The sequence below is a fragment of the Amblyomma americanum genome, chromosome 11 (genome assembly GCF_052857255.1).
Source record: "Amblyomma americanum isolate KBUSLIRL-KWMA chromosome 11, ASM5285725v1, whole genome shotgun sequence".
In the NCBI taxonomy this organism is placed as follows: Eukaryota; Metazoa; Arthropoda; class Arachnida; order Ixodida; family Ixodidae; genus Amblyomma; species Amblyomma americanum.
The window spans coordinates 46,550,843-46,622,931 of record NC_135507.1 but is presented as its reverse complement, the minus strand read 5'-3'; the positions used below and the strand labels follow the sequence as shown (position 1 = coordinate 46,622,931).

The 72,089-nt window shown below is 46.8% G+C and overlaps 2 protein-coding genes across 2 annotated transcripts; both read left to right on the top strand.

Moving 5' to 3' along the window:
- Positions 1-39,489: 39,489 nt before the first annotated feature.
- On the top strand, positions 39,490-40,467 carry LOC144109588 (E3 ubiquitin-protein ligase sina-like). The gene is made up of 2 exons (XM_077642408.1): positions 39,490-39,493; positions 40,079-40,467. Exons 1-2 carry the CDS (start codon positions 39,490-39,492, stop codon positions 40,465-40,467), a joined length of 393 nt encoding a protein of 130 aa, XP_077498534.1.
- A 3,630-nt stretch (positions 40,468-44,097) lies between these two features.
- Positions 44,098-51,782, top strand: LOC144109463 (uncharacterized). The gene is made up of 3 exons (XM_077642273.1): positions 44,098-44,347; positions 49,226-49,491; positions 50,682-51,782. Exons 1-3 carry the CDS (start codon positions 44,207-44,209, stop codon positions 51,721-51,723), a joined length of 1,449 nt encoding a protein of 482 aa, XP_077498399.1. The 5' UTR covers positions 44,098-44,206; the 3' UTR covers positions 51,724-51,782.
- The last annotated feature ends 20,307 nt before the right edge of the window (positions 51,783-72,089 follow it).

Genomic DNA, 72,089 nt, shown 5'->3' with positions numbered 1-72,089 from the left:
ATGACGGTGGAGTCATTTCAGTTAGTCCTCGCGTTTTCTATTTAACTGCATATGATAGTGAACACAAGGGCACTAAGTGGTTACAGTGCAGCTAGTTATTTCTGGATTATAGTTCGCGAGATTTTATCCAGCCCTCACCTTAATTCCTTATGCGCATCAAATCAAAAGTACAAATACACGCCATGCTTTCTCAAGCATATAGCATCTATATTTACGCCAGCAAGCAAATGGAAGGGCGAGTTGCGACGCCATGGCTTAATATACTCCGTTTCAGACATCATTTGCAACGCTGCCAAAGCTAGCGCTCTTGTTTGCGCTGCCTGCATCCGCGACCAAAAAGTAGTGCGTTACTTCTAGTTAGCGAAGCATACTAAATGCTTTCCCTGCAGGCCTGCAGGCAGTTTTGTCATGAACTTGATTACATGCACTCTTATTGCTGCCAACACGCTGTCTCATCATCGTGCCATAGACCACTCGGTCACAGCACAAGCGCGGAGTAACACCCTTCCTTTATTTTCCCGTCCGGGCAGAGTATACAGGTCGCCTCGGCTCACCCACGTCCAGCCGCGGGTGGCGAGAGATGCCTATCCTTGGAGTTAATACAATGCCGAGTGGTTGGATATATAGGGCTCTTCGGCTCAGCGAACATCATTTTCGGTGCTTCACTCAGAGCTCTCCACGTAGGCCGCAGGCCCGCAGTGACCGCAAGCGAAGGGAATAAAAAAAATGTTCGGGTTGATGAAGCGCGGCCTTACACGCACTATGTCTTTAATTCACGCAAATGTTTCCAACGTGAAAATAATGTGCACCAGAAAACCATCTACCAGCCATGGATTCCCTTCAATCACAACATATTGAGAGGAGAAAGCCAAGGCGCATGCCAGTGCTGCTAAGCGGGGGGGTTGGATGTCTTTATGCGAAGGAATGCGCTAATAGCGGCACAAGAAGACAACACACACGCACATGCCGCTCTTAGCGCATTCTTTCGCATAATGACCAACCAACTGGCCCCGGTAATACCTTGGATGTCGTGTTTTAACCCCCGAGACTTAAGGAACGGTCTGTTCGAATGTTTTTTCTGGCTGCCATTTTCAATATGTCGTTCTCGGCTAGCTGCATTTTGTTTTGCGAGCGCTACAATGGAGGCAACCAAAGTTATAAGGTGTTACTTTACTTGCCTCTGCTCTCTGGATGGCGCTGCAATCCACGTGACCGGCTCACAGTTAAAGCGGTACATCCTTTGTTGTGCATCCACAGAAACCAGTACCCTTCGCAATTCAAGTACACAATTCGAGGCGCACTACGTGGACGTTAAAAAAAACGATAGCGCCCCCAGTGTGCGAGCACAGGCTCGAGGAGAGGAATTGACTGCACGAACACGCATACGTGACTGCGGCAGAAGCTTGTTCTGCAAAGCAATTTTGAAAGTAATACATCCCTGCCTTTCCCTCCTCCCCTTTATCTAGCTGTCTATCTATATAATACGACACTAAATCATTACAAAGATCACCATTGGGGACTTCTCGCTCCATTGTTTCGTACTGCAGTCTGTGGATTAGCCAACGTTGTCGGCAAGCGGGCATCTTTATCTGGCTAAAAGTAAATCTGAAGCCGTAAAGCCGTTAGTTAGGGCACGGATAATTGTTGGTGCCAGTCTGCATCGCGCCTTTACAGGCATAAGCGTGGTCTCAGTGGCGCACTTGGTTCCGTGTGTTGATGAGTTGTTCATGTCACAACACAAACGGATGAGAACTGTCATTCTGTTCAAGTGGCTGATCATTGATAATGTCTCTGCATTAAGAGATCCCTATAGTGCTCTGCTTGCCCCTGCTTAAATCCAACGTGAACAAGTCAGTTTGAGGTTCGTTGTGCTTCTAGGGCTAATATAACACTAGGAGTACCAGGCTTACGCACACAAACCAGAAAAATGTGCTGATGCTTCTCACGCAAGCCCATCCCTGAAAACCGGGAGTCTTGGAAGGTCACGCTGATGAAATAGTAAACCACAAAACTGCGAAGCAATACAAGCCTCTTTTGGTAGCTTCCGCAAGGCCCTTGTCCTTATAGGTGTTGTGACAACCCCCATAATGCGCAGGTCCACACGGGACGGAGAGGCAAAGAGACACCGTATGGCTCAGTTTAAACAAACAGATATATTCAATAATTATACATAATTATGATTATACATTAGAGGCTGGGGTGTCCGACTTACGTGCCGACGACTTCATGGGGACGATGGAGGGGCTCCGGAGTTGAGCTCCAACGGTTGCTGGCAGAAGCTGCACGCCGTCGGGCTTCGGCGCTAACGGCCCCCTTGGCGAACGATGTCGTCTTGAGCGTAGTTTTTCCGTACTCCTTGACGTTTTTATATCCTTCTTATTCCCCACATTCCCTAGGTTGAGGACGCCCACGCCGGAGTGGGAGGGGCCTGGGGCTTTCACTCGGGCGCACAAACACACCACCGCACTTATGGTCTCGCCCCCGTCACGTGTTGAGTCCGAGGGAAAGAAGGTTGTCGTCGAGGTAGCGTCGGCTGCGGTAGACGGTCTCTGGCCCGCTGACGGTTCCCGCGGGTCACCGACCTCCGTGCTCCATCAAACGACACTCGCCACTCAAGGCCGGAACGCGAGGTCACTAAAAGGCGGGGAAAGTGGTCCCTTGTCCTAGGATGTGCTCGGGAGTGTTGGTGGTGATGCCCGCCGTCTTGTCACGGGGCCAGGCCCGCCGAAACGAGGCCCTTTGTCCCCGGCACGGTCACGGCAATTGGGGAAGATAACCCCTGTCTCCCCGCGGCGGCGGCGGCGGCGTTTGACACGTGCCGACACTATGGAAAGGGGGTCCGGTTGTGCTTAAGCCCCTTCGTTTTGGTCGTTCACTCTCAACGAGTATGGCTTGGTAATTGGACGCAGCTTTCACCTGGGTCTTCTCCGTGCGGTCCATGGCGGCAGGCCCGAAAGCAATCCCACTCAAGTTGCTTGCAGCCATATACAGTAGAAACATGTGTGCTGGCTGCTTCCAAAACGAGACCGGCTGTCGCCGATCTCCTCTCTTCCAGCTGAATTGCTTTCCCTTGAGTGCTTTTGCCGCCACTGGGGGCTCCGTCTACGCCGCGCCGTCGAACGCGGACCCTCGTAGCACACAAGAGGAACGTCAGTGTTCTGAAAAGAGGAACACGGAACACTCGATTAAGCACAGTCTGCTTCGCCAACTGATCAACCTAGAAGTCCGAAGTTCCAAATTGCTCTGCTTGGTGACACACCTCCACAGTTGCTTAGCGTCACCTAAGAACAAGACAATGGAGTGCTGCAATGTGACAGTCATTCTTTCGCTAGGCTAAGATTCCGTATTTTTGCCATGCTGCCAGAAGGAACACGGGCTTGAAATGCACGTGCGCCCCATAGTTAACGAGCACATCAATGAATTTCATCCCCACGATATCTCCCAATCCTGTGTGGCGCGTAAGGCATAAGACTTGATTGCGCGTTTAAAGAACGAGGCTACAATCGCAACTGCCACTCTTAACCGCAGCCCCTCCTAATGGTATACAAAGAACAATGAAGCTAAACTGGGCGAGTCGGAGTTGGAATGCATAATGGAAAAACAGCGCAAAAAGACAACGTCGTTATGAATCGGTCCCACACAAGCAGCACAAGTAATTTCCCAACATTGGAAATGTATTGACAATGCTAGCCCTACGAATGACCAGGATGGGACCATCCTGTTGCAATATTGGGCCGATGGCCTGTGCTGCTTGGGCACACATCTAAGTTAGCAAATAGAAAAGATAATTCATCACGTTACGGAGTGCTTCATTGTGTAAGTTAGATTTCAAATCGTGGCGTCATTCTCGCTGTGTTTTAGCAGCTTTGTATTGTGATTTCAGACTGCAAACCTCGGTTGTCCATGCTTTCCTGCGAAGCTTCTCTCTGTACAAATGATGTGGATTTAGGTAGGCGCAAACGTGCACCATAACTAACGTGCAACGCCATAAATGCAATACAGATATAAACAAATGGACAAGAGAATGCATATCTTTCCGTTGTTCTTCATTGAGTGCGTAAGAACTCGAACCGTAGCGTCAATCTCGCTGTACGTTTTTAGCAGCTTTGTATTGTGACATCAAAGACGGCGGACATCAGTTGTCCATGCTTTTCTGCGAAGTTAATTTATGATAAAGTGTTATTGCCAATTTTAGGCCACTACAAAATTGCCAAGGTCCTGCACGTTTGTGGAAGTTATTCGCGTCAAATCAGGATTTTTCGTAAAATAGTTGTTAGAGCTTGGCGTTTTATGTGAAATATGAGCTTTGTACAATTGTTGTCGTGAGTTCTTCAGGCAAATACGCTGTCATTAAAATTTATTGCCATGAAGTAACGTCACAGTTACGAGCACTCGTTAACGGTAATGGTAACGCGTTACCTTTTTGTAGGTAACGTAGGGCGGTAACGCGTTCCTTTTTGTTTTAGCCTTACGAGTAGCGTATTTTGTTCCTTTTTTTCCGGTAACGCCTACAACACTGCTTATATCTCATTAACACAATTGTTTTTATGACGTAACACGACTATTCTTACGTCGCCGCGCACGTGGAAGTGCGTGGCGCGAAACGACTGCACCCAGTGTCTGCGCATAGGCGACTGGGTGTAGAGAGAGGAACTCGACTAAGACACAGTGGGATGCATCGTGCCTGCTCCGCCGAAGCGCGATTGGCGGCCCCGATAGGGACCGTTGAAAAAAAAGCTGCCAAAGCAGCTTTGTCTTGCAGAGGGTCGAATGGCAGGAAAATGGCCCACTTCACATTGGGTAGGGCTGTGCTATGGCCTTCACGAGTTGCAAGAAGGGGTCGCTGCTGCGCTGCGTTCCATTCAGTAATTGCCATTACACCCACCGGAGGTAAGACTCGGACCGGAGTTGTGCGGTGAGATTGCGCCCACTCCTTATGAGCTGGGCCTTAACCTTTTGCCAGCAACCCTCAATGTGCTGCATGTGGGTGCCGGTTGCGGGGTCCACAAAGTTCGTGGCGTAGTTAAAGGTATTGTGACACATGCCCATGGAGACGCCGTTCCAGTCAAGCAGTCCTGGCACGCACCGGTCAGCGGCCCACTCGTCGCTGCTGGCGGTGGTCCCTGAGAGAACGTTGGCAGCGATGGTGCCCAGGGTTGCCGCGTCTCTTCGTTCTACTTTCACCAGGCGCAGCTCCTTTGTGGCCACAGAAACGATACCAAAAATCCATGGCTCTCTGTCGACGACACCGCCGTAGTTGTTTTGGCGATGAGGCGGCACGTTGTCGCCGGCCATTAGCCGGTCGTGGTTGCATTTTCACCTGCCTCTCATAAGGCATTCTTCCACCTAAATTTCTACCCCAGGAGCACTCATCGAAGGCGCTCGCTGGACATCCTTGCAGCACATCTCCCGGACGTTATTGGTCCAGTCTAAGCAAGCTTGCTTGCATATATTGCCATCTTGCAATTCCCTGGCGACACAAATTGGCATCCCTTTCGCCATGCACTACATAAGGTACAATACGTGTGCTCTTGACAACATGATGTTCGGGCGGCCCAGACGATCCTTGTTGGCAAAAACGCTTGCCGAGTCCCCTCCACTTGCTTGCTGAGCAGCACTCCCGTGCAAGTCAGCGGTACTGTGGAGTTCAGAGAGCTGCTTGCGGCATCTATTGCAGCAAAACCGGACCTGCTTCCCTTTAGTTGAAGGGCGATAGTACGTGACAAACTGGTCGTCACAGTTCTGCCGTTGGTCGTTAAACCCCAGCTGGCCGCAAACTCCCCAGTATTCAGGTGTGGATGGCCGGCCGGCCCATGGAGGCTGCGGAGGGCTGGGGCGCACTGCCGACGATTGCGGTGCCAGGTTGAACCTCTTCACGAACGATTCTTGGACATCGTCGTCCACTGTGATGCGGCCCATCTCGGTGAACATTGGGTACTTGCGGATGGCAGACATTCTTCGTAAGGACACGCGCTCACAAGAGGCCGACAAACACGAAACAGCCTGAAATGACACCGGTGAGCAAAGTTCCCGTGTTTCAATAGGCTTTCGGTAAGGGAGTGTCCCAAACCCGACAGAAAAGAATACCCGGGAATGACACGTCACCGATTCTGTTACGAGATTTCCCCTTTCTTTAAGGGAGGGGGGTGTTATGCCTGGCGTGCCTTGCAGTCCATATGAATAAAGAAGCAAGCTCGCTGACCAGGATTTCCATGAAACCTGTGGGAAGGCTACTGAGACTTCTGAAGAAACGTCTGTGTGCAGGCACTGGCGCTCGCGGATTGTGTGGAGGAAGCAGCGACAATGGAGTCCCCAGGTTGTCGAGCATGCCACCGGGTCGACGATCGGAGCGTTGTTCTCATTAGTCACGCTGAGGTTGAAAATTGGAGAGCTGTGCCTTCGACACGTTCTGCGTTTCAGACCACAGGCGAGCAAGAGCCAGGTCTTTCAACCCCTGCTGGGAAACGACTCGACACTCCGGCGCAACATGGGCCTACATTCTTGCGCCTCGTGACCGCATGCTTGCGTCTCGTGACCGCATGCTTGCGTCACGTGGGCGCCTTGCGGACCCAAGTGCGCGCCCACTTGGAAGCTGTGTTGACAACAACGTGACCGGGATAGATTGAATGAAAAAAAAGCACAGCGTAGAACTATATCGATACTTGAAAACGAGATAAGGAAGGAAGCATTTTATGATAACTCAAGAGGCAGTGCCCTACTCTTTGAAGCTACGTCAGGGTGTCTAGAACGCGCAGCTACAAAAAGAAGTATAACGAAGATGACACATGCTCTGCGTGGGGCAAATCTGTGGAAACAATAGAACACCTAATGCTAAAATGTGATGATACCCATCCCGATGTCTATGCAGGCACAGCAACCCTTCCTAAGGCCCAAGGGTTGAGATAACAGCAGCCATGTAAATAGATCTGCGGTGGAAATTAGCAAAAAGTGATTGGAAGATTGGTGCCTCAGAAGCAGAGAGATGACATAAGGTTAAAAGTGTAGGGAGACGTATTCGAAGAAAATGGCGAATTTAAACAACTTACCACAGAGTTGAACAAAGATGAAGAAAAGAAGCTGAGCATGGTGGGAACTGCCATCACCCCGTTTCAAAGGGGACGCTCCTAATTTAGGGAGGAGGTACGATATAAAACTCGACAGAGTGCAGTGAAAATCATCCTCCTTTCGGAGAGAACCTCAAATTTTGATGTCTGACGCATGCAGAAATGTATATAAACCCACTCGTAATCTTCCTCCCATCACCCAAGTCATTTAACTCGTCGACAGTCCTATCCTGGTAGCGGTGGCAGTGGGTGTCGTTTTGATCTTGGATCCTTCAGAGCTTCCCCAAGCCACACACATCCAACAGTAGCTACCTTAAATGTTTCGGTAACCTCCGGTTTACTGGGGCTATGACTCAGGGTCAGGGTAGGAATTGCACGTGGTTGAACGCGTCTGTAATCAAAAGGTTGCCAGTGAAATTTAATTAGAAGAAAACAAATTTTCATCCCTGAACATAAATATTCTTATTGTTACGTGACGGCAAGCAGGTGAACGCGGACTACATGACAGATGGCGATGGAATGATTTAATGGCCGTTGGCCTAGCGCGAGCGCTCCGTGCCGCGCCACTGCCCACTTTGTCGTCTTCTAGTCTGTGACCATATAATATTCTTCATGCCACACATCGATCAGAAAATTCGAATTTAACGGCAAGGCTTGAAACTAAATTGTGGAAAACAAAAATATTCGTCTCTTTCGAACAGCGCAGTAATCTGGACACCTCTGCCATAGGTAAAGAATCCTATACGCATACTTTCAGTGTCATAGCTGCGTCAAACCACTGAGGATTATGTGGTTCGTCCGTATAATCTCGGTGCACTGTTCTGAAGTAATACAGCCGAAATTGAAACGGGCTGCATGGACCCACTTATATCATCGACAGACACGCAGTGAGCGTTTCCAATAAGGGCGAAGGTATGGCATCTTGTTAAGTTGCTATGAAAAACGCACGTGCTAACATCAGTTGTCCATGCTTACTGCAAAGCTCCACTCAGTAAAAATAACGCTTCAGGAGGGCAATTACATGCACTATAATTAACGTGCACAGCGATAAATTCATTACAGATAAAAACAAATGGACAGGAGAGTGTATACCTTTCCGTTGTGATTTATTCAGTAAGAACTCGAACCGAGGCGTCAATCTCGCTGTACGTTTTAGCAGCTTTGTATTGTGACATCAAAGACGGCAAATAAGTTTCTCATGCTTTTCTGCGAAGCTTCACTCAGTACAATGTTTCAAGAGGGCTCTTACATGCACCATAATTGACGTGAAAAGCCATAAATGCAATACACAATAAAAACAAATGAACAAGAGAATGCTTACCTTTCCGATGTTCTACATTGAGCAGGTGAGATGTCGAACCGTGGCGTCAATCCCATTGTACGTTTTAGCAGCTTTGTATTGTGGTATCACATAATGCATCCATCAGGTGCCTATGCTTTTCTGCAAAGCTTCACTCAGTGCAAAGGATCCTTCTTCAGGAAGGCACTTATATGCACCATAATTAACATGCAAAGGCAAAATTGTACTACATGTAAAAACAAATCGAAAAGAGGATGAATACCCTTCCGATGTGCTGCATTGAATAGATAGGGGCTCGAACCGTGGCGTCAATCTCGCTGTACGCTTTTAGCAGCTTTTTATTGTGGTTTCACGTAACGCGTCCATCATAATTACCCTCGAATGTCCTAAATTTTGTACCGTGAAAATTCCCCCCGAAAGCGCTCGAGTTCATTGAGCTTCCAAAGAACGTTCGAAGCTCTATTTTTAACAGCCACATAGTCCGCCTAGGGCCGCTGACCTTGTACGCAAGCGCTTACCGGTATTGCTTACCTTTCTGATGTGCTTCATGGAGTGTACAAGAACTGGAACCGTGGCGACCATATCGCTGACGTCACAATACAAAGATGCTAAAAACGTACAAAGATGGCATCCATTAGTGGCCCATGCTTTTCGGCGAAGCTTCACTCTGTACAAATGATAACGCTTTAGGAGGGCACTCACATGCACCATAATTAACGTGCAAAGCCAAAAATGCAGTACATGTAAAAGTAAATGAACAAACAACGCATACCTTTCCGATGTGCTATTTTGAGTAGGTAAGAGTTCACCCTTGACTTCGCCATCGCTGTATGCGTTTAGCAGCTTTGTGTTTTTGTGATCACAAAGTAACCATCAGTTGCCCACGATAACCTTATACATCTGGTCGATGCCCTGATCTCTTGCTATACGATAAGGTCCGCAGCGATTTACGCTAGCATCGGCTTGCCAGCGGCATCCAGGAAACGATGCTGGAAATAAAGTTACTTTACAAGCACCGCAATTTGGAGAGTTCTGCACGAGAAAACATCTTCGCAAGTTGTTCAACAATTACCTCGGGGTTGCGAATCCGCACTCCCGAAAAGCTCTTCAGCGTGGCTGTCGGGTGGCGACTCGGCTTGCGACGCCTCCGGTCCCCTTTTGTGCCTTATGTAGGCCGTCATAATGTCGTCGCAAAACTTTGAATACCAGAACGACACTAGCCGCGTGCTCCTGCAGCATCAAAACGAGGCCTTGGACTGCGCAAGGCAACTAGGTAAGCGGTACTGCACTTCGTGAAGCCAAATTTGTGATAACATGCGCATCTTTATGTCGCCGGCGATTCTTTGCGGGAAATCTCCTCGGTCGAGGTCGTTGCCGCCAACATACAAAAAGCAATCGTCTTGCCGAAAGAGTCTGTTGAATCATTTCAGCTAGGCTGGTTGGGTCGTCGCTGCCAAGGCCTGAAGTGCATGTTCAGCTTTCTCTCGCCGACAAGCGCACGACGAAAAAAGCCATACCTGGACAGCTCCCGAAACGCGCGCCTAGGTCCACGAATCGAATGCCCACGGACCACGCACACGCGGCGGGCGGCCCAACGGAGCGATTCCCTAGGCCCTCTAGGGACGGGTGAAGAGAGGGGCGGTGACGCCATACCCGGTTGAGAGCGAGGTTGAAGCGAAAAAACGTCGCTGAGACACGCATCCAGCCTACCTGCCCTAACACGATTCGTCCCAAACGCCCTCCAGTGTCTCCAGCATTTAGGGCTCACCAACAATTGTCTACTTGACATCTTCACCACACATGTGACACACGCAGCAACAGCGCGCTAAAGCCTTCCGCCTCACCACACTTTAGGCCAACAAAGTGCACCCCTAAACATTTCTTATTCTTCATGGGTGGTTATGGTTAAGCTTACGTGGAGTGGCTATCCATAGTCCCAAATATTTGGTTATAGCAGTTATGTCCAGCTGGCAAACTAGGACTTGCTTTTGAGGTCTAGTTCTATCCCCCTGTCGAGCTCCATTGTGGGCTTCTGGCACTATAACGAATCGGCGTATACTTCATATAGCTTCCTAATTTCTCACAAAAACAAACGCAATATGTGCAGATATGCCCTGAATTAATGCACCAATAATCCCTCTTGACATGTCTTCTATTTATTCACACTATGAACCGTCTTGGCGCTTGCACAGGAAAGGGCCAGAGAACATGTACAAATAAAACAACCCGAACCAAAGAAAGATGGCGAAAGTAATGAAGCTAACGGTAAAGATCTCCATATATTCTTGTAATATCACTTACGTGGGTAATGAAGCTTTCCACTTTTGCAAAAAGGACCATTATTTGAAGAATCTTTATCCCCTTCGTGAAACAAATGTCCAAAAGTGCCGCATGGCGCAGAGTATGACCTCATGCATCTGCTGCGGGCACACCGGATGGAGTGACAGTAGAATCTTTTACAGTAAACCTGGTTATGTTTCTACACTGTAAGTAAAACAAGGAATGATCTTCAACCGCATTGTACTTGGTAAGTTTTCCATCAAGCTGTGCTTTCTGGCGGATGCTGACGACACGATTCTGGTACTCAAAAAGACTGCTGTAAAAATGGAGGATACCCTGCCACAGGTCTGCTGTCCACTGCTCGTTCTGGCAATAACTGTACCACAGGGCTCACTCATAAACAAGCAAGGTTGAGAGGCTTTGTAAACAGTGGGCAGGAGATCTAGCAGCACGCTATACACCTTGCCTGCTACCAGAAAGCTGCGGTTTCAGAGTTGCCCCCCCCCCCCCCTATTTCCGGGATGGGGAACCCTACTCTACGCCCCCCCCCCCTCTCCTATATACGCCCCCCAATTTATGGGGGCAGGTTCAGGGGAGGGGGGGCAAATCCAGGGATCGCACCCCGGTATCCAAAGTGGACATCATGTGCCTCTGAAGCCAGCGCTTCCACTGCTCCCGTGCCAAGGAAATACGCGCTCAATAGAAGGACAACATGGAAGGATTATTTGTTTTCTGCTAGGTGGATTTTATTTGCGGGCAATTCGAGAAGGGTGCAGTGACTGCCAGGTGGACCAGTTTGTCAAAGAACCAAACATTCCATCCTTTAAACTCCTTGAGGGGCTTCGCTTTTCTCTATGTGAAGTTTTTAATCTGTGTACAGAGTCACTGTAGAAATTAGCTTGAGGCACGTCTCGTCTATTCGTGGAAAGGGCTGCGTCCATTCGAAAGCAAGGGCATGCTGTTATACGGTTGGCATTGACATTAGGACGAAACAAATACTGTCAACAACACGAGGACTATAGCTCGAAGAAACAAATCCATTGCCAGAGGCATACAAGACTCGTGCATAAACATTGTTGCAAGTCTTCCTCTTGCATTTAAGCAAATAATACTAGACGTGTTCTTAACTACAACATTGAGGGCCGGCCTTCGGCTTTGCTTATTTTAGTTCATGCTGCAGTCAGGCGGCCGGCCAACATTTTCGACAAAAGGACCCCTGGAGCAACAAGAGTAGTGACGACTCGCAGTAATGAACATACCAAAACTTGCTGTGAAGCCTTACCCCGCGAAGCGTCCTTAGCTTGCTTCGGCGAAACCTTGCCGCTGTAGACGTTCTGGCGTGGACACCACTGTTATTCATCTGGGGACCACGCTATCTTTGGCATGCCACATTTCCTGCTTTAGGAACACACCTCTGCAATGCGGAGTTGGCAACAGATGGCTAAGTGTAAGAAGGGGTGCGCTCTCATATGATAGCAATTCTAGATAGAAGAATCCAAGCAGTTCATCTACAGACAACATGCATTGCAGCAGCATGCGTATCAAAGCATATTTTGCTAGCCACAAAATTCTTTTTTGTACCATGTTGTCGGAATGATCTTTAGAATTGATCCAAGTTTACATTATCGGTAGTTAATATGCAGCGCCAGGAATACAACAGAATGAGGCTTGGAGTGGGAGCGTTCGTTGTGCTTCTGAAGAACGAGGCTACATTTGTAACAATCGCATTACATTACATCTTTCTGTAAAGTGGTAAGCACTGCTCTCTCTAAATATCTTTTTGATGTGCTTATCAGTGCAACCAAACAGTGGAACCCCGTGGTACATACCGCTGTATACCTTCAGAAGCTTTGTATTCTTATACTGAAGAGTGACAATCAATTGCCCATGCTTCTCATAAACAGCTGGATTTCAGCTTCCTTTTTAATGTCTCTTCAGGTAAAGAGCAGCTGAAATCAATCTCAAACCTCTCCAGTTTGACGTGTTTTTGCGCTTGAAAAATTAGCCGTCGACTCTTCCCACATTTTTCCCACGGCCCCAATTGAAACTGACGGTGTTGGTGGTTACATTGTGTAGGAAACTTGTCTTCATCTTCTTTGTGTGATCAACGCGCACTTTCAGCACCGATAACAGAGGAGCTTAACAATGAAGCACAAAAGTCTTCGTTTCCAGCTTTATGAAGCCAGCACACCTTGTCCAATAGCGCCACATCGCTCCAGTGCGAGCCTGTGGTCGTGGCGAAGCGATTCGCTCCAGCTTGTCAGCTTCAAAGCAACTGGCCAGACTGTGTTTTTGAGCTGGATAATATCCGCTTGATAATGTCCCTCAGGGACATGTTATGCTATAGGTACGGCCATATTCCAAAAGCTGAGGTTGCATCGAAAGCAGCTGAAACGACGGATGAAGCTAAGGTGCTTCTTCTTTCCTCAGGCACATGCATATATTTCAATCAGCCACGAACAGCGGAATTGTAGCATCTCATTCATAATATTAACGCTCTCGCGTGCGTTTGTACTGACAAAGTTGCGGTCAACATTCCCACCACTCCCAAGGACATTACTTTGTTGGTGACTACGTCAATCATTAGTTTTTGGTTTCAGGCAACAAATCACAATCGCCCACTATCGCTACTTCACATTGCTGCGAACGTCTGGTCGTGGCGATACAATACGGAATCTTCTTGAAAAAGCTGGATGTGTCAGAGAAACTAGCCATCCGATGTTCATAAAGTGCTTATCCAGCAGTCTACACCAATTTCAATATGTCTGCGCAATGCGTTTAGCGACAACACCGAGAAGCATCTCGTGCACTAAGCACGGCCGTGTTCCGCAAACTGAGAGGGTTTCAATGCGACCTCAAACAATGGGTGAACATAGTCTCAGCTTTCCCCCTCTATACAGGCTTAAGGCTAGCCACACCATTGTAGCGGCGCGACTTTCCGGTGAGTTTGTGCAAGCGCCTAATGCAATGGGTCCGCTGAGTATTGCCGGCAGGATTTGTTTTTCGTCAGAAGCTTCCTCACACAATAGGTTGCTGCAAAAATCATTCTGGTTTCCCGTGCTCCCCTCTCTCGAATATATTGCCAAAATTGAGATAATCTACCTTATTGTTGCTCGATCCAAACTCGTTGCGAGGTTTTCTGAACATATTCAGCTCCGCTAGAATGATAACTGAAGCTATGCAATCTCCTCGTTCGTTAAAATTGTGGATTAACACTGGTCACATTATTCTACCGACGAAACTTAACGAACATTTTTGAAGGAACGTTGTGCAATGGGGTCCTGTGCATGAGTTACAAACCTTGTTTTGGTCCTTCCCTGACAGCATTCTTGCGCAATCTCTTGCTATGAAAAGGAGATGCATAATGCATCACCTTACGTCTCTTATTGTTGCCAGAATTATACATGCTTAGGTCACTATAACTCGTTCCACACCCGCTGCAAGATGATCCTCACATCACCGAGGTACCCGCATACCACACGGAACCAAACAGATGCTTGTTTCATCTTCTCACCTCTCTCCCACGCATATATCCAATTGTGATATATGTGTCCACATAACTTTTGTTAGTTCTAGAAACTTTGCAAGATTATCCGTATGTATCCAGCCTAGCATCTGGAGACCACTTGAGTGAAACGTATCCTCGTTTCTTTTGGTCACCGCTCCCATAGCTTTTGCCAGTGTTGATACATGTTTACATCGCAACTGCTGGTTCCACGCACGTCGGGAGATGATCTCTGCGTCTGCTTACCACACAGCGTTATTTGATGCAAACCACACCACAAATTCTCAGTATATATAACAATCCCACCTCATTCCTTCACTCTTGGAAAGCCGGCTGTGTGGTGAGTACTTACAGTGAAAGTCTGCGGAATAGCTAGCACAGCGTCAGTTTAGACTTCATTATTACGGCTTCTTTATTTTCACCTACTTTCGACATGCGCCATTACTTTTGCCTCTTGGACAGACCTAAAGTAAAATGTGCGAATTTTAACCCGTATCACAATTTTACGAATCGACTGAATTATTACGATAATACGTCTTATTTGCGATAAACGTTTAAAATTCTGTAAAGTTTCCAGTGGTAGCCTTCCGCCGCTACGAGACAGGAGTATGTATACCTTCTGTCAATGTAACCCTCATTGTATACTTCAGGGCTGAGGAGTAGGAATAAATTGTTTTTTAATTCGAATTGACGGTCAATTCAGATAATTCGCGCTGTCGTCACAGTCCTGCCGAACGTGCCTCTAAGACTGTGGCGGCGGGGTCTCGTTTATTCGGACGCCCAGGGGCTGGCATCAGTAAATTCTGACGGGCTCCCAAAAAATGGCGCCGTGTCGCGCTATGATGACGTGAACGAGTTACCGATCGCCCAAACATTCGTCCCCAGGCCTGAACTGCATGTTACATTTGTCATCGGCGCCCCTATGACATGCGCGCAACTGCAGGTGATTTCAGGATCGGCAGGCCCCCGCCGGGAGGCCGTTAGTCTGGCCCCGTAGTTTCGTTCTTGGAACTTCGCCCCAAGCCCGAAGCGTCGGCGGCTATCGGCTCCGCTTATCAGTCAGCCCAGCTATGCACCGTTTAGAACGACGATTACATTGTGGCGGACATTTTTGTATGCTTGTTTGTTTGTCGAAAGTATCCTAATGGCCGCTGCGGCAAGACTGTGAAACAACTGCGAGCGGCCCTCAATTCAGTCCGCGTGATACTTGCGTTCTTCCAGCGTGCTGAAATTCCGCGCTCGTCACGTGCTGTTCGCGGTTTGTGCGTTTCCTCACGTGCGAAGCCACGTCTGAAGAAGCTTCAGCGCTATCGCGTCATGGACTGGCGATGACACGTGACGTTTAAGAAAAAAATTGTGCTGTCTTGAAAGCCCTCAGGTTGGCAGGTTTGCTGTTGGAGTGTTTGAGCGTAGGTTTGCACAGAGCTGCCGGTGCGTAGACAAGAGCCCCCATAAATAGTCTCTTATCTAGGCAGACGTCTAAAGTCTTGAGGGCACAACTACGCTTGCATGCTGGTGTCATGAAAATGCCATCCCTACTAAAACATCTGTTGTCCATTAGGCACAAAAAGCACACTCGGAACACGGTACAAGCATAAACAAGTCCATCAGACCTTTCTTATGATTTGAGGACGCAATGTTAGGAACTAGGCATACCACATGCCCTACGTGGAATATCAAAAGAAACCATTCGCTGCCGCCATTCCACAGCCTTCCCATTTTGTGCAGTTTCACATTGACAAACTTTACTAAGAAAAAAGTCACGCCACATAAACGCGTGTTACAGTAATAACTGGCACTAGGGGAAACTGCTCAAAGCATTACACTGATAGCTAAAAATGAAAAGAAGTTGGCCGAGTATTATACTGCCTCTGCACCCGTAGCCAAATTGTATGTTTAAAACAGCATAATCTGTACGGAATCGCTTAGCTTGCTCCCGGCACTGCATTCCATTTATTCAATAGAACCATTAATAGTAAGCATAATACACAACCAAGCTAAAGTCGCAGCGCCGGTCATGTCAATATTTTGCTGTGTGCCCAGTCATGTTGGATTAGATTTAAATAAAAGAGCTGACTTGTGTGAAGCCCATGTTGGCGGTCGTGCATTCAAGTCAGCGTTCTCTCCACAGTGCGCGAAATACGCAGTAATTTGAAGACTAAACGACCGACTATTTCGGATTACAAATGAAACAAGCTGCACTTTGTAACGTCCATTACAGATGAATGAAAGATGTGCACAAACCACGAACGTTTTATGAAAGTAATTTTAGAATTGCTATAATTACACACAACACGTTACACACATCCTCCTACTGACTAAACCAGACAAGCCAGTTTGGGAAAGATGAGGTGATAACCTAACTGCAACTGTAACTTAAATAAAAATTAAGAGAAAGCACTTAGTTTATAATGAATACAATCCTTTACTCATTGTTGGCGTTCGGTGAAGATGCACCAGTGAAGATGTTTGGCTTTTTAAGAGGCAGCTTTTCTTAAGAACAGGTACATTCTGACAGTGCCTCTACGGGGCTATGGCACAGCCACTTTTTAGCTCCTGAGAATGGGAGGCTTCCATCTCACATTCTTACTAACAGACATTCTGAAATTGCGTTCGTTTATGAATAGGCAGTAAGCGCCAACATTCAGGCCCCCTACGCTCTTGTTGTTTCTTCCCATTTTTATAAAATTCTTCAGCAAAATATTTTCCCTGCCAATGGCTTTAGTACAGCTAGTTCAATAAAATCCCCTCAAAAGTCAACACATGAGTTGGATCCTACGGCACGTTGAAATGTTCGGTGAGAACAAGCAAACTCGCTAGCCCACGAAAACGACCTCCGGGCACCCGAACATTTCCCGTGCGTAAGGAACGACGGAACTTCATGCAATTGCCTATAAACAGCTTCAGGTGGTGCTTACTGGCGAAGTCAAGCAAACACCACCCGATCGCAAGGCTTAGAAACTGAACAGTCAAGAACTGACGCTCTGCGCGTCGAAACTAGCAATGTAGCTGTTCTCACGTTCCACCTCCGTCTAACAAACGTTGTCACAAAGGCCGCAATTACGTGAATGGCTCCTTGCAATGACCAGCAGTCGGTGGTCAGTCATGCGTTTACCATCATTCAGCCCTACCTGGGGCGAAGCAAAACTCAAATGCACGAGCTTAAGCGTTGTTCCAGTGTAGGCAGTAGTCGTCACACTGCCAGTTGCATTTCTGCTTGTCAGATTTGGGTACCTGCTGGTTGGTTGCCTTCTGGTTCTGGTTGGTTGCCTTAAAGAGCAGTGGCAGTCAGCGGGCAGAATTCTTTGCTTTCATGACAACAAAGTGGCATATAGGTCACCCTGGAGATTTGAGCAAAATCATTATTGAAAGTGGACCTACCACGACCATTCCCACAATCCCAATCTCGCACCCTTTCGCATATTTGAACGCTTGACAAGTGTTAAGCGTGACAATCGGCGACAGTTAGCTCGAGCGCGCAAAGTACGAGCATCGGCTGCTACGCTCTTTTCTTCAGCAAGGAATACTCCCTGCCACATGGTCAGTAAAAAACTGCTGTGAAACACAGCACATACATAACTAAGGTACGTAACATCACCAATCGTCTTTTATGCCCCGCAGGGGGCGTCTGCAGCTTGCACGCGTTGCTGAGCGTAGACACCACGGGTTCCCGAACATACGCATGGACATCCCCGTAGGGGAATGGTGAACCGTCCATCACCACGAACCCGAGCGCCCGCGCCTAGCCGTTCGTGGCATGGCCGTGTCCGGTGATTATGGGATCCTGGTGGTTGAGACGATGCCGAGCGTTTGGACTTTTAAGGCCCCTCGGCGGAGGCAACACACCACTTTGTCCACAGCTGCCTGTCGACGGCACCTCGGGAACGACCCGACCGGGGGAAATCGGAAGTCGCCTTTTCCTGTCCTCCTCTCCATCGGTTTATTTCCAATCTTTCTTACTACTGTGGTGCCGTCTCCAAGTTTCCCGTTTTTTTTTCTTCCTTCATGGGCTCCTAGGGTTAACCTTGTCCGGAGTAGATATCCTGAGTTTGCCCGTATTTGGTTGTAGTCGCGTTATACAGCTGGCGAGGGTAAGACTTTGTTACAAGTTCCTGTCCCGTAACCTCGTTGGGCTCCTTGGTGGGTGGCTGCCACCGCGGCTGCATGGACAAGTATTTTAAGGCTACATCCGTTCTTGCAACCGATCGCCCTCCGAAACGAGGGCGCACCGAAGTGACTTTGATTTTATAAAAAATGCAAACGTCTTTCTGATGTTCCACATGCTCCACAGCGAGCACGCGAGTCGGGTTCGAACGCGGGAACTCCGGATATCTAGCCGAGAGCCTTAACCACTGAGCCACCGCGGCGGGTAATAAAAAAGCACCCATCTAACACAAAAACCTATCGTGTAAAATTGTGTAAACTCTTCGGAGAAACACCCAGCCTATGCAGTTGCCCCGCTCGCTCAATACCTACGCCTGACCTGGCCATAGATAGCCATGTCTAAATCTGTATGCGTCGCGAATCCTAGCTCATCATGCTTGCGTTACGGACCATAAACGCAATGGCGATGGTCGATGAAACCTATACGTCGCGAGTTAGTTGAATATTATTCAATGCTCGCGGAAACACCGCGAGTTTCCGAGGTCCACTGACATGTGCGAGACAATTATGGCGCTATTTCTTTTCCTCAAAAACCAATTTTTGGATCTTAAAACTTACTCTAACAGCCCCAAGCAGGTTTCACGGACACGTCACCTTCGCCCTCGCGGTCACCTTCGATCCTGACGGCCTGGCTCGGAGATGTATTCCTCGACTGTCGTCGGTTGGTCTGGAGTGTGACGGCTTCTACGAGTCTCCGCCGGAAGGAGAAGAAAACAACCCAACGGCAACAGGCACAGTCATATTAAAGAGCACTGCCGTTTGTATTACATCGAAAATAAGTTCCGTGGCTAACACCAACGAAGACCGGTGGTCTGACAGCCGTATTTTTCGCCCCAGAGTCAGCTACTGGCGCATGAGCGTTACTGTCGACATGACTTAAAAGGCGATCTGCGTTGTCGCACTTGTCAGCTATAGAAACCTTCCTTCGACCTATGCAAGGGCATGAGTCTTGCTCCATTCCAGTTTCCCATCCCATCGGCGCAGCCTGAGGCGACGAATAAATGCATTTCATGCGCGCACAGTTATATAAACTTAATTGGTGTACTGGATAATCTTGTCTGTATTATGTGGAGTGTCTTCCGTTATGGCTAGTGAGGAAATACTGAGTACCGGGCAGCGGTCAGATCCAGTCTTGTGTTTCTGCGCCTCATGTGTGGGCCGACGCGTAAGTGAATAAGCGCGATTGCACACAAAAGGCATGCAATATAGCGAGTTGCATTGCTTTGGCATAAAATAATCACCCCCATAAACCATTCAATCGTTTCCATTCCTACTTCATCACGTGTGATGCTTCGTTTTTTCAGATACCTGTCTTCATTGCGCGACGATACTGTGATGACCCCCATAATGCGCAGGTCCACACGGGACGGAGAGGCAAAGAGACACCGTATGGCTCAGTTTAAACAAACAGGTATATTCAATAATTACACATGATTAAGATTATACATCAGAGGCTGGGGCGTCCGAGCTTACGTGCCGACGACTTCATGGGGGCGATGGAGTGGCTCCGGAGTTGGGCTCGAGCGGTTGCTGGCAGAAGCTGCACGCCGACGGGCTTCGGCGCTGAAGGCCCTCTTCGCGAACGATGTCGTCCTGAGCGTGTATGCAGTAGAATTTCAATAGTCGTCCGTTTCTTCGAGGATGGTTCACAAACCCTTCCTCTAGTGTCGTTCGGCTTGGAAGATGAACAGGAGGCGAGCTTGTAGATGATGACAGCAGAGCATAATTTTACAACATACATATACAGAGAGTTAAACTGGAAAAAGCAGAACTGAATTTACAAAAAAACAAACTTTGCACTACTTTACTCATCGACCGGGCAGGTTAGTGCCTAAGTAGCATCACATTACATGCTAAGCATGGAGCCCCAGCTCAGACTGGACTGCATCCGTTTACATGTGCTTTTAAGCACTTGATTAACAAAGGACTAAGGGCGGTCATTTCCAGTGGCCCGCCCAAAGCATCAATTCTCCAATCCAAAATAACATGCGAGATGGGGACCACCCCTTTGGGTTGGGCTTAGCCTCGAACCCAGAGTCTGTTAACAATACAAACAAAATAAACAACAAAAACGCCACCACTCTCTCTCAAGTGAGAGTATACACAGGCTCTCTCTTCGGAGCTAATTCACTAGCGCCTGTCTTTCCACATTCTTGGCGAGTACTGCCTGTCCGCCATGACAGGTGTCCGTCACGGCCCTTCTGGGAATGCGCTTTTGTTCACGAGGCACGGCGGGAAGCTGTGGGTGCCTTCCCGGCGATAGCCCACGTCGAAAGGGGAAGGAGGGAAAGAATGTTGTCTTCGCGGTAGCGCATAGCGTCGGCTGTGGTACGGCGCGCTCTGGCCCGCTGACAGCTCCCTTGTCCTGGAATGTGCCCGGAAATTGGGGAGGATAAAGCCTGTTTCCCCGCGGCGGCGGCGGCGGGTCCGGTTGTTCTGGTCGTCACTCAAAGAGCATGGCTGGGTAATTGATGATGCCGCTGTCATCTGGGTCTCCGTCTACGCCGCGCCGTGGAACGCGGAACCTCGCAGCACACAAGGAATGTCACAATACAGACCGCGAAAGTGCTTGGAAGGAAGCCATTCTTCAGCATACTAGGTTACCACAGACTGGAGAAGACATCCCGCCTGGACACTGAAAAGTAAAATATCTACAGTCAGCTGGGTGGAGAAAACTAACTCCATACAAATAGCTTTTAACGTTTGCTCCCACTGAACAAGATCAGGCGAACATGCTATACCCAAAGGAGCCCTTAATGAATTATCATAATCTAGGGCGTGAATAGAAACCACTAAACTGATTGCTACGAATGAGCATTAAACATCAGTACGTACGACAGCGTTCTTTCCTCCAAGAAATTATCTACTCGACGGCTACGGAGTCCCATTCTAGGCCGTTGTTCCACACGGCGGCAAGGGTCCTCAAGTGCCTTCAGGCAGTGGAGTGTGCAGCTCCAAACAATTTTACGACGGGCGCATGTAGCCGGCAGATCAGTGCAACAAGGGTCCCGATCATGTCGTTATTAAATCCGGAGACTAAATGCTAAAACAAACGGATTCATTATCGCGAGAGAACTGCGTCGCGGTGACAATCTTCTCGATGCAGCCATCACATGTCTATGAAGGCGAACATCTAAGACATTGTTCGCAGCCGACGGTACAGTTTGAAGGTCAGCTTTCTTAAATATTACTCGGGCCTCTAGAATATTCATCTAACCAGCCTGTCACCCTCTAACCATTTCTTTCAGGAAACTGGGGGATTCCACGGCCCCAGCGGCAGGTACGAGCACTGAAGCTCTAGAGAGCCGCAGCATGGTGGCTCCCACCACGGTGTTACCTGACCGGCCGGTGAACCAGCTGCCGGAACCGCGAAAGTAACACACATCCAGTGGGTCGGGTGGCCAATGCTGCCACTCACTCTCTCCGGCCAACCACTGGTCAACTGCCTTCCAGTGACGCAGACGATGAAAATAGGGGACACAGTTTGAAGTCGACCGCTCCTTCTTCCTGAAGCAATTTTTATGCACAGCGTTTTAGAGCCGGCCGCTAATAATTTACCGGTAATGAATTCAATTGATGAGGAGGTAATGCAGCTCCAATATGCTCGGGTTATGAATATATTCTAATTGTGGACTCCATGGTCTTTTAGACCGAAATCTCCACCCAATCTGATCATATTAGATTCTGAAAACTTGACTTGTCAAATTGTGTCACATTGCTAGATCGCGGCGAGTTCTCGTGCCACTACCGGCAATGTGGCCCCGCGGATGAGAGATGCTCCAGTGCATTGGCAGGCGGATGTTTAAACACATCTCATGGTAGGCATTGTGTATTTATGAATATAGGTTGTATATTTCGCAGGCAGGCCTGGTGTTGTCAGTTTGACTCAGCAAAGGATAATTACAAAGCGGAAATTTTCACTTCCTCGTCTACTCTACGCGTAGAGAATGGGGGGAGGGGCACGATTGGTAGGTTGCGAAAAGCACGTACCCCTAAGCACCATCTTAGAGGGGGACCTTCACACTCACCACCTCAGATTTCTTGCCTTTATGGCTTTACTAACGATAGCTGGTTAAAACGGTGCAGTGGTCGCCAAGGGCCCGCGAACCAAACCACCAAAAGTTGTGCGGCATACGCCCATTTGTGCAATTAACCCCGATGGAGCTATAGTCTCCCGCCGCAGGACATCCCGATGGCGAGACCAGGGCCAACCCTTTCGCTGGGACGACGCGTAGAAGGGGCTACTACCCGATGTATTTTTGCTTGCCTGCAGAACAACGTGATGTCGCCTGACAACGACGACCTTGTCTCCCGATGAGCCACCCGAACTTCTACTAATCGGATAGGACAATGTTCAGCTGTATGTTTTGCATCGAATAAGGCTAATAGACGGTTTCTTTAGCGCGGTCTGCTGCTGTCTATTTCGTAAAAACCTGGCGTGGCTGCGTCACTACGGCTATCAACGCCTTAGCATAAATGTCACGGTGGCTTGCTTCCCGGGCTGCTGTAAGCACTGATCCCATTGGCTTTTGAATAATGCTGCGTCACTCCACTCTCCCTCTCAGCATACCTTCCAGGAAACTGCAGCCGTCCGGAACCTGCCGGCACTTCCGATGCCCGGTACAGCTGCAGAACTGTGGTTTCCAACACCGCGTGGCCGCCTGCCGACATAGGAGAGGCCAGCAGAAGTCGCGAAAATGACGCACGTCCATTGGGCGCACTGGTCACCTTTGGCAGCCTCCATGCCTGACCAACCACTGCCGAGTCTCTCCCAGCGAAAGTCTACTTGAAGAGGGCCTGCAGCCGTGCAGTGCAAGGTTGCCTCTCTTCCCAAACGGTACATCGGCCACCGAGCGCCTCCAGAGCGAGCAAAAAAAGTCGTGGGCGCACGACCAGCACTGTCCTGGTCGCGGACGTTCTGGTGGAGAGACCAGGCCCAACCCCCTCCCTCAGCCGGTGCGGCTGCAGTTTCGCAGTCTCGGAGGCATGAGACCACGAACCGCCTGGCTGAAATATGGACGAGCAGCCGGCCGGCCTATGCAGTCAGTGCGGAACCCTAGTCGTCAGCCGCAACACCCATGAGGCTGAGGCGCTCGAATCGGAACTCCGTTAAGAACCGTCGCAACGGTGTCCCGTGACCTCCCGCACCCCCCCCCCCCCCCCCCCTGGCGCACTTTCGGCCTTTTCAAATGGCCAAAGCTGAAGAAGCTGCTCCGTAATCCTCCAATCGAGCCAGCTGGATCTGCTTGTCACGGCGGCTGTACCTCTCGCCGTGATGCTCTATACACGGCCCCTGGAGATGCCGAAAGCCCCAGACCCTCCACCGGAGAGCAAGTCCTCGTGGCCGACAGGAATTCCTGGGCGGCAGCAGGCATAATCTCACACCCTTCCTCCGTCCCAGCCCCCCAAAGGGTCTCGGATTCGGGGGTCGTCGCTCAACCATGGATGTTCTGGGTGGGCAAGATGCACGATTCACCTGCTGGAGACGCGAGTTGTAAATGATAGCAAAATCTAGATAGTCCCTCTTGCTCGGAGATCCGATCGCACACTCATGCCCCCTTCCCTCGCCCCACATAGCACGGTGCAAGTCGCACAAGAGGCTTTTCACCGCTTGTTTTTTGAACCTGTACTAATGTCGGAACCGCGTCCTGGATGGAAGGCTGCTTGAAATGTAAACTAATAAAGCCATTTTGTTTCTACGGTTTCTGTGAGCTTGTCTTTTTATTCCTTCGAACATAGTAATCGCCCCATTTTTATTATTTATAATTAGGAGAACCCATATTAAGAACAAAACAATCCGCGAAGTTCCTTTAAATCACGTGGCTATCCTTTTGCATGCCTGAACAGCAATGCCTCCACACGTAAAACACGTAGATGTTGCCAAAGTGAGGCCAAAGCAACTGCAGCCGTTAGATGAAGTCGAATAAAGGCTGGATGAGTCTTCTTTTTGATGGAGTGCTTAAGAAGTCATAGAGGAGACTGGCGAAGAGCTTTCCGGTATGACTGGCGCCGGAAATTTCGTCCACCCGTGGTTTTTTAACGTGCTCCCGCATCGCGCAGTACAAGGGCCTCCATCACTTCGCCTCCATCGAAATGAGACCGCCAAGCCAAGCAGAGATCGAACATGCGTCTTTCGGGTCAGCAGCCGAGCGCCATAACTTAGCCACCGTGGCGGTTTGGGTACAAAGGAACTAAAAAAAGTAAAACCTCATTAGTATGCTTCAGTATTTATAGCCTAACATTGCACTGTTTTGTCGGCTATATATAAATAGTAGCGTGAACATCATAGTCCTGATAAGTCACTAAACAGAGGAAAATCGAGGAGAGGGGTTTACCACTCAAATGATTATCGCTAGTAACTCTAAAAATGAGAATCTGTGAGGTGTTATTAGGATTAGAGAGTTTGGATTTAGTCAATTTTGCGCTCCAGAGCGACTCGATGCTGTGAAGGACGCCGCAGTGAAGAACTCCAGACTAGTTAAACCTCCTATGGTTCTTCAACGTACCCTGATAACGCTTAACACACGGCCCACTAGCATTTCACCTGCATCGAAATGCTAACACCTGGGACTCGACTGTGCCCGCATTTTTCTGGTTGGCAGTCGAGCGCATTACCCGCTGGGCCTCAGCGCCGGGGAAATATTCCTATAGTCTGCGCCATTGGATCATAACCAGTTGTGCAAGGTTGCGGAACACAGACGTCGCACATTGCTACGATATCCACCAACTCCAGATTATTTCAAAGCTTATCCGTTGTCGTGTTCTTGGTCGAGGAACGTGTTCGCCCCAGGCCAGATGGTCGCTCGTGAGCTGGGAAGACTGGCTGGGGTAATCGCACTTGGGAATCAGTGAAACAATTACTGACAGTCAAAGAAAACGGCAACCATTCTCGAGCGCGTTCTTGAACGCATACTCCAGTAGATTGTTGAGCAGGGGGTCAAGATCGACCTCGTATTGCGGCTTAAATTGCTACAGCATCGAAGGGCGGCGCTTAAGACTTAGTTATCTTCAAGTCCTGTGATTTGAGGAATGTTTTACCCCCAGAGAAGCCTCGTCTAGCGCAGGGAAAGAATAAATCTGTCGATGTGTGCAAGGTAATAATTCAGGTTTGCCGTCTATCACCGCTTCTGTTGATGATTTGACAAATATGGAGAGGAGGCTACGAGAAAGGAATTTAGGCTTTATTCTAGCTTTAAAAACTAGGTGGGAGGAGGTGGAAAGATCGTAGAGCAGCGGCTCCCCGGTTTCCTTTATGTGGACGAAAGTGTGCCATAACTGATAGCCAGGAAGATTTGAAAACTCTGGATAATAGTTGTGGAGGCCAAGGCGGCGCTAGAGACTTCACTTTTAGCACGTTTAATTGAGGCCTCTTGATTCTTAACATTTCCACTCATCAGATGCTTACAATATTACAATACCATAACACGAAATACCCCAACTTGCCGAAGATAAATGACTAGGGCTCCTTTAAACGAATGAGGGATACACATGGGAAAGCATGAATAGACGGTCAGTGCGCATGCGTCAAGAGAAGGAGCGAGAAGCGTGCGTTAGTCGGCTGAATCGAGTAGTTAGCGCGCCAGTTCTTCTTGGATAGAATCGCAGCCCTGAGATATTAGCCAGAGCGCCAGCTTGCGAGTATTACCTGTAATAGAAGCTTCATTGTACAGCGTTGTCACCACAAGGAACATGCCGAATTTTCTGAATCGCTTGCCGAAAGTACAATACGTAAGCAGGTATGAGTGATTTAGCTATAGGTCGTCCGGCGCCCGTAGGTGTTCTCTCATATTCACGTCCTCCCCAAAGGATATAGCCACGACGCCCGTTTGGGTGGGTGTTTTCTTTCGAAAATTGTAAGAAGGATGTTCCAATATACACCAAAATGTAAGCGTTTGTAAAATTTTGGGAAGGGTGTTTCGGGAACAACCTCAGCCGCCTTGGCTACGAGTATGCCCCTCCCTCCCCGAAACCTTTCGGTCCCAGAGATCGCGAATGTAGCATGTATTTAGTGCCTTCTTTTTTTCTGGCGCGCCATTTTTAAATAAAGATTGTTGAAAACCATATTTTTAAATCTGTCTTCCGATAATTTTTGGCCGCCACATAAAACGTGGCACATGGAAAATATGGATCATATCAAAAATGTTTGAGAAGCTTTAATTTGAGGTTTCAGAGGCAACAATGCTTTTGCAAAATTGAATCCCTACAGTCGTAGGCTGTAATTAAGCCAACAAGAACCTTACAAAAATCTTAGTAGGTGCTACGGCGTGCAACATTTTGACTCTGTGGCTACCCCTGAATTGGAACAAAGCACGCGTACGCCAAAAACGCTGCCACGCTTTTCACCCGTTTCGTTTCCCCGAACGGATACATTGTAGGTGCGACGGGGGCAGTGCCATTCTTGGATTGCAACTTCTTTGAGCGTTGCGTTAGTGACCCCTCACACGGTACCTAGAAGGAGCGGAGGTTAAACCTGTGGCCACCAACGCACCTACACGCACCATCGATGACGGGGGGAAACAGGCAGATGTCATAAGCGTGGCCTATAGGTTTCTGGAGCATAATTTCCCATTCATTCTGTCATGCCGGCGGAGAGAACGGTATGTACACGTACCCACATGACGTTTCACTCTTCACTCCACCCTCTAACTGAAACCTGGTTGTAGTTGATGGCTCTTAGCGACAGTTGTTTTGAAGATCACCTTTCCAGACGCAAGAACCTGCTTGCAAAGAAGAGAAATGTTCGCGGCGTTACCGAATTAGACAAACTTTCACAGAACGCAAGCTTTAGGGATGACATTTTTATGCCCCGTGAACAAAAAATGGAACTCATCAACCAGAGCATTGCGACTACAGACATGTACCAACAGACCGGGAACTCCTCCGTTTGCTGCGATTAATGTTGGTAATTATGAGGTTTGGCAGCTGCTTCCTGAATTATCAACTTATGGTTTCGACAACTCCCGGAAAATGAAACTCACGGCATGTGGTACCCACTGGATGCTGTCAGGAGGCATCAGGTGAACTCCGAGTGTGAATCCCCGCAGCATAAGTACTACAGAAAGGACGAGTTTGAATGCGCCAGAGAAACGGTCTTATCAAAAAGGACGTCCTCTTGGTTATGATCGGTGGAGAAAACTATTACAAAGCGTTTAATGATAAGATTAATTAGTGGCATTGCACATGCACTAAGCTATCCTGATTCTGACATCAGGCTATGAAATTTCTACACCTCCTGTCAACGATAGGTGAGATGTTATCTTCAGCATGACGTGTGTGTTTCTGTAATTTGAACCCGCTATAAACTTTCCCTTGCCGTTCTTGAGAACATTACTACTGGTCACAGAATCGATGCTAATAACATTTACCTAACATACATTTGTATTCCTTCATCAGCAGAGTGCTTTTTAGGCGAATGCAATTAATGTCTAAAAGGCAGATCTGACATTGAAGAAATTTAATATCCCATCACACGAACAGATATTGTTAGCGATGCGGGAGGCATGTGATCTTGTGAAAAAGCTGATGCTGTTGCACTTTCCTAATCAACTTAGGGCATTATCGGCAATATGGATCGTGCACTACTACATTCAATCATACTCTAGCACTAGTCACTTGATGGCCAGCGGAGCCACGACTCCAGTCAGCCCTGCTTGTCTGTAAAGGAAGTGAGATAATGGGTGGACGACAACGTGCCGATATACTCCTGTTTGCATATGTAGGTGATGGAGACGTATGCGATTTCAATAATAGGTTCCAGCATTTTGAGTTTGGAAGGAGTCCTTGTCCCAATACTCGGCGAATATTCTCAGCAAATGAACGGGGAAAACACGTGTGAGGTATTTAGATGACTAGTCAAGCGCCAAGTAATGCTCAACAACCTAAAAGTAAACCCTGAAACCAAAATTTGGACAGCCAGAGATTCTGTGCCCGTTTAAACGGACCAACGGAACGGTCTACATCTAATACATCTGGAAGAAAGAAATTTCTGCCTTCCGCCAGTTAAAAAGGACGAGTGGATGACAATGCTTGCCTTCCATGGCATTCGGTCTTGTCAAGTGTTGTAGCTGTCTATATCATCAGCACACCCACCTTTTAAACCATACGTTTTCACACAACAATGTACGTGGTACGCATAGCCGGGTCTGCATGAAAGAAACTGTGCTCAGAAATTAAAGCATTGTGTATTGAAGAATTAGCAGAATAAACCATAGGTATCCTGGAAAAAAGTTAAAAAAGCGGTTCCCGGACGGCAGTAAGGAAAAGCGTCGTCTTCATTAACGTTGGCTTCTGCACTGGCTTTGCATCCCCACCGTTTTGTTGGGTGTCCAATTTTGTGACGTTTGATTTGATCTTCAACGCTTGACGTACTTGTTAATTGACGCCCTCTAAACGTTCATGATCTTTTTGACGCGGCCAAGAATATAGAAGGAATGTTAAGTTTTTTTGTCAGTTTCTTCCAATGAAGGCTCCTTTTTTACGCATTGCATAAGCATCCCGTAGTTATTTAGAACAAACCTCTGTCCAGAACATGCTAGACTTGACAGTTATTGCAATCCGAATGATTCATAAATTTGGTTTCGGCGTTTGCTTTAACCGTGTGCACCTTCATTTTTATGGGTTTCCCTGCTTTTCCCCCAACGTTTTCGTTAAAGACGGCTCTCTCCAATGACTACAAGGGCCTCTTTGCAAGCTTGAAATGCTACTGTGAAATCACTCTTGCTCTAATGTGGCATAGCGAGCCTGATGAGGTGCGGCGCAAATACCACTCTCCTTCAGGCTGATCGAAGCAATGACGCCAGTATGGAAAAGCTGGCTACCAGGATTAAGGTTCAAATTTGGTCCCCATCTGCCATGGATAATTCTGTAAGCCTTGATGCACGGCGATTAAACAATGGGTACGCCGCTACTTAAAAGCAGTCACTGATGAGTACATCTTAGGGAAAACTTGATAACGTTCAGCACACCGATTGCTTACGTACCCTTGACAGCTCCCTCAACGGAGAAAAAGAAGGCAGGAATCTGTAATTACCAAGTTCTCAGTAATGATATGGAACTGCGTTTTGGCCTGTGTCAGCTAGTGGTAATCACTTAGACGCTGACAGCACCAAAGAAGTTTGATTTATTCGAGCGGAAATGAAAACCGGGCACACAAACGTAAACATATTTGCCCACAAACGTCTCCTGCATGTAAGTTTTAAGCAGAACGCACCTATGTATAACGTACTTACTTTGAAACACTCGTCTGTGCCAGTTAATTGTGCTCATTGGGGTCTCCCATACCTCGAACTAGCTTTTCTTCTACAAAGAGGCATATTCCCATAATTTTTGTTTTGTTCAAGACGGTTACCGAATGGCGTGAACTGTAAAGCTAAAATACGGAATATGCAGGAGTAAATGGCGAGAGCAATTGCAGAACCAAGCATGACGTCTGCTATCAGACTAGTCTAGAAAACCGAAACTCTAAAGTTTTCCTACTTAGCAAAATTGGCATGCGGAGGAAAAGCAGAACGGGCTACTTCCATACAGGAGATTCGTTCATTCATGGAACGAAAGCTAAACCTTCTTCTTTAGCAAAGGCCCTCTTTGCTGATGATGATAGCGAATGTTTATGGCTCAAGGGAATCTGCGGCCAGAGAGCTCTATGTTAGAATGTATTTTCGCTTGCTCAAGGTGGCGTGAAAGAGCCATTTCTCAAGAATTTCACCCTATCTAAACAAAACACCAGGCCAGGGTAAGCTTGTATCCATTACATCACCGGTGGGTGCCCGGTGAAGCTGGGGATCGATCCCCGCACCTCCGGCATGCGAAGCGGATGCTCAACCACTAGGCTCCGCTCCGATCAAGCGCTTTTTGGAAATGTAGACGATGAACCTCAATGAAAGTGAAGCTCCTTGACTCGAGCAAGGCACCTGTGTGCGATCGGGCCCTGCACACCGTCAGGGTGCCTCGCGTTATCCGCCGCCGAGGCGATTATTTCCCACCGTCACGTCCGCTACGAGCGCTGCCCTCACCACGATATTTTCGGCCACAAAAAAAGCACTTGTGTTCCTGTTGTCGTGATGGCTGGCCTGGCCAGCATCGTGTTCAAGACGTGTTATTATGTTGAATACCTGTTTCCACACTTGAATACCCAACGCTAAAGCTGGTATGTGCGAACTTGAAAAGCGAAAATAATTTCGCTCAGCACAATCATTAAAGAGAGTTCCTGACAGGTGACACCATCCGTGGAACGGCATGCGATATCTGCGTTTACTTCGCCTTCAGCCCTTTAGATTAACCCCTGCGATCGACGGCAAATCTATGTGGTTGTATGGCCTTCAGTGTCCTGTCAAGGCAGTGGACGAGCTCTACGGTGAAAAAGTGTTCATAGACGGCGCAACCTGCTTGGCGAGACCTCGACTTAAAAACTTTTTTCTCTGTTTAAAGAGTAATTTTGTTGATGAAAATCGCCGAGCAAAGCCAGAGACTGTTCAACTTTTTTCTCTGTTTAAAGAGTAATTTTGTTGATGAAAATCGCCGAGCAAAGCCAGAGACTGTTCAACTTTACCGTTGCTTGTATTTCTACTTAGACACCTTAGGGTGTAATGAACGCGTGTTTGAAATGCACTTTTCTGCAACGCATTTTTTTTTGCAGGGTACTGTTTATAGTTTTCTAAGCACGTATTTTGTGCGTAATAGATATGCAGGGAAATAAACGACTCCTAAAAATCTAGCTAAAACAAGTTGTAATATATTCTAAAGAATAACAAAACATGTAAATATTTTATATTTTACTCGAATTATAAAACTATGTGCATGGGCTACAAAACCGTATGATTTGAATCACACAGAAAGTGAAAGTAGTTAGATATGTTAAAATTTCTGCAGCGCATACTGGAAAAAAAAATTAATTTTATCGGTTTTTGAGCGGCGCCTTGTTTGGTGCCTTTTCGAAGCATTCAAAAAGTGCTGAGGTTACGAAAAATTTGTTTTTTGACAAAACTATCCTCGGCGTATATCACAGATGTTGCGGTATTTCTGAACATTTTTCACAGATAAGCGATTCTCGAGCGCAAAGTCTCATTAGTGATATCTGTCCACATATTTACCCAATTCTTTTGCTACCTTATGCGATTTTTCATTGTTTTTGTACTGTTTATTTCAGCCGCCTGCTTTCCTATCATTTCTTTTTAATTTTACTTTTCTTTTGGCGCCTTTTTTATTATAATTATGTCATCGGAAATTATTCTAATTTCCACAGTGCTGTTGAATTTACACAGTGCTGTAGTGTAACAGGCGTGTTCGCTTCTTCCCATCATTATTTCAGTCTGGACGTTGCCTCCTACATAAGAGCGTTTCTCCTTTTCTTTTATAGTTTCTGTGCTTCTTCCTTTATTTTATTCTCTTTTTGCTTTCATTGCTCTGATCGTGGTTGTTGTTTTCATCTCAGAACTTTCTCGTTTCTTTTTTTCTCCTTAGCTACTGGTAGCTGCTCATCTCCCTTTGCTGTGCCGTCTTCCTGTTTTTTGTACGGTTCACATCAGCTACTCTGTTCTTAATTTGTCTTTTCTCCTCCTTTTTACTCCGTCGTTAGTGCCGTCTTTTTTATATTTCTGGCTGGAATGCATTCTAGTTGCCTTCATTTCCATCTCTACTAGGAATACTCAAAAGACAATTTCCTGTTTTCAGTAAACTTTTGCTGTATTCGGGCTTTCATTGTTATCTTTTGCTGTTGTCTTAATGTTTCTTCAGAATGCAAGGTACTTCATCGTGCCCTTCCTGTGCCATCTGCCTTTCTTTCCTGTTACACTTTGTCCTCCCTGCTGTGTCTTCGTTTATTTTTTATATTTCCAGAAAGTGCGACTTAGCGATTTTGAATTTAGGCAAGACTCTTGATAATCTTTTAAGCAAATATTTTTCCTAAAAATTACTGGCTTAAATGTCAGCCACCAAATTTTTTGCTATCAGCTGTCTTAAAGCCAAGGCAAGTGTTTCCCACCAGACATCTTTCTGTTCTGCGTATTATTCTTTATTCAGGAAACCATTATAAATTACAAATCGATCAAATCAGGAATTTTTCGACAAGCAGAAGGAACTGATTGTCAGAGTTGCTAAACCGACCCGTTTTGAATAAGCGTAAATCGCAACATAAGCGCTACTGAAAGAACACACCACCAGGAGCACAACGCAAACCCAGAGGTGACAAGCTGTTAACTATGCCTCCCCAAAGCCAGTGAAAAAAAGAAAATTGAACAAAATTTTTGTGATACGCAAGAATTGTTGACCTCTGAATGCGCAGCACCTTGTCGCAGGCACCAGAGAGAGAAAAGGCGCGTTCTTATTTTTGCCTGCACTAAACTCAGCGCAATCCCTACGCGCATACTTTGATGACGTCGTTTGAAGTGAGGCACCGACCATTTTGGCATCATTGTTCCCATTTATCGCGTGAATCACTTTTAACAACGAACACAGATGAAGATGTGGTTGCATTTTTTTGGGGAAGCCTGATGCGCAGCAAAATAAAAGTTCCGAGTTCTGGATGTCTTTTGTGCTCCAAGCAGACGACAGAAATTTAGTTTGACGAGGGTGTTTAACCTTTAAGCGCGACGGCCCCTCGAGCCCATATTAAGGACTGTACTCCAAAGAAGAGCGTACGCCGGAAAAATACGCATGAAAAAGTCAGGCTCAAGAATTTTATCATAAGATTTGCACAAGAAACCTAACAAAATGTCAGGATTCATGAAGCTTTATAATAAAGATGTTAGTGGAATAATTGCTCTTCGATAATGGGCGATGAGCGCATGTCTCGGCGGTCAAGGCGTAGTAGGCGGCTTTTTCACGGCTCTGCCAGATTAAACACACATTCATCGCTCAGAACTGTCGTTTGCGTAGAACAAGTGCCTAAAACAGCGCAGGAGTAAATTTCAGGATACGAATAGCTCTTCACAGGTTCATTGAAAGCCTAAAGCTGAAGGCTGTGTACTGTGCGCCGAAATCGAACAAAACAAGCGCCGCACTCCATTATTAGGCGAGTGTGTCTCTTTTTCGCTTTCAAACAGAGACAGTCACAGATCATTGATATGGGCTACTTATCGGTGGTTTAGAGAAAGTGAGAGGCATCGCGGCAGGTTTTTGGAGACACGTCTCGAGCGTTCCATTGTTGAATGCGACTTCAAGTGTCTTGGTAGTGTCGTGGTTGTTAGCGAACTAAAGCAAAAGAATGTCACAACCAAATGCAACATGGATTCACATTATCTTCGCAGCGCGTCCTTCAATTACTCTTGTACGCTATCAGTAATGGTGATAGGTTGTGTAGGTGTTTCAGCTTTTATGTACTGCGGACAGTAGTTTCTGCAATGCAAGCATAGGATCGCAAATGAATGTGCGGCTTCCGTTGACTTCAATTAACTAAAGCTCAAATGAACTGCAAACACTTTGATATGCGCGCTTATGTGCGTATAAATTCATTCATTGTTACCATTTCTATTTCTTTTCTAGCGCCCACAGAAGCTACCTCAAACTGCTACAGTAAACGTTCTTCCAGTGTATATAATCATGCCCTTCGCCTTGGAAAGGGTGCAGAAAACCTTACACGGTGACCAGGTAGACAGGTCTAGCTCCTTTCCGTGATGGGAACTAAAAACTTCAACACTGACCGAGGAACTGCGCTGGTAGCTTTCGTCCCGGATGAGTAGGCCTTGACAGAGTCCAACTTGAGGCCACGGAAGACTTTGAATACAGTTATGGCGAATAGGATGGGACGCCATCTTAAGAACGGTAGCGGCAATATTTCTGCGCCCATTGGTCCGAGGAGCGCTCTCTGGCCTTTGGCTGGCAAAAAGAGAGCGAGACAAGAGATGGGCTCGCCCGAAGCTCCTTGTCGGCGGCGGATTGAGGTTGGGGCTGCTATACAGCGGCAGCGCTATTGCCTTTGGCAGGAGGCCCTAGATGCAAGGTGTCTTCTAAAAGATGGTCTCCTCCTTGCTTGTCAGTAGTATATTTTTGCTTTACTTCTGTATTCATACGCATAGGGAAAGCCGTATTCATTCGGGCGTTCAGCGCTGCAGTTCTCAAAATGCGGCTGTTCTTCTCACTGAAGTCAAGCGTGTCAACAAGACGGGTTAGTTGCTTCGTATTCACATGAAACTGCGCAGGAGCTTCGCAGCTAGTTCAGGCAACGCTGTAATCTAGACAAGAGCTGGCAATGGGATGCGTCGCAATACAAAGAGCAGGCGCGATTATGCTAGACGAACGCTGTGCCCGCGTCGTGCACTCATTGTTGGGCTGAATCATCTCTTTACGCGCTCCAATTTATTCATTTATCCTTTTTGTGGCGGTCAGTGCAAATGACTTAAGCTTAAGTTAAGGACAACGCAGCGAGCAATGGAAAGGAAAATGATAGAGGTAGCGTTAAGAGTCCGGAAGCGGGCAGAGTGGGTGAGGGAACAAATGCGGGTTAATGACAACCTAGTCGCAATCATGAGGAAGAAATGGCCTTGGGCAGGTCATGTAATGCGAAGGCAAGATCACCGCTGGTCCTTGAGGGTAACGGAGTGGATTCCAAGAGAAGGTGAGCGTAGCAGGGAACGGCAGAAGGTTTGGTGGGCGGATGAGATTTGGAAAATTGCAGGGATATGGGGGGCGCAGATGTAAAGGGGCACGGATATTTGGAGAGACACGGGAGGGGCCTTTGCCCAGCAGTGTGTTTATTCAGGCTGACTATTATTATTACTATTATCCCTCCGCAGCCTATCGCTCTGTGCCGCAGCATTAGGCACGCTTTCCTCCTTTCACTCTTCTCCGTGTAGACATACCTGAAAACGTATCCATTGATTCTGGTAACTCATAGGTTGTCTCAATGTAGCTTACTTTCTAATTGCCCCAGAAACAGCTAAGTCACTGAAAAAGTACAGAGTATCGGAATTCCCTCTCCACGCCTACGGAATTAGAAAGTATATGGCGGCCACTGCCTCACGTTCCCTGCTCTTTAATTACGTTTGTGATGCTCTGTGTTTCTGCCTTCGTAGCGTTGGTATTATAGATTATGAAATGATCTTCTATATAGTTGGCAGAGGCAGCTTTAGTGATGTTGAAAACGAACACTGAGAACAAATTTAAAACAATTTTTGAACTCGTTTAAGCAGCATCTTGCGCATGAATGCAGTCCTTGGACGAGAGCTGAGAGGCTTAGAAACCATAATATCTGGCACGCTTTTGTAATAGATACTCGACAAAATACCATATCCACACTGTCAATCAGGTGATAAATACGCAGTATATAACCCCACGCTTTACAGGGTGTTTACCTTCTTGAAAAGAGGGTTCTCAAGGTTTTAACAAGGCTCCTAATTAAGAAGTGCAATTTTTCGGGATAACGTTGTCAAGGGTGTAATAAATCAAAATCCAACTAAGACGTGCTAGCAGCCTTTTTAACTAATTTTGAATAGTTAACATTTAACTGTTACAGTTAGGATCGTGAATTATCGAGAGGCACGTAGAATACAGCAGTTAATGTGCATATCATTTTTCTAGAATTTCCGAAACTCGCCTATCATCAGCGATGTGGCCCAAGAAGTTTTGGCTATTTCCATGAGTTACGTGCACTGGATAGGCTGCTTTCCCTGCCCCCGTTTCAAACGCGCATGCATTTTAACGCAATGTTGCCAAAATACTTCGTACACAGCAGCGATGGTAAAGTCTGTTTCGAAATTCTTGAAACTGGCAAAGATATCACTTACGACTTGGTCCGACAACCAACCATTGAATTCAAGATAGCGGCGATCATGAAGGAGGAGGGAGGCTGGTACTTCGTGAACACAGCAGTTGTGAGAGTAAAACTTTGAAGTTTATTAGAATGTATAAAAAACTGGGTGATCAACACAATGCTTACCTTCGTCACTGAATCCGTCGAACAACTTACCGACTCTGAACAAAAATGGGAGGACACTTAAGCTCTGCCTTTAAGGGCATGACGTGACAGCGGTTCCTCTTGCCCACGCAGACACGGACACTGTTTCCTCTCTCACAGTAACAGTCACAGTCACTATGTGAAAGACCACACGACATACATAAAAATCCCAATTTTAAGCAAGCCGCACCATTCTGCTTGTGCGGCTTAGGATTTGCGTGTCCGGCACGCAACCCGAGGGACAGGGCTTTCCGATGCGCCGATGGTGTGACTGGCGCCATCTGTGGGAGCCTCTTGCAGAGGACAGGTCCCACGTTTTCGACCCTGCGCCGACACTGGCTTTCTGCGCCACAGGACCTTTGAGCATTCGCGTGTAAACACGACTTCCAAGCGTCATCGGGACGTGCCACGCTCCTGGTGCACGCATAGAGATTCCAATCCTGCTGCTAAGCGGCTGCTCCGGCTCATTGGTTACGGCGCTCGAATGCTGACCCGAAGGACGCCGGTTCGATCCTGGCCGCGGTGGTCGCTTTTTGATGGAGACAGAATTCTAGAGGTCCGTGTACTTTGCGACGGCAATGCACGTTAAGGAACCGCAGGTGGTCGAAATTTCCGGAGCCCTTCACTACGGCGTCGCTCATGGGCTGAGCCGCTTTGAGACGTCAAAACCTCACAAACTAAACTTAGCCTTCTTATTCGCCGATGTCGGGATGGCCCTTGTTGATATCCTGTGGTGTTTAGTGTGATGCCCATTGTGTTTATGATATCACTAGGGTACTGTTTCGTAATAGATTTACATGGGTGGGGCAGTCGTCGAAAGTTCTTGACTGAGAGGCTAATGAGGCGAACAAAAAGGAACAAATGGGTACTGGTACCGATCACATGGCTAGCGGCTACTAAGTATTCGAAACTGTGCGTGGTGTTATTGGTAAGACAATAAAGCATTTGGGTTTTTTCTTTCTAAATTTTAATATCATATTTTGTTGTTTTTGCTAACCTTTCCAGCTATTCTTGGACACAACCAGGGGCTAAACTACAATGGTTCCAAAAAACGTAGTAATATTTCTAACGAGTTTTAGTCTATGAAAACAGAAAAAAACATGGTGTGAAAAAAGTCGGAGCTGTATATATTGGCCACAAAGTAATAATTATATTTCAGTTAGGAGAAGAAAATGGGAAGTAAAATAAAACAATTTTGAATGAACTAGATATTGGAGTAGCTGAGAAAACGCTCTTTAAGAATGAAAATACATGAGAACTTTAGGGCTTACCACATGCTCTTATATAGTTGCATCAGTTATTTCGCACAAATTATGTCCGCCGAATTAGTCCGCTGTGCCCGAATCTAATAAACGTGAGCAACCTATAAGCCCTGCGTAATATGAAAGCACCAGACTTCAAGGTGCCCTTGTGGTGTAGTACAAATTAAGAATTTAGGTGCAGTCGGAATTAAGCGACTTGAAGAAAATGACTTTTGGTTCAAACTTTTCGAAATAACCACCATGGTGAATCCGTGGTTATGGTGCTCGGCTGCTGACCTGAAAGAAGCAGGTTGGATGCCGACTGCAGTGGTGGAAATTATCCGGAGCCCTCCTGTACAGCCTCCATGATAGCCTGAATTGCTTTTTCATTAAGCCCCTCAATAAACATCAAAATAAACTGACCTAACTCAGCTTGTTTTTGCGAGAAGGTTCAATAAATTACGAGCCCTTATCTAGTTGATGCATTCCAACGTGCACCGCAATTTTAACTAGACGAAGGGGGACCATCACACGAGGAATTTTTTATTCGTTATGGTCGCCTGAGAGGTAGGTGGTAATCTTTTAAACGCATCTTTTAAACGAATCATAGCTTGGTAGAAATTACTGGAGCCCTCCTCTACGGCGTCTCTGGTATTCTGAGTCTCTTTGGGACATTAAATATTATTAAAGAAAGAAAAATGAAGGAATATTGCGTTAGAAAATCATGATGAAGCCAATTATTAAGCCAACATGTGCCCGAACACTCACACAAAAAGAAACTACGCGACGGCGATAATAAGAGCAAGTGCCATCGAGGAATGAGAAGCCCATCGCCAACGGCCGTTTTGAACTTATTCATTAGCAAGAAGTTCCAAGATAGAGAATGCCGCCGCGTTGGCTGAGTGGTTACGGCGCTCGGCTGCTGGCCCGTAAGACTCTGGTTCGATTCCGGCCGTGGCGGTCGAATTTCGATGGAGGCTAAATTCTAGAGGCCCGTGTACTGTGCGATCTCAGTGCACGTACAAGAACCCCAGGTGGTCGATACTTCTAGCGCCCATCAACACGGCGTTCCTCATAGCCTGAACCGCTTTGGGACGTTAAAACCTCATAAACCATAAACCAAGATAGAGAGCTTAAAAAAGGGTTAACAATCTCTAACATCGTAGATGATTCTCTACGGGATCATGAGCGTTCCAAAGCGCTCTGACTGCGTTTTGAGTACCGTATAATATGATAAGGCCGCCTGCCAGAGGCAGTTCACAAATGACACAGCAAAAACGAACAAGACCGTGTTTCGCGAAAGTCCGCAGAAACTATTGATGTTTACAACCTAAAGATGTCCTAAAGAGGTTTAAGAGCGCGCCTTTTTATTGTGAGAACTCAATACACACGCTCCGAACATTCCTAGAACCTCAGAAATATTGTTCTGTATGGCGGATTTCCCTATTAAGCTGGATTGAATGTCCCGGCACCCGCTTTTTTTCCTTTTTAACTGACCTCCTATAGTAGACACGTGTAGTGTGCCCTTCAGAATGTCACTGCCAGCTTACCTCTCTTGAATATTTTTTCCTTTAAGTTTCTGTGAATAGTTTCAGTCGCAAAGAACACAGCCGCAAATTAGGCCCATCCAAATAAACATACGCGGTATAATAATGAACGTCTTGCAAAGCCCAGCGTCGCGAACAACGAACGGTACAGTCCCGGCAGAGACCACAAGCAGCAGCCAGTCCAGAGCACGCACGAGGGACTGAGCGTTCGGCGCTTTTCGTTGCTTTCTTCGTTAAGCGCCATCCTCTGAAGATGCCGGAGCTGAAGGGCAGTCTTACACTCTTTGATATTCCGATCACTCCACGTATTGCTACGTACCACTCCAGCGAAGACCGAGCGGCGAGCCGCTATGTGACTGCCTGAAAGGCACACTACACGTTGGTTGACTCCTCCTACCCTCGGAGGTCCGTTATGAAAAAGACGCTTAATCCAATTTAATAGCGAAAATCGGGTGCCCAGAACCTAAAAATTGAGATCACTGTCACCCCCGCATAGGAGGAATGGGTAAGCATTGTCTGAAACTCCATTGCACTCTTTCGCTTCCTTCACACCTTCTTTGCAGTAGTTGATTTCACACTTAATTAGCTCAAATTATATCACCAATATATTAATATTGCATATATTAATATGCAACGTATGAAGTCACACCTACATCACACCACATCACACCCATCCACACTTTTGAAGTTCATGATGACACGTCCCCCCGGACGTCATTTTGTCGCATTTTTCCACTTAATTGGCTCTAATTAAATAAATAATTACCCAACATGCACCTAATGATTAACCCTGCGAGATTTTTGGATCCTCTATCTAACTGAAGCATTCTTTTTTATAACTCAATTCGTTCTAACGTTATTGTGATGACAAGCTCGTGATGATATGAAGCCGCAAACATTGCCATACAATGCGTGCGCATTAATAATTCGATGTTTCTAAGGATGCTTGGAGCGTGTAGATCGAGTTCTCGCTCTAAAAAGGGCGAGCTCAGAATCCTCTTTCGCATACCTTTACCACCCTGCCTCTGTTCTTCACCCAAACTCACAAAAGCTAACCAAGCGTGAAATTTCCAACTCTCGACTTTCGCAGGCAACCAAGTGATCCTCCGGGCAATGTGCAACTACGGATCGGCTACGGCTCAGTGGGCGTGGATACAGCGCTGCTTCGGACGCACATTTACGGTCACTTTGCGGAGGACTCATATGGCTGAGAACGTGCACTATTTTTGCGCAGTGATGCAATCAGTCGGCTCTAACGGAGCGGCCAATGACTTCGCTTACCGCTTGGACTACCACAGCTGTGACAGATCGTATTCCTACGAGGGCATGCCGCTTGGTATTCACGGCTCGGTGGATGTAGCCATAGAGAATGGCGACTGCCTTGGGTTTGAGGCCACCGCCGAACAGCTGCAGTACCAAAGCGGGCTCCTGCGCATCAAATCTGCCGTCAGCAGCCTTCTAAGTGACGGAGAACTGTGACATGCTAGCCACTCTGACCAATCTTGAAGTGCCGCGCCCAATGTTTTAGAAGGGAAGCTTTTTTATGCCAGCAGAGGTAGACGTAACCATGACGCCTGCAATAGATCCCCACTCAAGAAGACACAGTTGCAAAGCGGACATAGCGTTTTACATCGTTCATGCAATGACTTCAGTCATTCTTTTAAATTTGTGCTCCGCAGTGATTCTGGGAATGATGGAGCAGTGTGAACGGTGTTCATAGCCTAAGCTCTAGTGTGGTATCTGCGTTCGTGCGAAGAGAGCGTGTCCGTGATGTTGTGCACAGTCTGTTTTTAACTTCTTTAATTCGACAATGCTCGCAACATTCCTTTTTTTGTATGCGTGATAAGAGCAGAAGCCACGCACATCTCTCATGTACTTTTCTTTGATATGGAGTCTCGATTTCTTCTGGTCGTTCGACCTCTCAGCAAACCCCACAGCAAAACCTTGTACGGTGGATATTGAAACAATGTAGAGTTTGCATGAAGACACGTTGCCTTTTGCCTCCAGCGCACTCTATTAAAATTCAATCACCAAAAATTATTTTTGTTTTTTGGTATGTTATGATTTTATTGATGTCTTGCTCGCGCGTGCGTTCCTCAAAGCAGCTTGGCATCATCCCCGATTATATCACTCCCATCCATTACATCTCGATTCCTCGCCTCACATAAGGTGTCTGTCTTCCATCAATAAAAATCGGTTGACAATAGAAAGAGCTTGTTTCTCATAAATCTTCTCTACTCTGTGGTTGCTTGTGCTGGGGCTGTTATTTTCCTTAGATTCAGAATGCACCGACTCGCCCAGAAAAGTTTTATTGAAGTGGGAACGAACTACACCCCATATTCAACCCATCGGTCACTAACAATACCTTCGAATAGCCGTAGCTGTTGCTCCCCTTATTCGGCCGGAAACACTTGCTGTTCGCCATTCTTCAAGAGGTCGTAGCCCCAACTGCGTTTCTTAGAAAAAAGGAAAGCCCTGGAATGCAAAAATTGAAGCCTCCTCTTTCTACCTTCAGAGATAATTTTACAAATTCAATTTCCGTCAGCTCTACATATGTTCATATCGTATTTTCAGCGTCTTAATTGTACTATTTTCCACTGATTCATATCTGAGATTAACTTTATTCAGAGAAAATAAGTTACGTTTTTAATGCCCTTGTGCTTTCGAAACAAACGAAGTCAAACTAAAAACAAAGCGATGCCAAACTACCACGAAACTTGGCGGCGTCAATTCAAAAAGCATTTTTCAATTGCATTCTAGGGGCTTATATACCTTTACATGTCGTTCTGCATGGTGTTTCAAATAAAAGCTCGAGAGGGTCGCTGACTGTAACGTCCCCGCCGTAACCGAAACCGGAACGAAATAAGTTAAATGCGGAAACGGTGGTAATGGGACTAAAGAGCGTAGCGAAAGGTGTGTCAGAACTGCTTCTTTCTTGTACATGTATGGTACTACTGCACGAAAGATATTGTCTTATGTGTACCGTCTTCTCAACCTTCAAAAAAAAAGTTACTCCTAAGCCATCAAATACACATCCCTATACGGATCGTGGTCATATCTTAGGAGAGCAATAGCGGTGACATCATTCATTCCATTTCTAGCCACCCTCAAAACAAGAAAATGTGGAAAATTCATTTATTTATATATAGGTAACCATGCTCATGGGCGTACCTTGTGGTCGCAATTTGTCTTAGTTATGCTGCGCTGTATTTCTCGCTTTTGGGGTTAACTTTGCATTCGGGAATGCTTTCGTCAATTCAAGGTGTTCTAACGTGAAAACAGGACAAAAATAACGAAATCACGCATTGAGAGTATTAGATATTCGAATTAGCGCCCGGTATGTTTAGCATTCCCAGAATCGGCAGAAACGCATGTTTTATGCACCACGCTAGGCTTAAGGAGAACATGTTGGTCATCACAAGTGAAGTGTTCATGTACTGATATCACGCAACACAGCGCAATGTAGATTATCTGTTCAATAATCTGCGTATATTAAAAGCTTACGCATCGAAGATTACCCTAAAAGCGTCCTAGGTGCGTTTACAAAATCTTCGTATAGTTTGTTAAATTCATCTAAAATAGAACTAAGATAGAGTGACGTATATATGTTTAGTTTGTATCTAAATCGGTATAGGGAGTCTTCTGTTAAACATATCAATGTGCTCTGACCAAGCTATTCTATTCTTTAAGACAATGCTGATGAACCTGCGCCAAATGAAGTTCAACAGCAGGTTCTTCTGTCTTGAACCCCAACTCGTCCCGACGTAGTCAACGACTCGAATAATGAATTTTATGTACGAATATATTTACAGCTTCATACAACAGCCGTAACGGCAGCTACTTCCGTGGCCAGGGTGCGGCCTATCACAAGACACCCGAAACCGTTTTAAATATTTGTTTCCCGATCGTGTCCACCGAAGCTTCCCCAGCGACCTCTTGGGCGTCACCGCTCCCGAAGCCTTCCTCCACGTAAGAATGTGGCGGGCCACGGTCAAGTTCCTTCGGAGCCGTTGCCATCGCAGTCTTTCGTCAATTACGATCCAAGCAAGGCCTCTGTGGGGACCTCGACTCGAGATGTGTTCGATACCTTCGACAGTGCACACAGTTTTACAGCCCAAATACCTACTGCTGCTTGAGCTGCTCGCGCGCGCAGCTACAAAAACACAAGCACAGAAAGTGATCTTGCCCTCGCACAGAGGGGTAATAAAAACAGGTGATCCAAACAAACCAACCCGAAGGCTGATCTTCAGTGCTCTACACTGTCTAAGCCTATGTGCCATTGAAATACCTGAGTACCTCTCGTTCAGCTTACAGGTTAAAGGGAAAGAGTAAAAGACCACAAGCCACTAGGCGCAATCCTTTTAGAGCGGAAGCCGTACTCCTCCCATGCAAATACTCAAGGTCATGTCGCTCAGAGGAATGACCTTCAAGCGAAGGAGCGGTAGTGTGGCTGTGACGTCATAACATGTGACTCGCCGCGCGTAGCCGGCGGCGTTCGCTTGCATTCGCGACTGCATTGAACAACGTGATTCAGCGCTCACCTCGCAGTTGCGCTGAACCACGTTAATCGCCGTTCATCTTATAATATCGTAAAAAGCGGGAAGCGTTGATTGACGTTCGCAGATAGCCATGACGGAGTCGCGTGCTGGAACCAGTCCTTCGGCTGTGTGTAGTAGACGGCCGAATGAATCTAAAAATACTTATCATGCAGCAAACTGTCTTACCGTGCCTAATCAAACTTCCGCTCTGTAAGCTAGGTTCTGTCGGTTTGAACCCGAGGCAATGTTTTACGAGCCCGTACTGGGGACCAGTGCATGCACTATGGAGGGCAAAACTAACTGACACCCCCCCAGTTTCGAACCCTGCTGCTTTGAATGCGGGTATCAGTGTGTGGTAGACGAAGACCGCGATTGTCAGCCACTGTGTGCGTGCGCAAATCGTTGTAGTACATCATCACCTTCCATTTCCATCCTACCATTCCCTTTCATTCCTTTCCCAGTGTGGAGGAGCAGGCCACGATTATGTTTGCATCTACTTCTGAGCGTTTCGTATCCCTGAACATTACTTTATTTCTCTCCATCTCTCTTACTGACAAGACTGAAAGAAGCGAAGTAGATGTCTGCCATGCGCGTGAAGGAAGAAGACGAAAACAAGCCGCCATCGTCCAGAGTCTGTGTGTTGAGGCCGTCGAACCAGCAGCAACGAGTGACCGGGAAAGATGTTTCTTGGAGCGATGTCCGGCAGAAACCGGCGGTGCCTCCCACAGCGGCCTACGCACCGTCACCTCTGCCACTGGGAGAAGGTGTACGTCTACGACACCATCTCGCTGGACCGCCAGCTCATCCTCAGGCAGCACCGGGTAAGCGTTGCTGGTTTTCGGGGGTTGACGGAAACGTGGCGGGTTTGCCTTGACAGCGTTTTGCGACAACGTTTCAAAGAAGCCATTATAAATGTCTCGGCAGCATAGCGATGTCAGGGATAGAGTAATCTTGGTTTACAATGGTCTATTCACGACGCCATGAAGGTCTAGAGCAACCGCGGACCATTGAGAGGACAACACCAGTGGGCGCACAGTACTAATACTGACGTTTTTTTATCCACAAGATAAGCTGGCTGAATAAGGTGCTAGAAATCACTGCGCTGTGAGGTTGCTCACTTACGGGGGAACGTAGCTGCACTATTTGTTGCGCTAGGCAATAGCTGTTGGTCAGCACGACACTAGGCTGAACAAACAAAGCTACTTCAAAAACAAATTTGAGTAGCTCGTATCGCTGGTCCCGTATGTATTTCTCCGCATTTGCTCCTTCAGATAGTTTTCCAGCACTTGCGGTGCTTATGGAGTTTGGTAGCATTACGGCACTACTGAGTAAATAGTAATGCTCTAATGAAACACCCACCAACTGCCATAAAGACCTGCCATTGTTTGGTGCTGTCCTGTATTCGTGTGTCGTAGCAGAAGCTGGTAAAGCGATGCTTCCAAAAGTTAAGCTTCAACTTGAGCGGCTGAGAAGCTCTGCAGGGCCTTCTCAAAAGCAGATGATCTTTGGTATTACAAACTTGCATCGTTCAACATGATGAATTTCTTAATGCAATAACTCGAGTACAGCGTCACTGAAGATTGCGCATTTATCCTTCTGCGTATTGCATGGACATATTAGGTGAATATGCCACTCATCCGTTACCTTTTTACACTCAAAATTTTAGAGCAAGCGGTAGCCACGCAGACATCACGGAATGGAGAGGAGGGGGCGGGGAGTGAATATTTGCTGAAGCAGCAGCAGTTGTTGATTTGGCGAACGCGGATGTTGAGAAGCCATTTTAGAGGGTTGGACTGTGCAGATGCCTCGCACCGCTCAACGTATTTACGTAGCACAACTGCCGACCAATCCTCAGGAGGTGGGTCGCGCGCTGCACGTGGGAGACCGTTGCTAAGCTTGTGATTCTGGCCCCCCGTACATGGTACGATCCGGCGGTCGGCGTGACGTCATAGAAAGCGCAATCCGTGGTGGCTGCGCGCCGATTTTCCTTCTATGCATGGTGCCATTGCCGACGCGCAAAACACCAGCAAAAGGAGCTCTTGCACGTTCCAGCGTCCGAGTTCTGTGCTAGTGGCCTGAGTACCCCAAGATATGTCGTGAGAAAGCCTTTGCTGCACGTTTTCATTGCAAGCGCCTCGGGGAGTCTTCATTGGGGGCTTTGGCTTTGGAGATGAATCTTTAGCTGTGCTCAGCGTATTCTCAGGACGCCTTAAACGATGCGTAAAAGTTTGTAGCGCAATGTGTGGCCAGGGCAAGTAATTTTATAAGTGATATTGTAATTTGTTTGCTAGTTTTTGCATCTTCAAAATTGTGACTTGTTTGGTGAACGAGTCTGTCGATATATTTCACGAACTAATCCCGTTTTGCGGAAGGTATCGCTAGAAACGTATCAGCACAGGCATTTGATTAGTTGGCGTGATTTATATGGGGAACATTATACTTTCGTAGTCTACTTCCAAGACGCAACCTACAAAAGGCGGCCGCGTGGATTAAGGAGACGTTACTCCAGGCAAGAAAAGCTCTGATTACGCTTACCTGCGGTTGGAGAATATAAATCTAGTAACCACGACCGCATTTCACGAGAAAAACGAATTGCTCATGCGGAAAGGGAAGATGCAGCAACCATCTAAATCGCGGTTGAGACATTAGGCATGTCGTACGGGAAAGGAGGCGGAAATGTACATTGCAGGCCAATACAAGGGCGCCAAAAAGAGCGCTTGCTCAGCTAAGGAAAGTTGATCAATCTCCGAGTCCCAATATAGCCAAGGACTGAAAGAGGACAAGAAATCTTCAGCGAAAAACGGGTGTAATGACATCATTAAATCAGCACAATATGTTTCTCTGTTTGGTCTGATCTACGGCGAGCTCAGTTTGCTGTAGCAAGCTGCATTGGATTGGTAAAATGAAAGTGAAGGAAAGTAGATGTCCATTAAGGAAGACGAAAAGAGGCGCATGTATTGGAAAGCAGCGCGTATAATGAAACCCCGTGGGAATCTTTAGCGCGAACTGAGATTGCGCAACACATATGCGTCTTTGTGAATACATGTTAAAGAACCTCATCTTAGGCGAGAGCACCGCACCGCAAGTAATTAATCAGGACGAGAAATCAGAAGAGGAGTTGATGCAAGGGAACTGCGCCGAGGAATTGAGCATGGTTCGCAGTGTGCGTGGTGATGGGGTTTGCGAGCACAGCTCCCGAAAGGCGACGCCAAATTTGGGCGGTTGCCGTGGCCTGATTCTGTAGGGCCATGATTCAGTAGCGGTTTTCCGCGTACGAGAGCGCGGCAGTGACCTCCGCAATGAGAACTAAAGCACAAGCGACGACGCGGCACGTCACTTGCATAGCAAGGAGGGAATCGATGCAACCCAAAAAAAAAGCAGATTGCTCTAAATGTGGAACGTATTCGGAAAGCGAGAACCCGCGAATCTGCAGTGAGTTGTAGAGAGTGGGAATGTGCACAAAAAAATGGGCACCTACAAAATGATGTACGCATATTTTCGCAATTTTTTGTCCACACATTTTTCAAACGATTAAACTTTACTGTAAGAGTATCGTGAACGTAAAGTTATTGTAGTGACCAAGAATGGTCCAGCATCACAGCCATGGGTCTAGCGGACAAGAAAGGCGAAGAGGCTGAAAGTGCGTGTCTTCGTTCGGGGTGTTTACCGACTCCCTACAAATGACGGTGCCCTTGACTGCCTCCACGCCGCAGAATTCTTTTCTTCGTTGGACTTGCGCCCTCGATACTGGACGCTTCCAATAGCAGAATCTGGCCGCCAGAAGACTGCCTTTGTGACTACGGCAAGTCATGGCTTTCGGATTGCGCAATACACCTACGAGAGTTGAGCACATGCATGATGGACACGGTTTCGCTCGGCTTGAAATAAAAAAAATCTGCACCTCTTACATACATTCCATCACAGTTTGGTCTTATGTCTCTACGAGGCATTTGAGCCGCCTTTAATTTTTCTGAAATGCCTCTACGACTTATACCTACAACCTAATTTGAAGAGAAGGTCGCGTCCTCGCATGACAATTCTATATTAAGGGTCATTTAATATTCAGATATGGCGTCCTTCTTGGCTCGTCCTAATTGCGTGCGGTCGCAGCTTTCCCGAATTCGACTACTGCGAAACAACTTTCCTGCTTCATTGGCCTCTGTTCCTATTTCCGTCGCTACGTCAGGAATTTCGCCTCCATCGCTATGTCCTTAACCACGCTTCCCAACTCTAATACAGAGATTTCTGGCTGATCTTACATATGCGACAAAACCTACGCCACCCCGCAAGTTCTTCTGACGTCATCGCCCATAATGCGCCATTCTTACCCCCACGCTCCCACTGAGTGCACACAGATGCCAACGATGTCGGCCTCGGCGCAGTGCTCGCTCAACGTAAGGCAAGGTTCGACCAATACGTCGTCGCATACACCACCCGAACTCTCACAACAACGGAGACAACTACTCTCTCACCAAAACTCACCGTTACTGCAGAGAAAACTCCATTTTGACAAAGTGAAGGGCAGCCGCGAATTGTTTCGTTAATCGACAAAATTGGGGAATTGTGGAAGGGGTTTTGCGTATCAATCGCATCGATCGTGTATGCTTTTTGTAGCGATAGCTACATCACGGTAGCATTTCGAGCCTTCAGCGTGGCGTCACCGCCACCCTGTGGCTGCACCGCTACACTGTCGCGTGGTTGGTCACGTGGTGCGGCACCGCTGCTGGCGGCGCTGCGCCGTGATTGATCACGTGGTTCGTCACCAAGTTCCACTCGGCCAGCTGCAGCTATCGCGTTACTCCAGGTTCAACCAGAGCCAAACCACCGCCAATTTTTTTTTTTGGCGGCGTGGGAGCTATACTTCAGGGCAAAGCAGGCCAGATACACGATCACGTGAACGTGGGGCAGGCTGCCGTCAAGAATGCGATGTGCAACAGCATGCAGGACAAAAGGAATTACTGTGCCAGCAGGCCGAGCCAGAATTTATGGACGAGACAATCAGTGCCATCTCTCGCACTAAGCATAAAATATCGGAAGCAGCCGCCATCCCTAGCGTTATCTGTCGCGTAGTTATCTGACGAATAGTATGACGGATTCCAAGCCAAAGTGGCAAGCGCTGCCAACTGCCGTGTTCGTTGCATCGCGCGACAACGTAGCATGCAGCCTCGTCGGAACAAAATTTAGGTTGTGAATGGGGTGCGTTGATGTTGCTGCTCGCGTGACAAAAACAATCGGTAAGACATTGTAGGCAAAATAAGTCAGAAATGACTTCTTTTTTGATCATTTCAAGAAACATTTCGCGAGATCGGGATTTGTATGCAAGTTACTTTCGTTAGTTCGGGTTGACGACAACATTCGACTCCCTGTGTATCTTCCGGGGAATCAACATTTTACCGCAGATCAAGACTTTCGTGTAGCCGCGTTTCGTTAGATCCTGATTTAACCTCAGCATAGAAACAAAAACTGACCGAGTCAAATAAGATTTTCTTTAACCATCACAATGTGCAAGCTTGGAGCATGTCAAAAGGTGAATTTTAACCTCTACATCTATATGTCCATTCATCTTGTTTATGTGTTACGACAACACATTCTCTTACTACTCGCTACGAAGAAAAAGCGGAGAAGTAATTTCTGTTCGTAACAGTAGCTCAGTACGCAGACCGACGGCCCGTCATTTATCTCGAAAGCGAACTGCGCAGATGCGGCGCGGCTTCGTACTCCTGGTGATGGTGGTGATCCTGGCCGTGCCGTTCTCGCTGGGCACAGTCCTGTACCGCGTGGGCAGCCTGGAGGCCGCTAGCCTGCTCTTCGGCATCAGCCAGCAGTCGCAGCAGCTCTACGACTACAACGACCGTATCGGACGAGAGGTGGCGCCACACGCTCTGTGGCGGGAACACGGACCCCAGTGGCAGTCCCCGCACCCTGGGCTGAAGGTCTTCGCCGCCCACTACCGCCATGACCTAGGGTACGCACAAACAAGCGCACGGTTATTAACGGGGCCGATTTACCTGCACACTCGCGCTCATAGTGCCTGGAATGCGCTGTGAGTTGCCGCATAACGGCTTTTGCTTTACACCCAGAAACTGATTCTAGGAGCGCGTTTCGTGTGCGATGGTGAATTTCTGAGCGAGTCGAGGATTTCCCTTATGCATGTTTACGGTTTATGGGGTTTAACATTCCAAAGCCACTCAGTCTTTGAGGGACGGCGTAGTGAAGGGCTCCGGAAATTTCGACCACCTCCGGTTCGTTAACGTTCACTGACATCTCACAGTACACGGGTCTCTAGAATTTCGCCTCTCCCGAAATTCGACCGCCGCGGCTATATCAACACCCGCGTCTTTCGGGTCAGCAGCCGAGTGCCATAACCACTGAGCCACCATGGCGGGGTCTATAGGCATGTGGGTAGATAGATAGTAAAATTTGTTTATAACGGAGAGTTTTGTCTGCTGGCACCTTTCTTGGGGCACTTTGTACAGTGTGTTTCTAAATGCTGCTTCGAAAGAAATAATTGTATTTGGTATTAAGCACTTGCGAAGGCGAAATTAAAGGTAGGTTACTTACAGTTTATTGATTCTAAATGAAAAAAATTGCTGTAAGTTTATACGTTGAGAAATATGCAGTATTTAAACTGAACCCAAATTTAGATTTTCACAACAGTAAAAACTACCTCCATTCTCTGCCGAAGTAGGAGTGGTTTATCTTGTGGTAGGTTGGGTGTATTTAACTCGCACTGGTGAACACTATGACTTTTCACAGTTTTACTTTGCCTACTCTTCATAACTTATGTTCCGGTTTTATTGAGGTCGTCTTGCCAGTCACAGAGGCTAGAGGGCACCCGTACGAATTGCAGCGAAATCCGAAAATTATACTGTGGCACACTGGTCGAAGATATGGACGCCTGCCTTAAAGATGATAGCCATCAATCATTTTTTCTGACAACATAACCGTACGATGAAGGCTTAGAATGCGTATACTAGTTTCATCATTGCACATCTATGTCCATCCTACATGAAACGTTTGAGCTTTGCCGGTTAAAGAACAAATACTAAGCCACTGCTATTCTGATAGTTTGGCCAACCATATATAGTGCGTTGCACATTCCCCCAACAAACTGCTTCACTAATTCTGACATCTCTCATCATTTTCTTTCGGCAGGTCTTTGTCCAAACCCGTCATTCGTGTCACTGCGCTCGCCACGGCGGGGTTTCTCTACACGTGCTTTGTTCGGGCTCGGGTTGTTTACCGGGACTACCCGCACTCATTTCCCACTGTTGCTGTGCACTGCAAGCAGCTCTTAATGCACCCAACTAACGCATCAGGCCTGAACACGCATCCAGTTCCCGTCGTGCTCAGGATCGCCACAGGTCAGCCCGCGGACCGGGTGCCGGTTGCGGTGTCAATTCAAGCGGGACCAAGCCGCACTTCCACCGTCTGGATCGCCCTCAACACGGTGTTCGTTGACCCTCCAGATAAGAGAGATGCGTTTGTTGTTTGCCTGAATGTCGACCACGGCGCCGAATTGGACCACATGATGATTCTGGCCACGTCTTACCGGCTACAAGGGGCACGGCAGGTCATCGCTTACGGTTCCCCCAGAAACGACTACGACCTGGCTTTCAATTCTTCTTCTTCGGCGCAACTATTGCCCTGGTACAACGCAGATGCGGTACAAGGCGTCCCCGACGTCGTCTTGACATCCCTGATGCTGCGAGACTGCGCACTGCGGTCTCCGGCACGAACCCGATGCCTTGCGCTTTTGGGTAGCGAAGAAAGACTGGTCTTCAAGGCTGGTACCACAAGGGTTAGGACCGAGGGTGGGGCCTCTTCGGCCAACTGCTGTTTTAGGAACCCCCGTTTTCTGGAGGTGTGTGACAAAACACAGGCTGTGTTTCTGACGTGGTGGAGTGGAGATGTCTGGCCTAGCAGGGCAAATTGTCAACCATCTGAGGCTGTCGAAGGAAGTTCAATGAGTCGCGACTCAGTGCTTTCTTCGAAGACCTCGTCGTTGCGGCGTTGCGCGAACGGAACTGCTCTTCAAGCTGTTATGTTTCGTTTTGACGAAGATTTGTTGGAGGAGAGGGTATCTTTGAAGAAAGCGCTTGTTCTTCCCCCACAGCTGGCGGTCTTGCGTCCAATCGCAGCCGCTGGCTCTGATGTGCATGGAAAAAAGCCAGCAGTGTCGAATTCTGTCTGGTAGTTGGCACCATGAAATAGCAGTCTCTCAGTGGGGCCAATAAAAATGTTATTGTTTTCTTCAGCATTTTAACATTGTGGTTTTTATGTTGAGGTTTATGGAATATAAAGCTTCCTCTCAAGCGTCTGTGAACAAAAAAAAACTGGCTGGAAGATGCGTGTTTTGACAACACCTGCGGCAGATAGCGATAAATGTTCGCGCCGTCGTCGCCTTGCCGTGATGTCAGTGGTATGTACAGATGTCGACAACAATTTTCAGAACCAAAAATTCACGACACAACCCCTCACAAGGCCACCATGAGTTACAAAGTAATGTTGCTTGTCTCCTCTACGAACCTTCAGTCTACAATAGAAAGCTTTGCTCCAAACCATCGCTAATTTTTATTTTTGTCAGGTTATCTGCAGAAATCGAAAGTAGCGGCTGTCGAAGTCTTTGTAAAACCCCTGCTGATGAACCAACTATCTCTCATTTGTCCACCACCCAAGCAGCTCCGTGAGCCCTCTACAAGTACAAGTTCGAAGTGTTAGACAGAATAGGAACACTGAGAGTATGCAGCCCCTACCTATTCGGCTTTCCTTTACGCCGAGAAATAGAGCAGTGCGCTTAATTTATTCATAGCTTTTTGATGATTTTGTTGCATAAAAAGTTACAGTGCCATGTGTATCAATTTTCATTTCCCTCCTGCTGGCTAGAAATCGCAAATTCTATTATGCAAAACCGCTTTCCTCTGGACATGTAGAAATCAGCTAAAACTACCACCGTTACACCCTATGACTCACCAGAACCTGAGACAACACGTATTTCGGTCACAGAGCGCAGAACTGCAGCTGTAAGCAGTGTGCAGCCTTCGAGGTCTGAATAGCTGTTTAATGAAAGAGATGAGGCTCCCTGATAATGTGAGATCAGATATCTTCTCAGTGCGATAGCATTAGAGCTATCGTTTCATCAAAACTTCCGCTTCATGTCAGAAAATATCTTATTGGTCGCGCAAGTGATGATGCTACAAGTGTTACGTGGCCACAGAGTACCAATCAGTGCGCAATATCATAGTTTAAAATGAGTCTCCACGGGAGGACCAAGGAGGATGAGACAATCGGCATCGCTACCCTAAAGGGAAGCCTACAAGCGTGGATTGGCATTGGTGTGTCAGGTTACGTTTCTGAACAGCTATTCTGAGATGACTACTCTGAGGTGTGTGACTATTCTGATCAGCTGACCAAATTGCAGCCTTAGGCAATTGCGCCACCCAACACGATGGAGCGTCATCTCATAGGTGCTATCTGCCTGGACTAAGTATGGCCGCCAAATGCTTCGCTTTTAAGAAGCGAAATATATTAATTAGCAGAGGGATTTCAAGACCAGGCGAGGCACTTCCTTCTGTTTTGTACCTTCCACTGCTTTTATTTTTGAAATACTTCTTTAATGAGAGGCTATGTTCTGACCGCTATCAATGTCGTGATATTAATTAAAAATTGGAGGGTTCTACGTTATAAGCGATGAGAAGTATGGTAATCAGTATTGTGTCCAGGGCCATGCTAATGGACTTCGATTGCAATTTTAATTCAAAGAAGGTCTGTTTAAAGGGTGCAGATTTTCTGCGCCAAGTGCAGGAGGAAAACTGTTGCTGTGAAGTGTGGACGTAAGGCTTTTTGTACAAAATGTGGCGCGCGCATTCAAGTTAGTGTTGCTGATTTAAATAACATAGAAGCATTGGGATAGGTATCAAATTTTCTTCCAGCACCGGGATAGGACGAGCAGTCACAGAAAAAGGTGCGCCTCATCGCCGAGCGTCGAAAAATGCTGTCAACAGGGGTCGCTGACCTGAAAATGCAAGCGATGTATTCGAAATCTTCGCTAACACGAGCGGACTTGAATGAATGAGTGTGTCTTGCGTACTTTAGAGCAATAAAAACATTAGCACAACTGACAGAAATGACCTGCGCGAGGAGTCCCGCAACGAAGCACTAGCATTTTTCGAACACGGCGATAGCGACAGTGCCTACTCCTCCTCATGTTTGCAACGCAGGAAAGGCCGGCAGAGGGCATCTACGTATTCTTAAGCCCGCTTCTTGCCGAGCGATAAAATGCTGCTGAGAAGAATCTGCCGGCCGCCGGCGTTGCAGAATCAACGCTTTCTGCATGGCATTTCATTCTGGCTAAGTTGTCGTGTGCACCGATATATTCATTTCACAGTAAAATTCGAAGCAATATTCTCATTTATCATCTCGTTGTCTCCCAAATGCAGAAACTTGGAGATCTCCACTTTTTTTTTCAGGGCTGATTTGCTTTGACTTCATCAGCGCAAGATCACTTTTAGAAGCCAGTAGTCCCACCTGGTACATAATATCTTTGTGAAGCATTGATGAAGTCCGTGATTTACTGGAAAACAACGTCCAGCACTAATATGTTCCAAGATTGAGGAATTGCCATGAGAAATAAGGCATGCATAAAAAAGGTATACGAAGGCGATCATTTTAAGCAGGGCATCTTAAAACTGAGGGGAAGAGACATACCAACTCTGGTTATAGCCGCGTTCGCAAGCCTGAGCACACTGTTGTTATTCCGCGTTTCCGGAGGCGGCCATTTTAAATCATTTATTTACTCTTCACTGTCCCTCTCTGCTGATAGAGGACCAACGCATCTGTTGCAATGTTCTGCTGCTTTTATTTATTTCTTTATTGTGTGTCTATATTTATTTTCCATGCGTTCTGTACTGAACTTAAATTTGACAACCGGCGCTTCTTCTCATGTGTATGCACGTGATGTACTTATAGTTTCCGCTTCTCTACGAATATGTAGCTCGCGACCCAAGTAATCTTCGTCGCAAAGACAAAAGAACAAAGAAACGTAAATTTAAGCCAATAAATATATTTGCAAGACGTAAAGCCCTCTCACAGGTGTTGGGGAGACGCTAAATACTTTTTTCACGTACGCAGCACGAGGTCTAAGAAGGGTTTCATGTAACAGAGCCGATCAGAGAACTATTATCACAGAAGCAACAAATTATTTCTGCTTATAAACACAGCACAATTCTAAATTCTAATGAAAACAAAAAAATTTGTGATGCACGCCATGTCAACTACCAAAACTGACCACATGGATAAATAAACTACACCCTGCTCTTAGAACATATTTATTGAGAATGCGTGCACAAATCAGTTTTAGAGTCAAAACCTACGGCTCTTTATCACACAATCAAGCTGCAGACGATGTAAAATAAAGTTCCGTACTCTCCGTTTAGGGCTACTTGTTGTCTGAAGCCATGAAACGGACACCCCGTTGGATACACTGCGGCTGATCGCTTATATCCAGGCGCTCATACAGTGCGGACCGCAGTTTGATGGTGTTCAGTCGTGAAGGTGCACTGAAATCTTAGTGCGGAGCAGAGAGCGCCAAGTGCTTTAAATTCTCCCTGGCACCCTCAAGAACTGCATGTCTTTTATGTAGGGTGCAGCTTCAGGCCAGAAAGAAATTAATTGTGAGAAAAATTCGTTCCCGAAATTATACACAAACTCTTCATTCTAGGTTGCATGCAAGGAGCGAAGAGTCCCCTCTTCGATGATCCAATACAAGATGGAAGCTTAGAAGATTGCATAACCCGGCTGCGCGAGCAGTATATATTTTACGTCCTTGCAATTGGCAAATCACCGCTTAGCGTCTGCGTAGATTTTGAAAAGCGACGGCAAGCATACAGAGCAGATCCCATTAGTACGAACTCCGATGAATGGGCAGTTTTAGTTTCACATACGTACAGAGTTCCCTTACGCAAGCTTGAGACGTCTACGCAGCCTACGCGAATGTCGTTTGAAACCCTTATTAGTTCCACCTACGCGACTACGCTGCGCATTGTTCCTATCGCCATCTGCTAACAGATACTGACACATGTTGTAGCGACTCTAATACAATACGAGTCAAAACCGGGCATGCCAACTGCGTTGGAGCATTGCTAGGATGACAACAAACGCTAGTTCGTAAGGCTTAACAGCTTAACATAGTATACGCACGCAAGCAACGCGAAGACCGCAATGTAATAATAATTGGTTTTAGGGGGGAAAGGAAATGGCACAGTATCTGTCTCATATATCGTTGGACACCTGAACCGCGCCGTAAGGGAAGGGTAAAGGAGGGAGTGAAAGAAGAAAGGTAGAGAGGTGCCGTAGTGGAGGGCTCCGGAATAATTTCGACCACCTGGGGATCTTTAACGTGCACTGACATCGCACAGCACACGAGCGCCTTAGCGTTTTTCCTCCGTAAAAACGCAGCCGCCACGGTCGGGTTCGAACCCGGGAACTCCGGATCAGTAGTCGAGCGCCCTAACCACTGAGCCACCGCGGCGGGGCAGACCGCAATGTAGAAATGCAATTTCACGTGCGTTCTTTAGACTAAAGCCGATCTTTGCGTTCTGCGCATGCACACTGGTCACCCGTAAGAGCTCTGCGTACGTGAAGCTTCTATGTACGTGAAAATAAAACTAGTGTCGGGAAAGAATGAAACGCCGCCGTTGGAAATTAGCGAGCGTCACCCGGTTCTCAATCACCTGTATGAAGGTTAGCGTCGAATCGAAGTTTTGCTTGACAGTCGTTGTCTCAGTTTGCGCTTTCATTCACTGTAGATGGAGCGATCCGAACCGAGTCGTTTCTATATCAGCTCGCACTTTAGGCTATCTGCACTGCCAAGGCGTTGACGGTGAAGAAGGGTTTGTGGGTGCTGCTGGAAAATGGTTCGGTTCACTTTTTCTTGGGGCACGCTTTCGTAACGAAATCAGCCACTGAAATTTTTTGCGCCTCGCTTGCGTTCGAACGAGTGTGCGAGTCTTATCAGTTAAGCCGAACCCGGCTATCGTCAGCGATAAAGGCTGTTATTCGCTCTAAAACGCGACGTCAGCGTCATCGGGATGGCTGCGAGATGCGCACGAGATGCGCGCTCCGCTGGTGGCGGCGCTTCAGTATCGAGCTAAAAAGCCGGTGCACCGAGCGCCGGCCACACAAAACGTGGTTCGTCGCACGTCGATGCACTGCAGTGCTAGCTTAGTGGAGCTTACTGCGTTCAATTCATTGTGCTGCCCATTTTTCCTTCAGTATGGGCGTAAGCGTACGTGTCGCCGCTCCTGACTTGACAGGACTAGTTTCCTTGGTGCGACCACCCTGCAGGCACGGCGGAGCAAGGCCATTTTCATCGGAAACAACTTTTGATCCACCCTTCTGCCTAGTGAGTGCAATACTTCCTTTATTCCACGGATAAAGTTGGGCGTCTATCATAACCCAACCCCGATGAGTCTGCGTCTGCCCACCGCTGGCTGGGAGGCATTTCCTTGCGATTCATTCCGGCGAGGACCACTCTGGCCACTTTGTGCACTCATGTAATGTTTTGTCTATTCTCGAGAAATGAGTTTCAAACGTCTTTGTGGTGAAATATGGCTGGAATGACCCCTTTTAGCCCGGAAACCCGGTATCTATTCGAGGGCAGATTCTAGGTGTTTAAGCCGGCTCCATAAACGGCGTGTTCGAAAACAAACGAGCATAGGCAGTTACGACAAGAATGTCCGTTCGAACGAAGCGTAAATTTCGCATATTTCATGTATTGCGCGACCGTTGAGTCGTCTCAGAGCTCAATGCTAGTACAATGCTTTGGCACCTGTCAGGCCGATGTCGATTTCATGGTGTGGGTAGCCATATATTTTTTTCCAAATTGCTAGCACATAGCTTCCGCGGCGAGTCCATGGTTATGGCGCTCGGCTGCTGTCCTGAAATACGCGGGTTCAATCCCGGTCGCCGCTGTCGCATTTCAATGGAGGCTAATTTCTTGAGGCCCGTGTGCTGTGCGAAGTCAGTGCACGTTAAAGAACCTCAGGTGGTCGAAATTACCGGAGGCGTTCCCTACGGCGTCTCTCATAGTCCGACTCACCTTATGACGTTAAATCCCCATAAACCATTAATTCGATCGCAGCACAACATTTTATTAGCTACGGCGGCCACATTCTCGATAGTATGTGTGCAAAAAGTAGGAGTCTTTGCCAGAAAGCGTCTGCTTATTGCGGGTCTTCTTCGACTGAAATAAGGTCCGCCTGGAGTTGCCGCCGGACACTAGCGCTCGCGTCCTATTCCGTATTCTTTCGTTAATATGACGCGAACATATTTTTGTCCCGTTGGTCGGGCGGCTGAGCAGCAATATGTTCGCGGACATAAAAAATGTTGAAGTGTAGGGGTCTAACGTAGTTAAACCGAGAAGACCTGGGAAAGCATGTGCTTATTTAGGCCGGCTCGTTGTTTTCCTTTGCTGGGTCATGTGCACTTTTGGCGACAATATTAGAGGTTGAATCTGATTGAGGTTAAGCTGGCAAGATATCAAGGCGCAGGAAATGGAAGGTGATGAAGGCGTGATTGGCTGCGGCGATAGCATAGCGTCCTCATGCTCTGGCCGCGGCAGCAGATTTTTACTTGCCGCCGCTGGTTACCAAACCCAGTCGCTGCAATATTTTATTTCTGCATAGAATGCTGGTATGCTTGATTTTTACATGGTCGTGTTCAATGTCAACCGTCTGAGAAAACCTGAGCCAAATGGATCTCATGTTTTCTCATTAAGCTCAGAGCCATTTGGGAACAGTCTACGTGGTACTTGTTAACGGAGGGTGGCATGAGCAATCGACACGTGAAGATGCAGCACAAGTGCAAACAGAAATAAACGGACGAGCCGGTAGATAGATGGATGAATAAGGCTGAACCCTTTAAATCGGGTGGAGGTTCAAGCCACATATCCATCACTTGTGAAATTTTACTCTAGCCTTGGTTTTAGCCACCAATCGGATGACCTTCGCTTGGTTACTTCTACCTGCTAAAAATCTACTTTCCCTTCACCGTCCCTAAACCCCAATGCCTTGGGTGAATCCGCCCCGCGGCTTTGCACTGTAGGGTGAAGCCCTTTACAGAACAGTAACAAGTGTTCAGCCGTTTCCTCGTCCTATCCACAAGCAAGGCACAATGTGTCTATGTCGTGGTACCTGACTGTCATAGTCCGCGATGGATGGATGGATGGATGGATGGATACGGCTGAACCCTTTACATCGGGCGGTGGCTCAAGCCACCTAGCAATGTCTTGTGAAATTTTACTCCTGTCTTGCTTTTAGCCACCAATCAGATAACCTTCGCTTGGTTACTTCTAACCTCTTAAAATCCACTTTCCCTTCACTATCCCTAAACCCCAATGCCTTGGGTAAGTCAGCCCCGCTGCCTTCCACTGTAGGGTGAAGCCCTTTACAGAAAAGTATCAAGTGTTCAGCCGTTTCCTCCTCCTCTCCGCACGCAATGCACAAAGTGTCTATCTCCTGGTACCTGACTCTATACTTCTTAGTCCGCAAAACTCCAGTCCTGGCCTCAAACAACAAAGAACTTCCCCTACAATTATCATAGATATTTTCTTTGACAATTTCCTGTTTAAAGGTCCGGTATGTTTCTAGTGCCGATTTCGTCAGCATCCCTGTTTTCCACAAAGCTCTCTCTGTTCCTTTAACCTTTTTCTTAACCGATAATCCAAAATTCGTCAGCGCCACCTAGCGGAGACTGGGGAAAGCAGAAATTGCCCGCACGGATAGGTTTCGAAGCTTTCGGTTGCTATATCAGATAATACGAAGCGAGCGTTGACCGCTCTCTCCACCAGCGTCCAAGCGCTAATCGAATCGGCCAAGTCGGCGAGCATTGAGACATGGCCAAAGCGCTCTGCGACATTCGTTTCCTGCGATGCGCCATTATCAGCGCGCTGCCTCGCTTCTTTCCTTCGTTTATCACGTCGCTTGGCAAGCCACGTTCTATTAAGTGATAGCAGCACGGTTAGCTTCTATAACAAACCCTTGAATGAGTATTGTTAGTTCAGCATCTGCGATAAGAGCACCGGTTCATCGAAGCGCCTGTAACACGCGTCCAGATGGTTCCACTCAGGACAGCGCTGGTCCTGCGTCCCTCTTTCTTCTGGTACTGTCTTTGCTGGGTAATTTTTTCTAACATGGACGTCACGGTAGCTTATCATACTGCGGGATACTCCATCCATTTCAGACATTAATGGGGACAGCTCTGGCCGGCGTTATTTAACGACTAGATGAACAAAGATAGGAATTCAATTTCAAAGTGAACGCCACACAGTTCGATAAGCGTTATGAGGAATATGGCTGCGCGCAGCTTGAACAGCCTAGCGGACGAAGGTCGGCCTGACGTGTGCATCACTTTTCACAAAGGTTAAATTAGCTTTAACTGAAAGAGAAAGATTAACTGAGGAGAAAACGTAATAAAAGAATTGCCTTGCGGCACCGCTGCGAGTGATTTATTGCCAATGAGCCAGAAACAGATGGGATGTTGCTTATGAAGGAAAAACGGGGCGCACCGAGCGTAAGCGTATTTCGCGTAGATTCCCTCGTGTCACGTTCATTTTTTCTTACGCCGCGCGAAATGACAATGACAAAGCGAGGGATGAGACCCCGCGGACGCGGACTGGGACCACAATTTTCATTGCGGAAAAAGGTGACTAGAAATACTGTAGAACTCGCGGCGTGATATCGAAGACAACAAAACCCAACAGAATCGCACTCCTTTAAACGTGTTTGACAATTCATTCGTACCGAGCAAAAACCGCGCACCAAAGAAAAGAAACAAAAGCAGGGTAACGCTCCCATTAATCCAACGCTCCCTAGGGCCTGTTCGGGCTCAAAAGTCGTGCATATCCAGCAGGCTGACGGTGGTTGACGGGACACTGATCTCTTTTCTTGATCAGCTAGTTTTCCAATAACTCCCTGATTAATTGAGCCCAGAGTCTGAATACCATGCCGGTCTTGTTTAGATTTGGAAAGCAGTCTTTGCATACCCTACAGTGCAAAAAGAATATGGGGAACCTGCGCTGCTAAAGTGGCACTGCGATTGTTCCATTAAGTGGCTCAAAACTGCTTTTGTCAGCCGCTTCGGACGCTGCAAACGCGAGAAGACATTCTGCGCGATTAAATACCCGCGTTTGGCTGACATCATTCATTGCCTAGCTTCTCTCGGCGTAGCCGAGATAGCTGACGTTCTACGCGCGCCTTCGACAGAGCGCGGAGGCTCACGCCAATGAGCGACTGGAGGTAGCGCGGGAAAATACTAAGAGTACTACTACCCAAATCTGATTACTCTTCTCGCTAGGCAGTGCGTAATGGCGCTGCAATCGGCGCCGAAAACTTCAGCGCAAGCTCCCCATAGGAAGCCGCACCCTTCAATGACCGGCGGTGCTCAGTCATCAGCTCGATGATGCACTGACCAGTCGTGCACCTGCCCCTCGCAATCTTGCCCTAAGTATGAATCCCCACGAACTTGCCACTCTCGGCTGAAGTATTTATCGCCACCGACTCCAGTTTCCGTCCTTATTAATTGTATCGTTTTGTTTTTCATTTCAATGTTAACGGAAGTATGCGCGCGGAATCCGTCAGTTAAGTGGCCCTCGTATTGATGTTCTGAGAGCCCGCAAGTCTCTCTCCTGTTCTTGAAGTCACGTTGATTATTGAACCGCCTGCTGCAATCCCATTCCGCCTGCATGGGTTGCGGTGCATTCCTTGCAGAAATTTTTTAGTAGACGACACGGTAACTTTTTAGCCGGTACATAATAATACTTCAGGAGGGCACTCACATCACCATAATTAACGTGCAACACCAAAAAGGCATTACAGGTAAAAACAAACGAACAAGAGAATGCATACCTCTCCGATGTGCTGCATTGCGTAGGTTAGAACTCGAACCGTGGCGTCAATCTCGCTGTACGTTTCTAGCAGCTTTGTATTGTGACATCAAAGAAGCCAAACATCAGTTGCCCATGCTGTAGCGAGGCTTGATTCAGTACAAATGATAATGCCTCAGGAGGGCACTAACATGCACCATAATTAACATGCTGAGCCAAAAATGCACGACATGTAAAAACAAACGAACAAGGGAATGAGTACATTTCCGATGCTTCATTGCATAGTTAAGATATCGATTTGTGGGGTAAATATCGCTGATATGTTTTTGCAGCTTTGTATTGTGATGTCAAAGACGGCAGACCTCAGTTGCCAATGCTTTTCTACGAAGCATCACTCAGTAAAAACGGTAATATTTCACATGCATCATAATTAACGTGCAAAGCCAAAAGTGCACTACATGTAAGAACAAACGTACAATATAATGCTTACCTTTCCGATGGGCTACATTGAGTAGGTAAGAACTCGAACCGTGGCGTCAATCTCGCTGTACACTTTTAGCAGCTTTGTATTGTGTCGTCAAAGACGGCAAACACCACGTGCTCATGCTTATCTGCGCAGCTTCGCTGAGTAAGAATGATAATGCTTCAGGAGGGCACTCACATGCACCATAATTAGCGTGCAAAGACAAATGCACTATATGTAAAAACAAGTGACCAAGAGTATGCATACCTTCCTGATGTGCGTCATTGAGTAGGTAAGAACTCGATCCGCGGCGTCACTTGCGCTGTGCGTTTTTAGCAGCTTTGTATTTCGATATCACATAAAGCATCCATCAGTTGCACAGGCTTTTCTGCAAAGCTTCTCTCAATAGAAATGATAATGCTTAAGGAGGGTAATTACATGCACCATAATTAACGGGCAAAGCTAACATTGCACTACATGAAGAAGCAAATGGATAAGAGAGTGCATACTTTTCCGATGTGCTACATTCAGTAGGTGAAAACTCGAACCGTGGCGTCAATCTCGCTGTACACTTTTAGCAGCTTTGTATTGTGTCGTCAAAGACGGCAAATACCACGTGCTCATGCTTTTCTGCGCAGCTTCGCTGAGTAAGAATGAAAATGCTTTAGGAGGGCACTCACATGCACCATATTTAGCGTGCAAAGACAAATGCACTATATGTAAAAACAAATGACCAAGATTATGCGAACCTTTCTGATGTTCTTCACTGAGTAGGTAAGAAGTCGATCCGCGGCGTCAATTTCGCTGTGCGTTCTTAGCAGCTTTGTATTTCGATATCACAAAGCATCCATCAGTTGCATAGGCTTTTCTGCAAATGTTCTCTCAATACAAATGATAATGCTTAAGGAGACCAATTACATGCACCATAATTAACGAGAAAAGCTAACAATGCACTACATGAAAAAGCAAATGGATAAGAGAGTGCATACTTTTCCGATGTGCTACATTGAGTAGGTAAGAACTCGAACGGTGGCGTCAATCTCGCTGTACACTTTTAGCAGCTTTGTATTGTGTCGTCAGAGACAGCAAACACCACGTACTCATGCTTTTCTGCGCAGCTTCGCTGAGTAAGAGTGATAATGCTTCAGGAGGGCATTCACATGCACCATAATTAGCGTGCAAAGACAAATGCACTATATGTAAAAACAAGTGACCAAGAGTATGCATACCTTCCTGATGTGCGTCATTGAGTAGGTAAGAACTCGATCCGCGGCGTCACTTTCGCTGTGCGTTTTTAGCAGCTTTGTATTTCGATATCACATAAAGCATCCATCAGTTGCACAGGCTTTTCTGCAAAGCTTCTCTCAATACAAATGATAATGCTTAAGGAGGGCAATTACATGCACCATAATTAACGAGCAATGCTAACAATGCACTACATGAAAAAGCAAATGGATAAAGGAGTGCATACTTTTCCGATGTGCTACATTGAGTAGGTAAAAACTCGAACCGTGGCGTCAGTCTCGCTGTACACTTTTAGCAGCTTTGTATTGTGTCGTCACAGACGGCAAACACCACGTGCTCATGCTTTTCTGCGCAGCTTCGCTGAGTAAGAATGATAATGCTTCAGGAGGGCACTCGCATGCACCATAATTATCGTGCAAAGACAAATGCAATATAGGTAAAAACAAATGACCAAGAGTATGCATACCTTTCCGATGTGCTTCATTGAGTAGGTAAGAACTCGATCCGCGGCGTCACTTTCGCTGTGCGTTTTTAGCAGCTTTGTATTTCGATATCACATAAAGCATCCATCAGTTGCACAGGCTTTTCTGCAAAGCTTCTCTCAATACAAATGATAATGCTTAAGGAGGGCAATTACATGCACCATAATTAACGAGCAATGCTAACAATGCACTACATGAAAAAGGAAATGGATAAAGGAGTGCATACTTTTCCGATGTGCTACATTGAGTAGGTAAAGACTCGAACCGTGGCGTCAGTCTCGCTGTACACTTTTAGCAGCTTTGTATTGTGTCGTCACAGACGGCAAACACCACGTGCTCATGCTTTTCTGCGCAGCTTCGCTGAGTAAGAATGATAATGCTTCATTAGGGCACTCACATGCACCATAATTAGCGTGCAGACAAATGCACTATATGTAAAAACAAATGACCAAGAGTATGCATACCTTTCCGATGGGCTTCATTGAGTAGGTAAGAACTCGGTCCGCGGCGTCACTTTCGCTGTGCGTTTTTAGCAGCTTTGTATTTCGATATCACATAAAGCATCCATTAGTTGCACAGGCTTTCCTGCAAAGCTTCTCTCAATACAAATGATAATGCTTAAGGAGGGCAATTACATGCACCATAATTAACGAGCAAAGCTAACAATGCACTACATGAAAAGCAAATGGATAAGAGAGTGCATACTTTTCCGATGTGCTACATTGAGTAGGTAAAAACTAGAGCCGTGGCGTCAATCTCGCTGTACACATTTAGCAGCTTTGTATTGTGTCGTCAAAGACGGCAAATACCACGTGCTCATGCTTTTCTGGGCAGCTTCGTTGAGTAAGAATGATAATGCTTCAGGAGGGCACTCACATGCAGCATATTTAGCGTGCAAAGACAAATGCACTATATGTAAAAACAAATGACCAAGATTATGCGTACCTTTCTGGTGTTCTTCATTGAGTAGGTAAGAACTCGATCCGTGGCGTCAATTTCGCTGTGCGTTCTTAGCAGCTTTGTATTTCGATATCACATAAAGCATCCGTCAGTTGCACAGGCTTAAGGAGAGCAATTACATGCACCATAATTAACGAGCAAAGCTAACAATGCACTACATGAAAAAGCAAATGGATAAGAGAGTGCATACTTTTCCGATGTGCTACATTGAGTAGGTAAAAACTCGAACCGTGGCGTCAATCTAGCTGTACACATTTAGCAGCTTTGTATTGTGTCGTCAAAGACGGCAAATACCACGTGCTCATGCTTTTCTGGGCAGCTTCGTTGAGTAAGAATGATAATGCTTCAGGAGGGCACTCACATGCACCATATTTAGCGTGCAAAGACAAATGCACTATATGTAAAAACAAATGACCAAGATTATGCGTACCTTTCTGATGTTCTTCATTGAGTAGGTAAGAACTCGATCCGTGGCGTCAATTTCGCTGTGCGTTCTTAGCAGCTTTGTATTTCGATATCACATAAAGCATCCGTCAGTTGCACAGGCTTAAGGAGAGCAATTACATGCACCATAAATAACGAGCAAAGCTAACATTGCACTACATGAAAAAGCAAATGGATAAGAGAGTGCATACTTTTCCGATGTGCTACATTCAGTATGTAAAAACTCGAACCGTGGCGTCAATCTCGCTGTGCACTGTTAGCAGCTTTGTATTGTGTCGTCAAAGACGGCAAACACCACGTGCTCATGCTTTTCTGCGCAGCTTCGCTGAGTAATAATGATAATGCTTCAGGAGGGCACTTACATCCACCATAATTAGCGTGCAAAGACAAATGCACTATATGTAAAAACAAATGACCAAGTTTATGCGTACCTTTCTGATGTTCTTCATTGAGTAGGCAAGAACTCGATCCGTGGCGTCAATTTCGCTGTGCGTTCTTAGCAGCTTTGTATTTCGATATCACATAAAGCATCCGTCAGTTGCACAGGCTTAAGGAGAGCAATTACATGCACCATAATTAACGAGCAAAGCTAACAATGCACTACACGAAAAAGCAAATGGGTAAGAGAGTGCATACTTTTCCGATGCGCTACATTGAATAGGGAAGAACTCGATCCGCGGCGTCAATTTCGCTGTGCGTTTTTAGGAGCTTTGTATTTCGATATCACATAAAGCATCCATCAGTTGCACAGGCTTTTCTGCAAAGCTTCACTCAGTACTAATGGTATTGCTTCAGGAGGGCACTTACTTGTACCATAATTAATGTGCGAAGCCAAAAATACACTACATGTAAAAAGAAATGAACAAACAATGCATAGCTTTCTGATGTGCTACATTGAGTATGTAAGAGCTCGGATCATGACTTCACCCTAGCTGTCTGCTTTTAGCAGCTTTGTGTTGTGATATCTCAAAGCGACCATCAGTTGCCCACGATAATCTTAGACATCTGGTCACTGCCCTGATCTCTGGCCACATGATAATGTCCGCAGCGAATAACGGCAGCATCTGCTTTCCAGAAGCATCCAGGAAACGATGCTGGAAATAGTTACGTTACAAGCACCGCAATTTCGTGAGTTCTGCACGACAAAACGTCTTCGAAAGTTGTTCAACCCTTACTGCGGGGCTCCGAAGGCGCACTGCCGAAATGCGCTTCAGCTTTGCTGTCAGACGGCAATTCAGCTGGCGATGCCTTCGGTCCTCAATTTTCGCCTTATTTGGGTCGTCATAATGTCGTCGCAAAACATTGAATACCAGCACGACACTAGCTGCGTGCTCCTGCTGCAGCAAAACGAAGTCCTGGACTGCGCAAGTCAAGTAGGTAAGTGGAGCTGCACTTCTTGAAGCCAAATTTGAGATAAAATGCGCACCTTTATGCGGCCTTCGATTCCTTGCGGGCCATCTCTTCTGTCGAGGTCGTTGCCGCCAACATACAAAACAACAATCGCCGTGCTGAAACCATGTCTGTTGAATGATTTCAGCTACGCTGATTGCATCGTCGCTGCCAAAGCCTGAGGTGCATGTTCTCACTAACGGCGACAGCCGCAAGCGAGAACTCCGCAGAAAGATTTCTCTCGCCGATAAGCGCACGACGAAAAAACTCATACTTGCACAGCTCCCGAAACGCGCGCCTAGGTTCACTAATCGAATGCCGACGGACCACGCATACGTGGCGGGCTGCCCCACGGAGCGATTCCCTAGGCCCTCTAGGGACGGGCCGAGAGAGGGGCGGTGGCGCTTATCCGGTTGAGAGCGAGGTCGACGCGAAAAAACGTCGCGGAGACACGCATCCCACCGACCGGTTGGCAGTTTCCAGCCTACCTGCTCTCATAAGATTCGTCCCAAACGCCCTCCAGTGTCTTCAGCATTTAGGACTCGCCAACAATTAAACATTTTTTATTCTTCATGGGTGGTTATGGTTAAGGTTACGTGGAGTGGCTATCCATAGTCCCAAATATTTGGTTAAAGCAGTTATGTCCAGCTGGCAAACCAGGACTTGCTTTTGAGGTCTAGTTCTATCTCCTTGTCGAGCTCCATTGTGGGCGCCTGGCACCATGACGAACCGGCGTATACTTTATATAGCTGCCTAATTGCTCACAAAAACAAACCCAATATGTGCATAGATAGGCCCTGTATTAATGCACTAGTAATCCCTCTTGACATGTCTTCTATTTTTTCATACTGCAAACCGTCTTGGCGCTTACACAGGACAGAGCCAGATCACATGTACAAATAAAACAACCAGAACCAAAGAAAGATGGCGAAAGTAATGGAGCTAACGATAAAAATCTCCCAATATTCTTGTAATATCACTTATGTGGATAATGAAGCTTTCCATTTTCGCCAAAAATACCATTATTTGAAGAATCTCCATTCTCTTTGTGAAAAAAATGTTCAAAAGTGGCGCATGGCGCCGAGTATGACCTCATGCATCTACTGCGGTATACCGGAAGGAGTTACATTAGAATCTTTTACAGTAAACCTCCTTATTATTTGTTTTTATGATGTAATGAAAAGTATTCGGCTTAAACCTCGTTGTACGTGGTAAACCATCCATCAAGCTGTGCTTTCTGGCGGATGCTGACGACACGATTCTGGTACTCAAAGAGTGCTGTAAATATGGACGATACCCTGCCGCAGGTCTTCGGTCCACTGCTCGTTCTAGCAATACCTGTACCACAGGGCTCACTCATAAACAAGCAAGGTTGTGAGGCTTTGTAAACAGTGGGCAGGAGATCTACCAGCACGCGATGCACCTTGCCTGCTACCAGAAAGCTGCGGTTTCAGAGTTGGGGTCCCCCTCCCCCCCTATTTCTGGGATGGGGAACCCTACCCTACGCCCCCCATCCCTCCTATATACGCCCCCTATTTATGGGGGCAGGGGGGGGGGGGGAATCCAGGGATCGCACCCCGGTATCCAAATTGGACATCATGTGCCTCTGAAGCCAGCGCTTCCACTGCTCCCGTGCCTAGGAAATATGACGCTCAATAGAAGGACATGGAAGGATTAATTGTGTTCTGCTAGGTGGATTTTATTTGCGGGCAATTCGAGAAGGATGCAGTGACTGCCAGGTAGACCAGTTTGTCAAAGAACCAAACGTTCCATCTTTTAAACTCCTTGAACGGCTTCGCTTTTCTCTGTGTGAAGTTAGCAATCTGTAAAGATTCACTGTAGAAATTGCATTGAGTAACGTCAGGTCTATTCATGGAAACGACTGCGTTCATTCCAAAGCAAGAGCATACCGTTAAGCGGGTGGCATGGACATTAGGCCGAAAAAAATACCGTCTACAACATTAGGACTAAAGTTAGAAGAAACGATTCCATTGCCAGAGGTATACGAGACGCATGCAGAAACATTGTTGCAAGTATTCCTGTTGTATTTAAGCAATTAATACTAGACTCATTCTTAACTACAACATTGAGGCCCCGCCTTGTTTATTTTGTTTCATGCTGCAGTCAGGCGGCCAGCCAACATTTTCGACAAAAGGACCCCTTTAGCAACAAGAGTATTGACGACTCGCAGTAATGAACATACCAAAACTGGCTGTGAAGCATTACCACGCGAAGCGTCCTTTGGTTGTTTCGGCCAAACCTTGCCGCGGTAGACGTTCTGAGGTGGACACCGCTGTTATTCATCTCGGGACTATGCTATCGTTGGCATGCCACATTTCTTGGTCTAGGAGCACACCTCTTCAATCCTGAGTTGGTAACAGATAGCTAAGTGTAAGGACTGCGCACTCATATGATAACAGTTCTAGATAGAACCCAAACAGTTCATCTACGCACTACATGCATTACAGCAACATGCATATGAAAGCATGTTTTTCCAGGCGGCGAAATATGGTTTGTACCATGTTGTCGGCATTGTCGTTACATTTGATCCACTTTTACCCTATCGGTATTTAATATGCAGCGCCAGGAATACAACAGCATTGGAATTAGAGTGGAAGCGTTCATTGTGCTTCTGAAGAACGAGGCTACATTTGTAAGAATCTCATTACAATACATCTTTCTGTAAGGTGGAAAGTACTGTTCTTTATGATGTGCTTATCAGTGCAACCAAACAGTGGAACCCTGTGGTACATTCCGCTGTATACCTTCAGAAGCTTTGTATTCTTATGCTGAAAAAAGCGATAATCAATTGCCCATGCTTCTCATTAACAGCGGGATTTTAGCTTCCTTTTGAATGTTTCTACAGGTAAAGAGCAGATAAAATCTATCTCAAACCTCTCCTTTTTTTCAGCGTAAGCGAGTTTGACGTGTTTTTGTGCTTGAAAAATTAGACGTTTACTCTTCCCACATTTTTCCAACGGCCCCAATTGAAACTGGTGGTGTTCGTCATTGCATCGTGTGGGAAACTTGTCTTCTTTGTGTGATCAACGCGCACTGTCAGCACCGATAACAGAGGAGCTTAACAATGAAGCACAAAATTCTTCGTTTCCAGCTGTATGGAGCTAGCACACCTTGTGCAATAGCGCCACATCGCGCCAGTGCGAGCCTGTGGTCGTGGCGAAGTTTTTCGGTCCAGCTTGTCTGCTTCAAAGCAACTGGCGAGTCTGTTTTTTTAAGCTGGTTAATATCCACTTCGAGCAAATCCTGAGGGACATGTAATGCAATACGTACGGGCGTATTCCAAAACCTGAGGTCACATTGAAAGCAGCTGACACGACGCGTGAAGCTGAGGAGTTTGGTCTTTCGTCAGGCGCATGCATATTCTTCAATCCGCAACGAACAGCGCAATTGTATCATCCCATTCATAGTCTTCAGTCTCGCATGTGTTACTACTGACAATGTTGCAGTCAACATTCCCACCACTCCGATTGATATTACTTTATTGGTGATTACGACAATCATTAGTTTCCGGTTTCATGCAACAAATCAGAATCTTCAGATATCGCTACTTCACATTAGTGCAAACGTCTGGTGGTGACGATACAATCCGGAATCCTACTTGTAAGAGCTGGATATGTTAGAGAAACTAGCCACCCGATCTTCATAAAGTGCTTATCCAACCACTTTCTACACCAATCTCAATGTCTGCACAATGTGCTTAGCGACAATGCTGAGAAACATCTCATGCAATACGCACGGGCGTGTTCCAAAACCTGAGGTCGCATTCAAAGCCTGTCAAACAATGGGTGAATTTTGTCTCAGCTGGCCTCCTCTGTATTGTCTTAACGCTGGCCACGCCATTCTACAGGTGCGACCTTCCGGTAACTTTGTGGAGGAGCCTAGTGCAGTGCCACTGAGTATGGCCAGGAGATTTATTCTTCGTCAGAAGCTTCCTCACACAATCGGTTGCTGCGGAAATCGTGCTAGTTTCAAGTACTCACTTCTCTCAAATATACTGTCAAAATTGTGATATATCTACCTTACTGTTCCTAGATCAACACTCGTTGCAATATTATCTGAACATCTTCAGCCCCACTAGACTGATAACTGAAGCTATTGAATTTCATCTTTCTTTAAAATTGTGGATCAACACTGGTCACATCATTGTACCGACTAAACTTAACGAATATTTTTTGAAGGGACGTATTCCAATGGGGTCCTGTGCATAAGGAACAAACCTTGTTTGGTGCTTCTCTGGCAGCATCTTTGCGCATTTACTTGCTATGAAAAGGAGATGCATAATACATCAGCTCACCTCATATTGCTGTTGCCAAAATTATAAATGTTTAGGTCACTATGGCTCGTTCAAAACACGATGCAAGATGATACTCACATCACCGAGGTACGCGCTTACCACACGGAACCATACAGATGCTTGTTTCGTCTTCTCACCTCTCTCCCATGCCTGTATCCAATAGTGATATGTACGTCCACATACCTTTTTCTCGTTCTAGAAACGTTGCAAGGTTATCCGTATATTTCCAGCCTAGCATCTGGAGACCACTTGAGTGAAACGTGTCCTCGTTTCATCTGCTTACCTTTCCCATAGCTGTTGCCAGTGTTGATACATGTTTACAAAGCAGCTGCTGATTCCACACACATCGGGAGATGATCTCTGCGTCTGGTTACCACACATCGTTATTTGATGCAAACTACACCACAAATTCTCAGTATGTATAACAATCCCACCTCATACCTTCACTCTTGAAAAGCCGGCTTTGTGGTGAGTTCTTGCAGTGAAATTCAGCGGAACAGCTAACACAGCGTCAGTTTAGACTTCATTATTACAGCTTCATTATGTTCACCTACTTTCGACATGTGCGACTGATTTTGCCTGTTCGACATACCTAAAGTAAAATCTATGAATGTTGGACCCATATTACGATTTTAGGAATCTTGCCTGCAATATTACGGAATATATAACTCTTATTTGCAATAAACGCTTAAACTGCTATTAAAAACAAACTGTTGCCATTTGTAGCCTTCCGCTGCCACTAGGAAGGGATATGTATACTATCTGTCAATTCTACTTCTATCAGTGTATCTGTCAATGAATACTTCAATTCGAATCAAATGACATTTTATTCCTACTCCTCAGCCTCGGTCAATTCAGATACTACGCCCTGCCGTCACAGTCCTGCCGAAAGTCCTTCTGAGACTGTGGCGACGGGGGCTCGTTTATTCGGACGCCCAGATGCAGGCATCGGTCAATTCTGACGGGCTCCCGAAAAGTGGCGCCGTGTCGCGCTATGATGAAGTGCACGAGTAACAGATCGCCCAAACATTCGTCCCCAGGCCTGAACTGCATGTTACATTTCTCATCGGCGCCCCTCTGACATGCGCGCAACTGCAGGTGTTTCAAGATCGGCAGGCCCCCGCCAGTAGGCCGATAGTCTGGCCGCGTAGTTTCGTTCTTGGAGCTTCGTCCCAAGCCCGAAGCGTCGGCGGCTATCGGCTCCGCTTATCAGTCAGCCGAGCTATGCGCCGTTTAGAACGACGATTGCATTGTCGCGGACATTTTTGTATGTTTGTTTGTTTGACGAAAGTATCTTAATGGCCGCTTCGGCCAGACTGTGAAACAACTGCGAACGGCCCTCAATTCTGTCCGCGTGATACTTGCGTTCTTCCAGCGTGCTGAA

Excerpts from the sequence above, each read along its gene's own strand:
- LOC144109463 (XM_077642273.1), top strand. The coding sequence starts at position 44,207 with ATGTTTCTTGGAGCGATGTCCGGCAGAAACCGGCGGTGCCTCCCACAG. Across the intron at positions 44,348-49,225 it reads TCATCCTCAGGCAGCACCGG|ATGCGGCGCGGCTTCGTACT; the intron begins GTAAGCGTTGCT and ends CGAACTGCGCAG. Across the intron at positions 49,492-50,681 it reads CACTACCGCCATGACCTAGG|GTCTTTGTCCAAACCCGTCA; the intron begins GTACGCACAAAC and ends TTCTTTCGGCAG.